This window comes from Martes martes (genome assembly GCF_963455335.1).
Source record: "Martes martes genome assembly, chromosome: 2".
NCBI lineage: Eukaryota > Metazoa > Chordata > Mammalia > Carnivora > Mustelidae > Martes > Martes martes.
Window position 1 is genome coordinate 57,065,567 of NC_137889.1, and position 71,452 is coordinate 57,137,018.

A 71,452-nucleotide genomic window follows, 5' to 3' on the forward strand; every position below is an offset into this window, starting at 1 on the left:
TGTCTTCAACAGGCTCATAACTTTCCAGTTTATACCCCACCCCAAAATTTCAGATCTGTACTTGTATCTAAATGCTCATCTTACAGAGCTCATCAATCACATTATTTTTATATTCAACCTCTTTGGGTATCTCTCAGTTACATCTGTTTCTTGGTAACTCCACTATTACAGGCTGAATTGTGTCCCTCTTAAAATTCTTATGTGGACATCCCAGCCCCCTGTGCCTCAGGATGTAATCATATTTGGAAATAAGGTCTTTGAAGAGATGCTTAAGTTAAAATAAGGCCCTTATCCAATATAACCATTGTTCTTATAAAAAGAGGAAGATGGTTACCAGAAGGGAGGTATGCAGGGAGATGGGTGAAATAAGGACGGAGATTAAGGAGTGCACTTGTGATGAGCCCTGGGTGGTATATGAAATTGTTGAGTCACTATGTTGTACACCTAAAACTACTATAACATATTATATTATGTTATATGTTATTATGTTATAATATGTTAACTACACTAAAACTAAAATTAAATTAAATAATTTAATTTAATTTTAAAAAACAGAGGAAGAGACACCAGGAGTGCATGTGCAGGGAGAAGACCATGTGAAGAGGCAGCAAGAGGGTGGCTATCCGCACACCAACCAGAGAGACCTGGAACAGATCCTTCCATTATGTCCCTCAGAAGGATGCCAACCCTGTTGACACCTCAATCTTAGTCTTTCCAGCCTGCAGAACTGAGAAATCTCTGTTGTTTAAGCCAACCACTGTGTGGTACACTTTTATGATAGCCTTAGCAAACTAATGCACAAACTCTCTTTACTACTCTAGGCCATCATCATCTTTCATCTACATTTCTGGAGCCACTTCCTAAATTATATTCTCTTTTCTAGTTAATCCTCTCTAAAATAATCTCTGTGTAACACTCAGAGTAATCGTTTCATGCATATGTGACTATGTGACCCACTTTCATTCCACCGTTCTCCCCACTAACCTCACAATAAAGTTCAATCTTCTAAAAAGTCATAGCAGACTTTGAGATAAAAAAATATGAAAACTCACCCAAAGACCCATAGCTTTTTGATGCCAAAACATATGATAGAATACATGGTTCCTCAAGAGGCTCAGAGTCAAAAGGGGGAAGGGAGTGTGCAAACAGAAGTTTGCCTAACATGGTGTCCCTTTATTCCCCACTATGGAGGAAATATAGGGAAATATAGGATTAGGCACATTGACTCATTAAGCCAGGCTGCCCTGCATCCCCTGTTTCCTCCCTAACCCTGGGCTTACTGTGATGTCACCCAAGGCTATCTCTGCCATGCATTTGTGATGGCCCCAACTGAAGCAGCTGCAGCTAGCCCTTTATCAGCTTTGGTTAAATGCATAGATTGGGCAATTCTGGACTGGAATGAAAAGAAGATGCTCCAGCTTCTAATTCCACTGCTTATGGTGCTCAAGGGACATGCCCTGGAAGAGCCAGGTCTGTGCCAGGCTAACCCAGGGCAGAGGATGAAAAGAGGCCTACAACCTCTTACCTGGTTCCCGTAGACTTGATTCAGAGTCCTGAGGGGATGATGAGTTAGAGAAAATGGCTCAGGAAATGAGGAGATTACAACTGATTAATCAAAGTAGATGTTCTGGGCTTAGTAAATATGCCACTTAAAATGATCCCCCAGGGTCTGGACCCAGAGTTCTGGAAATACAGGGGACTTGGAGCAAGAGCTTAGCAATTGCCTCTGCTTCTCTAGTCTTTATAAAGTCTCCACTGACTTTATAAGAAGTCTTTATAAAAAGTCTTCACTCCCTTCTTTAAAAATGTATTAAGGATCTTTCTGGGCCCAATAATCTGGGAAAAGTAACAGAGTTGTGGTGGAATAAAGGCCTCATTAATTTAGACCACCTGTATGAGATTATGTAATCTCATAAAGTGGGAAAAGTTATAGGACTATTACAGGAGAAAATGAATTAATGCAGCATTTTCAAGTACGTTCAATAGAATTCTTGTCCTGTTAGAAAAGTCCTCATGGTTAAATAAGATTTTAAAATGTAATTTTTCTATTTCTATTTCGTACTTTTTCTGTAGAGTCACAGTGAATATTCACATATTAAAGGTTTTGAGAAATCTTACTGTGAAGAAAATAGTTTAATTTTATTTAATCTGGTATTTCTGAAATATATCTGGCCACAAGACCACCCTTTACTCCCTTATTTGTAGCATTTTCTTTAGTTGTAACATTTTGCATTTATCCTTTTGAGAATTACTAGTTCCTATAACTTTCTCGTTTTTCCTGTTTGAATGGGTGTTGTTAATTGGTTCATAGGACCTTTTTAAAATTTTAATGACATTAACCCTTTGTCTCTTATGTGTGCTACAAAATCTTTTCTCCTAATTTTTTAACACTCTTTAAAGTCTATTTTGGACCAAATGTAAAAATTTTAAATTTATGTAAAAAGTTCATCAGTATTTTTATTTGATGTACTAGAAGGACATTTTCATCCCAGGTTATAACACAATCAGACCTGTAGCAACATAATGAGTTCTGAAGTTAGACTGATAGCAACTAATTACATTTCCTTCACATACTTGCTATGTGATCTCAGAATAAGTTAGTAAATATCTCTGTATTTGTTTTCTTATCTGTAAAATAGCAATATTAGGGTTTTTGTGAAGATTAAATATGCCTAAAGCTCTGAGAACAATGCCAGACACTTTGCAGATACTGAAAATTTGTTAGCTCTCATTATTCCAGAATTTAAATGATTTTATATCTTAAATTAACATTTTCCCATCCCAGGTTGATAAAGATGTTTCCCTATGTTATTTTCTAGAAGTTTTATTTTTCATCTTTTACATTTAGATATGCAACTTGGTTTCAAATTTTATGTACAATACAAGGTAGAGTTCAAGACTATTTTTTTTTTAAAGAAAGTAATCTACAAAGGAATACTCATTTGGCTATCTTCAGATTTCTCAGCAGAAAATCTACAGGCCAGGAGATTGGATGACATGTTCAAAGTGTTGAAAGATAAAACTTGCCAGCCAAGAATACTTTATCCAGCCAGATATCCTTCAGATATGAAAGAGAAATGAAACCTCTTGCAGACAAACAAGAGCTCAGGGAATTCACCACCACTAGATCTGCCTTGCAAGAAATGCTGAAAGGAGTTCTTCAGGTTGAAATGAAAAAAAAAAAAAAATCCTTATTAGTGATATAAAAGCAAATGAAAGTACATACTACTCTAGCAAATGTGAAAAATAAACAGAATTAAGAAACTGGAACTCTATATTAGAATGCAGGGTTAATCAATTACATTATAAAGACTAAAGGAAAGGAACGTTAAAATAACTATAGCTACAAAAAAAATAACTATAGCTACTATAATTTTTCAATGAAATTTTCAATGAATTTACCTTTCAATGAAAGGTAAATTGTGACATGAAAAATATAAAAGCAAAGGAGTAAAAGGGTGGAAGTTTATAGGCAAATGAAGATTAGGTGCTATCTGCATAAAAAGGACTATTTTATATATGAGATGTTTTATGTAAGCCACATGGTAACCACAAACTAAAAACCTAGAGAAGAGCCACAAAACATAAAAGGAGAGAGTAAATCACCACGGAAAACCACCACTTTATAAAAGAAGACAGAAACGGAGGGAAAAAGAAACAATGGAGATACAAAACAACCAGAAGACAAATAATATGATGACAGTAGTATGCCTTAACATACCAATGGTCACTCTAAATATAAATGAATCAAATTTACCAATAGAAAGGCAGAGAATATTCTGGGTGGATTAAAACAAAAACAAAAACAAACAAACAAACAAAAAAACAAGAAACAACTACATGCTGCCTACAGGAAACTCATTTTAGCTCTAAAGACACACCTAGGCTCAATGTAGAGGGATAGAAAAGGATATTTCATGCATGTGGAAAACAAAAGAAAAATGAAGGTAAAGATAAAGTAGATAAAGTAGACTTTATGCTAAAAAAGACAAGAGATTCAGAAGATCATTATATTATGATTAAAAAGTCAATATATCAAGAAGATATAACAGTAGTAAATATATATGTACCTACATTGCAGCAGTGGACTATATTAAAAAAATACTAATGGATTTGAAGACAGAAATAGATAAAAATACAATAATAATAATAGTATATTTCACTACCTTATTATCAACAATGGGTAGGACATTCAGAAAAAAATCAAAAGAAAATATTGGAATTGAATCATAATCCAGAACAAATGAACTTAATAAACATGTATAGACCATTCTAACAAACAGCAGGAGAATATTCTTCTGGGCTGCACAGGTAACATTCTTGAGGATAGATTGTATGATATGGCACAAACGAAAAAAACTTAGAAGTTTGAAGAGCATTGAAATCATATAAACTATCTTTTCTGACAACAATGGAATGAAGTTAGAAATGAAGAAGGGAAAAGCTGAAAAATCTACAGGTATGTGGAACCTAAACAACAGACTTCTAAAAAGATCAATGGGTCAAAGAAGATATCAAAAGACACATTTTACAGGGTGCCTGGGTGGCTCAGTTGGTTAAGAGACTGACTTTAGCTCAGGTCGTGATCCTGAAGTCCAGGATCAAGTCCCCCGTTGGGCTCCCTTCTCATAAGGGGGTGTGCATCTCCCTCTGATCCTTCCCCCTTTCATGCTCTCTCTCTCTCCCTCTCTCATTCTCTCTTTCAAATAGATAAATAAAATCTTTAAAAAGAGAGAGAGAGAGAGACATTTTACAAATATCTCAAAACAAATGAAAATGGAAATGCAGTATGTCAAAAATTTTGTGATGGGGCACCTGGGTGGCTCAGTGGGTTAAGCTTCTGCCTCCAGCTCAGGTCATGATCTCAGGGTCCGGGGATCAAGCCCCTCTTCGGGCTCTCTGCTCAGTGGGGAGCCTGATTCCCCCCCCCCACCCTCTGCCTGCCTCTCTGCCTCCTTGTGATTTCTCTCTCTCTGTCTGTCAAATAAATAAAATTTTTAAAAAATTATGTGATGGGGTAAAACTAATTGAGAGGAAAGTTTATAGTGATAAATGGATATATTAAGAAATTAGAATGATCTCAAATAAACAACCTATATTTATACTTAAGGGAACTTGAAAAAGAACAAATCAAGCCCATAGTTAGCAGAAGGAAAGAAATAATAAAGATCAGAGTAAGATAAGTGAAATAGAAATCAGAAAAACAATACAGTGTCAACAAAACTAAAAGTCAGGTTTGTTTGTTTGTTTGTTTAAGATTTTATTTACTTATTTGAGAGACACAGCAAGAGAGGGAATACAAGAAGGGGGCATGAGAGAGGGAGAAGCAGGCTTCCCACCAAGCAGGGAGCCCAATGTGGGGCTTGATCACAGTACCCCAGGATCATGACCTGAGCTCAAGGCAGACATCCAAAGACTGAGCCACCCAGGCACCCCTAAAAGTCAGTTTTTTAAAAAAGATAAACAAAATTTACAAACCTTTAGCTAGACTAAGAAAAAAAAAGAAAGAAGACTCAAATAATAAAATTAGAAATGAAAAAAGACACGACAACTTATACTACAAAAATACATAGGCTCATAAAAATTATATGGCAACAGATTAGACAACCTAGAAAATTGGACATACTCCTAGGACATACAACTTACCGAACTGAATCATGAAGAAATAGAAAATCTGAGAAGACCAATAATGAGTAAGAAGATTGAATCAGGGGAGGAGGGCAAGATGGTGGAGGATTAGAGGATCTTATTTCAACCGGTCCCCTGAATTGAGCTGGATATCTACCAGACCACACTGAATACCCACAAAATTAGCCTGAGATGTAAGAAGATGTATCTGGATCTATACCAACAGAATATCTCTGGCAGCTGGTTTTGAGGTGTGAAGTGTGGAGCCATGATTCTGCTGGCAGATGTTGGAAGATAAACAGAAGGGGATGGGAGCCTCTGGGATCCTGCACCATCAGAGCACAAAAGCCTCCTGTGCTGGGGACCAGGCACAGACTTGCAGGCCAGTAGCAGCAGGGAAAGGACTTCAGGGCAGCCCCTAGACTGAAACCCTGAGCTGTGGGTGTGCATATGCAAACTGAAGGAGGCTGGCGGTTTTAGAAGCACAAAGGGCAGAGACATGCCTGGACCTGGAAGTGAGGGCTGGGAGTGCTGCTGTGGGGAGCACAACACAGGATGCTGTGGTTTTTAGGAGGACAGACAAAACAGGAGACAATGTGGCCTGGAGGGTTCTCTGGTGGAGAACAGACTGAGATCTCTCTGTTCTGAGACAGAAGTTTGGATATGGGTCACTCCTGTTCTGACTCTCAGAAGGGATGCAGAAAGCTGTCAGGGAAAGATGCCAGAGAACAAAAGCCCCCCCCCCCAAGCCAGTTTTCACTGAGCCCACCCCCCTCATAGGGGGGACTCTGCTCAAACAGGGTTGCCTGAGTAACAGGTTGGCAGGCCCCTCCCCCAGAAGACAGGTTGGAAGAACAAGAGGCAGACAACGCTAAGTTCCCTATAAAACTAAAAAGTGTATGTCGCTTGGGTTTCGGTCAATAATTTGGACTCTGTACATTCCCTCAACCACCCTTCAATAGAATGACTAAGAGAAGGAAACCCCAACACAGGAAAAACTAAGAGACTGTGACATCTGCCACAGAATTAATGGATATAGATATAAGCAAGATGTCAGAAATAGACTTCAGGGTAACAGTTATGCAGACAATAGCTAGGTTGGAGAAAACCATTAATGACAACATAGATTCTCAAAGGGCAAAAGTGAGATTATGCTGAGTGAAATAAGTCAAGCAGAGAGAGTCAATTATCATATGGTTTCACTTATTTGTGGGGCATAACAAATAACATGGAGGACATAGGGAGATGGAGAGGAGAAGAGAGTTGAGGGAAATTGGAGGGGGAGGTGAACCATGAGAGACTGTGGACTCTGAAAAACAATCTGAAGGTTTTGAAGGGGCGGGGGGTGGAAGGTTGGGGGAGCCAGGTAGTGGGTATTGAGGAGGGCACATATTGCATGGAGCACTGGGTGTGGTGCAAAAACAATGAATTCTGTTATGTTGAAAAGAAATTAAAAAAAAAAAAAACTCAAAAAGAGTCCAGGACCAGATGGATTGCATGGGTAATTCTACCAAACATTCGAAGAAGAAATAATACCTATTTTCCTGAAGCTGTTTCAAAAAAGAGAAACAGAAGGAAAACTTCCAGGCTCTTTCTATGAGGCCAGCATTACCTTGATCCCCAATCCAGGCAAAGACCCCATCAAAAAGGAAAATTTCACACCACTATCCCTGATCAACATGGATGCCAAAATTCTCAACAAGATCCTAGCTACTAGGATCCAACAGTGTATTAAAAGGATTATCCACTACAACCAGGTGGGAATTTTCCCTGGGAATAAAGGGTGGTTCAACATTCACAAATCAATCAATGTGACAGAACACATTAATATGTGTGAGAAGAACCACATGGTCCTCTCAGTTGGTGCAGAAAAAGCATTTAACAAAATACAGCATCCTTTCCTGATTAAAACTCATCAGAGTATTGGTATAGAAGGAGCATTCCTCAATTTCATAAAATCCATCTATGAAAAACTCACAGTGAATATTATTCTTAATGGGGAAATGCTGAGAGCCTCTCTCTTAAGGTCAGGAACACGACAAGGATGTCCATTCTCACCACTATTGTTCAACATAGTACTAGAAATCTTAGCAACAACAATCAGACAACAAAAAGAAATAAATAAAGAAAGAAAGAAATGTATTCAAATTGGCAAAAAGAAGACAAACTCCCTCTCTTCACAGATGACATGATACTTTGTGTGGAAAACTCAAAAGACTCCACTCCCAAATTACTAGAACTCATACAGCAATTCAGTAATGTGGCAGAATATAAAATCAATGCACCAAAATCAGTTTCTTTCTTATACATTAACAATGAAACTGTAGAAAGAGAAATTAGAGCATCAATTCCATTAACAATAGCACCAAAAACCATAAGATACCTTGGAATAAACCTACGAAAGAGGTAAAAGATCTATATTCCTGGAACTACAGAACATTCATGAAAGAAATCAAAGATACAAAAAGATAGAAAAACATACCATGCTCATGGACTAGAAGAATAAACATTGTTAAAATGTCTATGCTACCAGAGCAATCTACACTTTCAACACCATCCCGATCAAAATACCAATGGCATTTTTCAAAGTGCTGGAACAAACAATCCTAAAATTTGTAAGGAACCAGGAAGGATCCCAAATCACCAAGGAAATGTTAAAAAAGAAAAACAAAGCTGGGGGCATCATGTTGCCTGATTTCAAGCTATATTACAAAGCTGTGATCACCAAGACAATATGGTACTGGCACAAAAACAGACACGTAGACCAATGGAACAGAATAGATAGTCCAGATATGGACCCTCAACTCTATGGCCAACTAATCTTAGACAAAGTAGGAAAGAATATCCAGTGGAAAAAAGACAGTCTCTTCAATAAATGGTGCTGCAAAAATTAGACAGCTATGTACAGAAGAATGAAACTCAACCATACTCTTACACCATACACAAAGATAAACTCAAAATGGGTGAAAGACCTCAATGTGAGACAGGAATCCATCAAAATCCTAGAGGCGAACATAGTCAGGAACCTCTTCACCATCAGCCACAGCAACTTCTTTCATGACACGTCTCCAAAGGCAAGGGAAACAAAAGCAAAGATGAACTTTTGGGACTTCATCAAAATAAAAAGCTTCTGCACAGCAAAGGAGACCATTAATAAAACAGAGGCAATGGGAGAAGGTATTCACAAATGACACTATAGACAAAGGGCTGATATCTAACATCTATAAAGAACTTCTCAAACTCAACACCCAAAGAACAAATAAGTCAAAAAATGAGCAAAAGATATGAACAGACACTTCTCCAAAGAAGACATACAAATGACTAACAGACACATGAAAAAATGTCCATTGTCATTAGCCATCAGGAAAATTCAAATAAAAATCACATTGAGTCACCACCTTACACAAGTCAGAATGGCAAAAATAGACAAGGCAAGAAACAACAAATGTTGAAGGCTGTGGAGAAAGGGAAACCCTCCTACACTATTGGTGGGGATGCAAGTTGATGTAGCCCCTTTGGAAAACATGTAGAGGTTCTTTAAAAAATTAAAAATAGAGCTACCCTATGACCCAGCAATTGCACTATTGGGTATTTACCCCAGATATTTTCACTACAGATGTAGTGAAAAGAAGGGCGATATGCATCTCAACGTTCATAGCAGCAATGTCCACAATAGCCAAACTGTGGAAAGAGCACAGATGCCCTTCAACAGACAAATATATAAAGAAGATGTGGTCCATATACACAATGGAGTATTACTCAGCCATCAGAAAGGATGAATATCCAGCTTTTGCATTAACATGGATGGGACTGGAGGAGATTATGCTAAGTGAAATAAGTCAAGCAGAGAGAGTCAATTATCATATGCTTTCACCTATTTGTCAAGCATAAGGAATGCATGGAGGACAATAGGAGAAGGAAGGGAAAAATGAAGGGGGGGAAATCAGAGGGGGAGAAGAACCATGAGAGACTATGGACTCTGAGAAACAAACTGAGGGTTTTAGAGGGGAGGAGGGTGGGGGGATGGGTTAGCCTTGTGATGAGTATTAAGGAGAGCATGTATTGCATGGAGCACTGAGTATTATATGCAAACAATGATTCACGGAACCCTACATCAAAAACTAATGATGTACTATATAGTGACTAACGTAAAAAAAAAAGTTTGAACCAGTAATCAAAAGCTAACCAACATAGAGAAGGACAAGACCTGACAGTTTCAATGGTTCATTCTATCAAACATTTAAAGAAGAATTAATGCCAATCCTTTCAAACTCTTCCAAAAAATAGAAGAGGAAGGAACATTCCCAAACATTTCACAAGACCAGCATATTCTAACACCAGAGCCAGATAAGGATGTAATAAAAGAAAAAATAAAACAAAACCTACAGACCAATATTCCTGATGAATATAATTATACAAATTCTTAACAAAATATTAGCAAACAAAATTCAATAGCACATTAAAAGGATCATAAACTGTGACTGAGTGATATTTATCCCTAAGATTAAAGAATGGTTCACAAATCAATACATGTGGCACATCACATTAACTGAATGAAAGATAAAATTCACATGATCATTTCAATACATGCAGAAATAACATTTGACAAAATACATTAGCTTTCCATGAAAAAATGCTCAACATACTGGGTATAGAAGGAACATACTTCAACATAATAAAAGCCATATATGACAAACCCACAGCCAATACTACACTTAATGGGGAAAAATTGAACGTTTTTCCTCTAAGGCCAGGAACAAGACAAAAGTGCCTATTCTCATTTACTCAGCAAAGCCCTGGAAGTCCTAGCAAGAGCAATCAGTCAAGAAAATAAAATAAAAGGCATCCAAATGAAAAAGGAAAAAGTAAAATTGTTTTGGATACAGATGATGTAATTTTTTATATAGAAAATATATTTACTACACCAAAAAACAAATCAATGAACTCAGCAAACTTGCAGGATACAAGATCAACATAGAGAAATCAGTTGTATTTCTGTAGACTAACAATATTATATCTGAGAATGAAATAAATAATCCCATTCACAATAGAATCAAAAAATAGGAATAAAGTTAACCAAAAAGATGAAAGATCTCTACACTGAAAACTATAACTTTGATAAAAAAAAAATTGAAGAAAACACAAACAAATGGAAAAATATCCCATGTTTATGGATCAGAATTAATACTGTTAAAATGTTGATACTATTCAAAAGCATCTATGGCATCAATACAATCTCTATCAAAATTCCAACAACATCTTTCTCAGGAATAGAAAGAAAAAACTTAAGATTTGTATGGAATCATCACAGACCCTGAATGGCCAACGTAATTCTCAGGAAGAACAAAGCTGGAGGCATCACACAAAGCTGTAGGGAATAGAATTAGTCAGAAAGACCAATGGAAACAAACTGACAGCCCAGAAATAAACCCTCATATACGTGGTCAGCTAATATTTGACAGGGAGTCAAGAATACTCACTGGGGAAAAAAGTCTCTTCAATAAATGATTCTGGAAAAATGGTTAGTCACATTAATTAAATGGACCCTTATACCGCACATCAAAGTTAACTTGAAATGGATTAAAGTCTTAAACATAAAAACTAAAACCATAAAACTCCTAGAAGAAAACAAAGGGAAAAAATTCCTTGACATTGTTATTGGCAATAATTTTTTTGTTGTGACACCAAAAACATAAGCAATAAAAGGAAAAATTAATAAGAGGAACTATATCAAACTAAAAAGTTCTGCACAGCAAAAGAAAAAGTCAACAAACTAAAAGGCAACATATTGACTGGGAGAAAGTATTTGCAAATCATATATCTGATAAAGGCTTAATATCCAAATTATATAAAGAATTCATACAATTTAAACTTTCTTTCGATTAAAAAATAGATAGAGGAACTGAATTTGGGAACATCTTTCCCAAAGAAGACATACAAATGACCAGCAGATAGGTGAAACATGAACAGATACACTGACATCAGTAATCTTCAGGAAAATTCAAATCAAAACCACCATGAAAAACAATCTGAGGGTTTTGAAGGGGCGGGGGTTGGGAGGTTGGGGGAGCCAGGTGGTGGGTAGTATGGAGGGCACATATTGCATGGAGCACTGGGTGTGGTGCATAAACAATGAATTCTGTTACACTGAAAAGAAATAAATAAAAAAAAGAAACCACAATGAGATATCACCTCACAACTGCTAAAGTAGCTTTTATCAAAAAAAAAAAAGAGATAAAAAAAATTGGGAAGGATGTAGAGAAAAGGGAACTCTTGTGCACTGTTAGTGGGAATGTAAATTGGTGCAACCATTTTGGAAAACAGAATGGGGTTTTCTTAAAAAATTGAGAATAGAATTGCTATATGATCTTGCAATCCCATTTCTGGGTATATATCCAAAGGAAAGGAAAACAGGATCTCAAAGAGTTGTCTGTATTTCCACATTCATTTCAGCATTATTCACAACAGCCAAGATATGGAAACAACCTAAGTGTCTGTCAATGGATGAATGGACAAAGATGTGATATATATGTGACTATTATTCAGTCATAGGAAAGAAGGAATTCCTGCCATTTACAATAACATGAATGGACTCTGAAGGCATGATGTTGAGGGAAATAAATAAAGACAGAGAAGGACAAAGACTGTATGGTCTCACTTATATTTGGAATCTGAAAAAAACAAAGTTATAGAAACAGAGTAGAATGGTGGTTATCAGGGGCCAGGGGTGTAAGAAATAGGAAGAGGTTGGTCAAAGGATCCACATTTTCAGTTAGAAGATGAATAAATTCTGGGAACCTAATGTATAATATGGTGATTATGATTAACAGTACTGTAGTATATACTTGAAAGTTGCTAAGAGAGTAGATCTTACATGTTCTCACTACAAAAAAATGGTAACAGGATGTGGTGGAGTTGTTAGTTAATGCTATGGTGGTAATCATTTTGCAATATACAAGTGTATCAAATCAACATGTTGTCCATATTAAATTTTCACACTGTTCTATGTCAGTTATATCTTAATCTGGAAAACAAAATTATCCTCAGCAGAAGATACTAGATACTACATACTGCAGAAGGAAGGGACTTTTTTCCTGGTTCTGGTCTGGCATGCTTCTGTTTGTTTCTCCTTGTTCCTACAGTATGATTGTTGCAGGGGGAGAGGAAATCCAGAAGTACTTGGCTCCAGCCATAGGTCATAAGCTTGAGCCTTGTCCCCTGTTTAGTGACCTCCTGATATATAAATGGCTCCAAAATGGCTTCTAACTTTTTACACATCCATTTGTTTTCTTTTTCTTTTTAAGATTTTATTTATTTTTTTTTAAAGAGAGAAGAAAGAGAGATCATGTGTAGGGGGGAGAGGTAGAGGGAGAAGCAGACTTCCCACGGAGCAGGGAGCCCTTGACGTGGGGCTCAATCCCAGGACTACAGGACCATGACCTGGGCAAAAGGCAGTTGTTTGACTGAGCCACCCAGGTGCCCCATCCATTTATTTTCAATAAAGCCCAACTTAGCAGTTTTTAGATGTTGAGAGCCTACCTGTTTTGCATACCTGGTGAAACTGCACCCAATATATGCTAGTCATAGATAAGATAAAGCCTGTTGATTATCAACACCCACACCATTATTTACCCTTAGTTGCTCTTGGACTCAGAGACTCCCATATCTGCTGCTGAGAAACATTACCTAGATGTTAAGCACCTTCTCTGATCTCTTGCCCCTGGGAGTTCCCTTGTCCTCCTTCCCTTTTGGATGGTGGCTCATGGAGTTTCTGGATGGTCTCCTGCTGTTAAAGGGCTTCTAGGGCTTACAGACCTACTTAAATAAAGCTTGTGTGTGCTACTGCCACCTTGTGGTCATATCTTTTTCTTTGACAGGTCCCCCAAATCCTTCCAGTCTCCTTACACCTTCTCACTGCAGCTGTCTCAACATAGACATGGACATCCCAGGCCTTGTGCCCTCTGGCTAATGAGCAGGCTCTTGATACCTAAGCTCCCTCCTGCTCACCTCTACTGCTTACCAGGAGGGGTGTTACACTTCAATCTAGCTGTACTTCAAAGGGATGTCTCCTGCTTGTGTAGCAATAGAACTGTTTTCCCTTGGGCTGCAAACACACATTATCCAGTGATTTCTGAACCTGAAACTTAGGGAGGGGCTCCTCTGCCAAGTTCAGTCCTTTCACTCTACCCTAGACTTATGGTATTCTTGGAGTCCTCTTGACCGTGTGTAGTTCTTCCTCGTTATAATTTATGATTCTTGATATTGACTTTCCCTATTCAAATTCTACATGGTTGCTGTCTCCTGAATGGATCCTACATATCTTTGGCCCTTTTGCATTGCCACCCCAAACCCTTTATAGCTTCTGATGGATCTCTGCCCTGACATCTCCAGGTCTCACAGTGGTTTTTGAATGTAAGGGATAGACATTAAAGTAGGAGTGTTTTGCTGGTGTTTTCTGAGCCTCTGCCTCTCTGTGCCCCTCTGTGCCTGCTCATTTATTTCACTCAGCTTCATTACCAGTCTAAATTTGGAAGATGGTGAGAATACCAGATCAGAAGGATTTCTCCATGCTCCTCATGTACAAATGGCTCTTTCGTTTCTCTTTCAAAGTTCAATGTGGCCACCGACCTGCCTTTTCAAATTCATCATTGTTACCATTTCGTGAACTGTTTGAAGTCCAGGAAGGTGAATTCCCATGGCAAGTGAGTATCCAGATCTCACGGAAACACCTCTGTGGAGGCTCAATCATACATCGGTGGTGGGTTTTGACAGCTGCCCATTGCTTCCCAAGAACCCTGTAAGTTTCTGAAGCATTGTCTTAATTTGCATCAAATTTCCCCAACATTTTAAAAAAGATTTTATTTATTTATTTGGCAGAGAGAGAGATCACAAGTAGGCAGAGAGGCAGGTAGGGGCGATGGGGGGGAGTGGGGAGAAGCAGGCTGAGCAGAGAGCCCAATGCGGGACTCAATCCCAGGACCCTGAGATCATGACCTGAGCTGAAGGCAGAGACTTAACCCACTGAGCCACCCAGGGGCCCCTTTTCTCAACATTTTGTCTGGGCTGCGTAGCTTAATGGATTAGTACACAAGGGTGAACCCATGGACTCTACACCCAGTTTGTTCCCATTGGCTTTGTATCAAAAAGTCTCTTTTCTATATCTACTTTCTCCTTTTAAGGGAACCATATCCTAAGATTGGCTGCTAGTTGTGACTATGCACCCAGTATTGGAAAATCAGTACAAGTTTTCCCTTCTCCTGCCTGCCATATGTGCAGATAATTCACTATGTTAGTTCATCGTACACATACTCATTAAACACCTACCATGGGCTGTTCCAAGTGCTGGCAATATAGCAATCAACAAGACAGTCAAAATCCCTATTGTCAAGGAATTCACATTCTATTTTCTTGAATGGATTCATTCGTCTTTCTTTGGGTCAGGGAAATCTTCCTGGGCTGATGATTTGCTAGCTTAGACATTTGCTTGAGCCTGGACTCCTGATTCCTATCACTCTGATCGTTAGCCAGTCTCTAGGGCACTACACATCCACTTCTTCGGATTTCTCAGTATCACTTGTGAACTCTGCTGTTTACAAATGTGTCTACAAATGTGAAATGTAGTGTAACTGTTACTATAGTTTGGAGTTATTATTTTCATTTTTTAGGTTAAAAGTGGCATTGGGAAATATTACCGTGGTCATGGGAACCAAAAGATTCAGTGATGTCCACTTGGAGAGAAAGCAAGTGCAGAAGATAATTATTCACAAAGATTATAAACCATCCCACCTTGACAGTGATCTCTCCTTGCTCCTGCTTGCCACACCAGTACAATTCACTAACTTCAAAATGCCCATCTGTCTGCAGAAGAAGGAAAGGATCTGGGACCGGTGTTGGATGGCAGAGTGGGTGACAGCTTATGAGCATGGTATGTGTCTTCCCTTCAAAATCCATAGAAAGTTCACATTTATGTTTTCCTGGGCTAGACAGCATGATGCTTTGGAAGACTCAGGTCTGAATTTTGGTCTCACGACTCTAGCTTTGTGATCTCGAGCTAGTTCTTCCACCTTTGTCACCCTCACATTTTCTCACCTGTAGAATGACAGCAATGTCTCCCTCAAATCAGTTATGTGGATTAAATTAAACGTAGTTATACTTGTAAAGTCCCTATTGAAATCCTGGAATATAGAAGAATCTCAAAATATGAGAGTAATAATTTGGGAGGGGGGCAGCAGAAACACTGGGCACTAGAAAGCCAATTTGGATTCTTCCTTCATGGGTTGTTTTATAATGTACATCTCTCCACCTGTTTATCATTTGATGAAAGTCAGTGATCAAAATAACTGAACCAGTGATTCTTCAACCAAGCTTTGTCATCAATGGCTCTACTCTTTCCCTAGGGCGCAAGGCTGGCCAGACAGTGAGAACCTCTGGGAGGGTGGGAATGGGATGGGGAAGCTAGAAGGTCCTCGGGAATTACAGTCTTTTCCTTTCCACAAATTGGCAGTAATAGGCGGGTCATTTTCCTGGTTTCTCCACTGACCTAGCAGAGACACTGGACAACACTGACTTAGAAGCTGTGTTGTTCTCAACGTCAGCACAGGGACCAACCATGCCTGTGGAGAGATAGTAGAGCCATGGAGAAAGTTTATTCTAAATTTACCTGGCAGGGACTGGTGCTGGGGGTTTAGTAGGCTGCTTCCAGAAGGAATGGGTTTCCCAAATAGAATACATATAAGCAGAAATGAAGGAACCACTTATTGGAGATCTTGAGGAGGAGATTGAGTGGGGCATTACATTAGGTCACCTCTAAGGCCTTTCTACCCTGTGAGTCTATGGTTTGCGAAGTGTTTGCATCATTCCGTGGCTTCCACCCTGATCAACCACTTTCAGTGGTTGATGCAGCACTCATTCTCACCCTAGCTTCCTCATTTCCCAGACCTACATGACAACTTAAACGTGTACCTGCAGAAGCTGAGAGTGATGCAGATTAGCTGGAGAGAATGCAGCAAGAGAGTAGACCAGCTCTCTAGGAACATGGTTTGTGCTTGGAAGGAACCAGGCACCAAAGGCAATTGCCAGGTACTCAGCCCCTGCCTCAGCCCCATCTTCCACATGCCCCACCACTTTCTAGGTTCTCAGGATAGTACCCTGGAGAGAGGGCCCTCGTCCATGCCACTAGGGCCCCCTCATCCTGCCCTCTTTTTAGAGTTACTGTTGATTCCTTGCAGACTGTACCTTCTTCATTCTCTCATTCTCAGGGAGACAGTGGGGCACCTATGGTCTGTACTACTCATGGAACCCAGAGGCTCTTCCAAGTGGGTGTCTTCAGTTGGGGCACAAGATCTGGCTTCAGGGGGAGGCCCGGTATGTTTGTGTCTGTCGCCCAATTTATTCAATGGATCCAGGAGGAGACAGAAAAGGAGGGAAAAGCCTATACCATCTCAGGAGCCTGGAGAAGCTCCCTGCTTCATGTTCCAATATACCCATTATTGTTGGGCTTGGGTTCTCAAATGTTGCTTGCCACCATGTTCACTAGTGATAAATCAAATCACTAAGTTTTAGACCCATCTTCACTTCTCCTCTTCCTCCTCTTTTTTTCCCTCCCATTTTAACAAAAACATCTATGAAACACGGACTATGAGTTTAGCTTCTCTGCTAAACCCTGGAAGTTAGACATTCGGTCTCCCAAATATTGTAAATCTATTGGCGCAAGACCAAACACGGCACTAAAAAGAGGTACAAGCAGTACATTGGGGATCTCAGAGGAATAAAGATGACCTCCAAAAAGGTCAAAGAAGGCTTCAGGTTAGTGTTGGAAATCAAACCTTGAGAAGTCACTTCATGTTTTTGGACCTTGGTTTCTTTATATATGAGTGAGGAGATTTGATCAGATGAATTTCAAGGTCTTTTTTAACACTCTGACATTTTGTGTTATTGAGTAATAACACACGTTTTGTGTTATTGAGTAAATTCTTTTACTTCTTTCATGGAACATAGTTTTGCCAAACTCGTGACCAGTTTTAATTCCATCATCCCAGTGCTTTACACAGACCCAAACTCAGGGATATTCCCAGCAGAGGTAAAAATGCTTTCATCCACTGGCCCAGTGGATGAAAGCATTTTTACCTCAGCTGGGAAAGTCTATGGTAGAGTTAGGATCAGGAGTTTCTTGTCCTATTTAGAATTGAAAGTAGGGTGACTATGATTTGAGACTTAAAGATCATACCTTTCTTTCCCTCCCCTTAATATCACCAGGTAAAAAGTTAGCCTAATGAAGTGGCTTGGAGGAATCAGCAAAATCTGCCCTTTCCATAGACATGGGTAACTGAAAGAGGGCCACTGTTGAGTGGTCAAAGTCACTACTTTTAAAATGGGAATGGATGAAAATTCAAGGACAAGAAATCTAGTAGGTCCTGTCACTGAGGGGAAACAGAATAGCTGGTGTGCCCAAACAAAAATACAAAGGATAAGAATTTGTTTTTAGAAAATTGTGAAACAATGTTTAAAGATCAGGGCTATAAAGTGCAGTCAGAGACTAGTGGTAGAGTCTTTCCAAGGTTTTTTCTTGGTTGAGTCAACCTGGCATGGACACGACTCAAATTAGAAGATGCAAAGAAGACAATCAACAATACGCCACCCCATAGGAGTCCATAAAGAGAAAAACATTCATTCATTCAGATACCTTGTGAATAATGAATGTGTATCAGGCATTGTAAAAATATAGGGATGTAAATATGTAGGGTTCATGTCTTCAAATGTGTATGAACCACATTTATGTAGCCACAATCAAATTTATGAATCTTTTCAAGGAGTCTCATAGTGATTATTTTTATGGGATATTATTATTTTACTGACCATATTAGAGTTCTCCAGAGAAACAGAAAAAAAATTGTGTATGAGGGGGAGGGAGAGAATTATAGTTTTATTTAAGAAATTGACTCATGCAATTATGGAAGCTGGTAAGTCTAAAATCTAAATGGAAGACTAGCAGACTGAAGACCCAGAGAAGGATTGATGTTGCAATGTGGAGTCTGAGACAGCCTGGAGGAATATTTCCTTCCTCCCTAGGACTAAAATTATCTGGATGTCTGGTAAAAATGCAGATTCCTGGATTTTATCTCAGGCTTACAAAATTAGGAGCTCTAGGGGTGAGGCCCAAGGCATCTGCATTGGAAGCTCTCTGGGTCATTCTTTTAAATTTTTAAAGTTTTAACAGCTTTGCATGTACAGTAAATTGTACACATTGAAGTATAGAATTAGGTAAGTTTTGACATATGTATACACTCATGAAATGATCACCACAATCAAGAGAATGAGTGTGCCTATTAACCCAAAGCTTTCCTCATGACTTTTGAGGCACAAAAGTTTTTAATTTTCATGAATCCCAATTTACCAACGTTTTTTTCTATAGTTCATGCTTTTATTGTTGTAACTAAGAAATCTTTGCCTAACTCAAAGTTGCAAAGACTGTTTTTGTTTGTTTGTTTTGTCTTGTTTTGTTTTCACTTTAACATTTTAAAAAATTCATAGACTTTTTGGTATTCAAAAAAATTTTATTGGGTTATAATTAACATTCACTGTGATATTATTTTTAAAAAAATCAATATAATGATTCAACGATCTTGTGTGTTATTCAGCGCTCATCAAGAAAAGTGTACCCTTGGTCTCCTTTATCTATCTCACCCTTTACCCACCCACTTCCCTCTGGCAACCACCAGTTAATATACTTTTTTGAGTAGGTACAGGTTTACAGAAAAATTGAGCAGAAAGTACGGAGAGTTCCCAAATACCACCACCCCTCCCAATTTCCCGTTTTTAACATTTCACAGTAGTATGGCACATTTATTACAATTACTAATTCAATATTGGTAGATTATTAACTGAAGTTTATAGTTTAGAGTTCATTCTTTATGTGGCACATTCAACAAGTTTTAACAAATGTATAATGACATGTCCACCATTACAATATCATACAGGATAGTTTCACTGCTTTAAAAATCACCTCTGCTCCTCCTATTCATCCTTCTACTCTTAAATTCCTGGCAACTACTGATCTTTTTACTGCCTACATATTTTTGCCTTTTCTGGAATGTCATGTAGTTGGAATCATACAGTGTGTGGACTTTTCAGATTGGCTTATTTTTAGACTGACTTGTTTTAATGTGAATTTAAGTTTCTTCTATGTCTTTTCTTACCTTGATAGCTCATTTCTTTTTTATTGTTGAAAATGACTCCATTATCTGGATGTACTGCAGTTTAGTTGTCTGTTCACCTATCAAAGGACATCTTGGTTACTTCCATGTTTTGGCAATTTTATGCAAAGCTGCTATAAAATATTCATGCAAGATTTCTGTGTGGTCATAAGTTTTCAACTCATTTGGGTAAATACCATGAAGCATAATTGTCAGCAAATTAAGTTTGTAAGAAACTGCCAAACTTTTCCAGATTGTACCATTTTGCATCCCCACCAGCAATAAATGAGTTTCTGTGGCTCCACATCCTCACCAACATTTTATATTATCAGTCTTCTGGATTTTAACTATTTTAATAGGCCTGTAATGGTATCTTTTTTTTTAAAGATTTTTAAATTTATTAATTTGTCAGATTGAGAGAGACAGGGAGAGAGAGCACATGTAGGGGGAGTGGCAGGCTGAGGGAGAAGCAGACTCCCTGCTGAACAATGAGCCTGATGCAGGAGTCGATCCCAGGACCCTGGGATCATGACCTGAGCCAAAGGTAGACACTTAACAACTGAGCCACCCAGGGACTCCTATCTATTTATTCTTGAGTGAGTTTTTGCAGTTTGGTTATTTGTGTCTTTCAAAGAATTTGTCTATTTCCATCTAACTTATCAACTTTTTTTGGCATATGGTGTTTTCATAATGTTATTCTTTAAATATCTGTATAACCTTTAATTGTCCTTTTAAAATATGTCCTAGCATACATTGTATAACTTGAGTTGCTTAAAATTTATTGAGACTATTTTTATGACCCGGGATATAGTCTATCTTGATAAATGCCTTGAAGTACCCAGGGGGAAAATGTGTACTCTGTTGTCATTGGATGGAGTGTTTGATAAATGTAAGTTAGATCAAGTTGGTTGACCATATTGTCAATGACTTCTATATATGAACTGATCTGTCTACTTATTTACCAATTATTGAGACAGGAGTATTGACATCTGCAACTAAATTTGTCTATTATTTCTCAAAAATCTATCAGTTTTTGTTTTAGGTCTCTTGAAGTTGTTGGGTGCACAAGGTTTGGGATTTTTATTCCTCTTAATTGGCCACTTTATAATTATGAAATAACCTTTATTCTTGTTATATTCTTTGCTCTAAAATCTATTTTCTCTAATGCTAACATAGGCACTCTAGCTTTAATTTGACTAGTTTTATCATGATATAACTTTTCCCATTCTTTTACTTTTAATCAATTTGTGTCTTTATATTTGAAATGACTTAATTATAAGCGGTAGATAATTGGATATTGCTGTTTTACCCAATTTGGCAACATCTGCATTTTAATTGGTGTATTTATAGTTAATGTAACTCATGATACGATTGGATTTAAGTTTAGGACCTTGCAATTCCTTTCCTATTTGTCCTTTTAAAAATACCTTTTTTAAGTTAATTATTTTTTATGACCCCATTTTATCATCTTTCTTGGCTTACTAGTTAGAAATTTTTAAAATTTTTATTGGGGCACCTGGGTGGCTCAGTCGGTTAAACATCTGCTTCTAGCTCAGGTCATGATCCCAGAGTTCTGGGATCCAGTCCCACATCAGTGGGACTCTGATCAGTTGTTCAGTGGAGAGTCTGCTTCTCCCTCTCCCTCCACCTTGCTCCCATGGCTGGCTTGTATTCTTTCTCCCTCTCACTCACTATCTCTCTCAAATAAATAAATAAAATATTTTTAAAAAATAAAAATAAAAGTTGGGTATTCATCCTTTCTGATGGAGGCATAATACTCCATAGTGTATATGGACCACATCTTCCTTATCCACTCCTCCTTTGAAGGGCATCTTGGTTCTTTCCACAGTTTGACGACCGTGGTCATTGCTGTTATGAACATTGGGGTACAGATGGCCCTTCTTTTCACTACATCTGTATCTTTGGGGTAAATACCCAGTAGTGCAATTGCAGGGTCATAGAGAAGCTCTATTTTTAATTTCTTGAGGAATCTCCACACTGTTCTCCAAAGTGACTGTACCAACTTGCATTCCCAGCAACAGTGTAAGAGAGTTCCCCTTTCTCCACATCCTCTCCAACACACATTGTTTCCTGTCTTGTTAATTTTGGCCATTTTAACTGGTGTAAGGTGGTATCTCAATGTGGTTTTGATTTGAATCTCCCTGATGGCTAGTGATGACGAACGTTTTTTCATGTGTTGTATCAACATGGTTGGGACTGGAAGAGATTATGTTGAGTGAAATAAGTCAAGCAGAGAGAGTTGATTATCATATGGTTTCACTTATTTGTGGAGCATAACAAATAACACGGAGGACATGGGGAGATGGAGAGGAGAAGGGAGTTGAGGGAAATTGGAGGGGGAGATGAACCATGAGAGACTATGGACTCTGAAAATCAATCTGAGGGTTTTGAAGGGGTAGGGGGTGGGAAGTTGGGTGACCCTGGTGGTGGGTATTATGGAGGGTACGTACTGCGTGGAGCACTGGGTGTGGTGCATAAACAATGAATTCTGGTACACTGAAAAGAAATTTAAAAAATTAAAAATAAAAAAAATAAAAATAGGGAGAGACAAGATGGTGGGGAAGTAGGAGGAGGTGCCGTTTCAACCTGCACCCTAAACTGAGCTGATTACCTACCAAAGAACTCCGATCACCATGAAATCAGCCTGAGATCAGAATTATACATGTCTGGATCTCTACAGGGGCAGAAGACACCAGTGGGCAGGTAAAGCGGAGTGGGAACATTGGACTGATATCGGAAGATAAACAAAAGGGGGAGGGAGCCACCAGAGGCGACCGATTGGAAAGTAATACCCCAATACGAGAGTGCCCTGCATCTGGGGACCAGCATTAATTTGGAGTCTGGTTGAAAGCACTCAAAACGAGCAAACAATCGAGGGGGGAAATTGTGGGAATCGGGGCGGTAGGGACATGGGCTTAATCCCCCGGACCCAGGACAGCCACCCCTGGCACTGAACTAGAGAGAGTGTGGCGGAGAAACCAGGTCTTGGTCCCTGAGCCGACAGCACGCCTGAGAACACGTGGGGTCCAGCTCCCATGAGGGGTGGGGAGCCTCGCCAGAGGGCAGAATGCCACACCATGCTATCAGAGCCTGAGACGCCTGTGCCCCACACCCTCCCCTGGGAGAGGTACTCGAAGTCCGGTGCTTTCAGACCCGGAAAGACCAGGCACTTCCAGCCCGGGCCAGCAGGAAAATCTCAGTGTGTGATCGCTGCTTGGAACCTCTCTGGTGGTCTGGAGCTTCCCAGACAGCTGCCGCTGCCCTGGTTTTGCATACAAGCAGGAGATCCTGTGTCCCCAGGGACCAAGACTCGGAACCTGCTCTGCCAGCAGCCGAGGGGCTGCAGCACCCACAGGGGAACAGACTGAGGCTTCTCTCTGAGAGGGAGGTTGGGGTGCAGTTTGCTTTCCTCTAAACCTCCATAAACCATCAAAAGCTGTCAAGGCGAGAGAAAACAAATGAACAAACATAAAAACTTCCAGAGAACAAAAGCCTGAAAAACCGGTTTCCTCAGAGCCCACCCCCTTGAGGGGGGCGGGAGGACTTAACTCAGGGAACATCATTGACTGAAAACCCAAGTGTCAGGCCCCTCCCCCAGAAAACCAACCAGGAAAAAAAAAAAAAAAAAGATGACAAGAGAACCACCACCACTACTTCATAGATACAACTTTTATTTTTAACTCGCTCCCACTACTCTGTTTCATTTTTTTAATATAGATAATTTTTAACCTATTTACCATCACAATGAGATGTCCAGTACATCAAATTCCATAATAACCTTTTAACCTGAACTTTTTGATACATATACCCTGTTTTTCTTTTGCTTTTCTATTTTTTTAAATTTTTTTTAAAATTTTAGTTTAGTCTAGTTTATTCTTTTTTTATTTTTATTTTCTAATATTCATATAGAGTTAAACTTCAAGGTAATCCCCTTTCCCCAACCAATGCTACCCCTATAGGTAAACCAATTTTTAATCCCCCTTTATCTTAGGAAATTTGAGTCCTTTAACAAAGATATCAAGATACATCCAGGAAGAATCAAAATAACCTTCCTCGCACACACTGAGAATTTATAACCACTCTCCCCATCTTTTTCTTCCACCAGTGTTTCTATGTATTTGTGCTTGTCCTGATAGTATATAAATCTTATACTTGGGGTTCTTTTTGACAAGAAATATATATATATATGTATATATATATATATACACACATACACATATATTTTTTTTCTTGGCATATACTTTTATCAGTCTTTTTGTATGTCTGTTTTTGTTTGTATACTTCATAAATCTTACCTTGGGGCCCATTTGGGCTGAGCCTTCTCTTTTATCTTCCCTTTTTTTCCTGTCTCTCTCTCTTTTTTTTTTTCTTTTTTCTCTCATTTGGGTGGGGAATCCTGATTGCTCAGAAGCATTCCAGGGTGCACCTTGACTGCACCATGGTCAATACATCCAGCTACATCCATTCAGTCATCTCTCACCAAAATGACTAGGAGGAGGAATGCCCAACAGAAGAAAAATACATAGGATAGGCCTTCTGCAACAGAGTTAATGGCTATCAACATAGACAATATGTCGGAAAGGGAATTCAAGCTAACAATTATCCAGGCAATAGCTAGGTTGGAGAAAGCCATGGATGACCAAACAGAATTGGTTAGGGCAGAACTGAAAGCCACCAGGGATGATGTTCAAAATGCTCTCAATGAGTTCCAATCTAATCTAAATTCTCTAAAAGCTAGGGTAACTGAGAAAGAAGATAGAATTAGTGATCTGGAGGACAAACAGATAGAAAGGATCAGGAGGAAGCCTGGAACAAACAGCTTAGAAGCCATGAAAACAGAATCAGGGAGATAAAGGATGCCATGAAACATTCCAATGTCAGAATTATTGGAATCCCTGAAGGGGAGGAGAAAGAAAGAAATCTAGAAGCTATAGTGGAACAAGTTTTCCATGAAAATTTTCCCAATCTCATGAATGGAACCAGTGTTCATGTACTAGAGGCAGAACTCTTCCCCCCCCCCCCCAGATTATAGATTCTCGAAAGTCCTCAAGACACCTGATAGTAAGAATGAAGAATTATAATTGTAGGCAGACCCTCTTGAAAGCAGCTAGGACAAAGAAGCTCCTTATGTACAGAGGAAAGCCCATCAGAATAACGTCAGACCTGTCTACAGAGACCTGGCAAGCCAGAAAGGGCTGGCAAGATATATTCAGGGCACTAAATGAGAAGAACATGCAGCCAAGAATACTTTATTCAGCAAGACTGACATTCAGAATGGATGGAGAGATAAAGAGTTTCCAAGACCGGCAAGGCTTAAAAACTATGCAACCACCAAGCCGACACTGCAGGAAATATTAAGGGTGGTTCTATAAAAGAGAAAAAATCCTAAAAATATCATTGAACAGAAATATAGAGAAAATCTACAGAAAGAAAGACTTCAAAGGTAACACAATGTCAATAAAAACGTATCTATCAATAATCACTCTCAATGTGAATGACCTAAATGCACCCATAAAATGACACGGGGTTGCAGATTGGATAAAACGACAGGACCCATCCATATGTTGTCTACAAGTGCCCCATTTTGAACCTAAAGATACACTCAGACTGAAAGTGAAGGGATGGAGAAGCATCTTTCATGCCAATGGGCCTCAAAAGAAGGCCGGGGTAGCGATTCTCATATCAGATAAATTAGATTTTAAACTAAAGACTGTAGTCAGAGATACAGAAGGACACTACATCATTCTTAAAGGGACTATCCACCAAGATGATCTAACAATTGTAAATATCTACGCTCCCAATATGGGAGCAGCCAATTACATAAGAAAACTATTAATCAAGATAAAGAGTCATATTGATATGAATACATTAATAGTAGGAGATCTTAACATGCCTCTCTCAGTAATAGACAGATCATCAAAGCCGAAAATCAATAAAGAAACAAGAGCATTGAATGACACATTGGACCAGATGGACCTCATAGATATATACAGAACATTCCACCCTAAAACAACAGAATACTCATTCTTCTCAAGTGCACATGGAACCTTCTCCAGAATAGACCACATACTGGGTCACAAATCAGGGCTCAACCGATACCAAAAGACTGAGATTATTCCCTGCATATTCTCAGATCACAATGCTTTGAAACTGGAGCTCAATCACAAGGAAAACACCTGGAAGCTAAAGACCACCTTGCTTAAGAATTCTTAGATCAACCAGGAGATCAAAGAAGAACTTAAACAATTCATGGAAACCAATGAGAATGAAGACACTTCACTCCAAAACCTATGGGATACAGCAAAGTCGGTCCTAAGGGGGAAATACACAGCCATCCAAGCCTCCCTCAAAAAAATTGAAAAATCCAGAATACACCAGCTGTCTCTACACCTTAAAGAACTGGAGAATCAACAACAAATCAAACCAACTCCACATACAAGAAGGGAAATAATCAAGATTAGAGCAGAGATCAATGAGGTAGAAACCAGAGATACAGTAGAATGTATCAATGAAACTAGAAGCTAGAAACTAGAAGCTGGTTTTTTGAAAAAATCAATAAGATCAATAAACCAAAAAACAAGAGCCCAGGACCTGATGGATTCCCTGGGTAATTCTACCAAACTTTCAAAGAAGAAATAACGCCTATTCCCCTGAAGCTGTTTCAAAAAATTGAAGCAGAAGGAAAACTTCCAGACTCTTTATGAAGCCAGCATTACCCTGATCCCCAAACCAGGCAAAGACCACACCAAAAAGGAGAATTTCAGACCAATATCACTGATGAATATGGATGCTAAGATTCTCAACAAGATCCTAGCAAATAGGATCCAACAGCACATTAAAAAGATTATCCACCATGACCAGGTGGGATTCATCCCTGGGTTACAAGGATGGTTCAACATTCGCAAATCCATCAATGTGATAGAACAAATCAATAAGAGAAGAGAGAAGAACCACATGGTCCTCTCAATTGATGCAGAAAAAGCATTTGACAAAATCCAGCATCTGTTCCTGATTACAACGCTTCAAAGCATAGGGATAGAGGGAACATTCCTGAACTTCATGAAATCTATCTATGAAAGACCCACAGCAAATATCATCCTCAATGGGAAAAAACTTGCAGCCTTCCCGTTGAGATCAGGAACACAACAAGGATGCCCACTCTCACCACTCTTGTTCAATATAGTATTAGAAGTCCTAGCAACAGCAATCAGACAACAAAGAGAAATAAAAGGTATCCAAATTGGCAAGGAAGAAGTCAAACTCTCTCTCTTCGCAGATGACATGATTCTTTATATGGAAACCCCAAAAGACTCCACCCCCAAACTACTAGAACTCATACAGCAATTTAGTAATGTGGCAGGATACAAAGTCAATGTACAGAAATCAGTGGCTTTCTTATACACTAACAATGAAAATACAGAAAGGGAAATTAGAGAATCGATTCCATTTACTATAGCACCAAGAACCATAAGATACCTGGGAATAAACCTAACCAAAGAGGTAAAGGACGTGTACTCAAGGAACTATAGAAAACTCATGAAAGAAATTGAAGAAGACACAAAAAGATGGAAGACCATTCCATGCTCTTGGATCGGAAGAATAAACATTGTCAAAATGTCTATACTGCCTAGAGCCATCTATACTTTTAATGCCATTCCGATCAAAATTCCACCAGTATTTTTCAAAGAGCTGGAACAAATAATCCTAAAATTTGTATGGAATCAGAAGAGACCCCAAATTGCTAAGGAAATGTTGAAAAACAAAAATAAAACTGGCGGCTCACGTTACCTGATTTCAAGCTTTACTACAAAGCTGTGATCACCAAGACAGAATGGTACTGGCATAAAAACAGACACATAGACCAGTGGAACAGAGTAGAGAGCCCAGATATGGACCCTCAACTCTATGGTCAAATACTCTTCCACAAAGCAGGAAAAAATATACAGTGGAAAAAAGACAGTCTCTTCAATAAATGGTGCTGGGAAAATTGGGCAGCTATATGTAGAAGAATGAAACTCAATCATTCTCTTACACTGTACACAAAGATAAACTTGAAATGGATAAAAGACCTCAACATGAGACAGGAATCCATCACAATCCTAGAGGAGAACATAGGCAGTAACTTCTTTGATATCAGCCACAGCAACTTCTTTCAAGATATGTCTCCAAAGGCAAAGGAAACAAAAGCGAAAATGAACTTTTGGGACTTCATCAAGATCAAAAGCTTCTGCACAGCAAAGGAAACAGTCAACAAAACAAAGAGGCAACCCACGGAATGGGAGAAGATATTTGCAATGACAGTACAGACAAAAGGTTGATATCCAGGATATATAAAGAACTTCTCAAACTCAACACACACAAAACAGATAATCATATAAAAAAATGGGCAGAAGATATGGACAGACACTTCTCCAATGAAGACATACAAATGGCTACCAGACACATGAAAAAATGTTCATCATCACTAGCCATCAGGGAAATTCAAAATAAAAGTACATTGAGATACCAACTTAAACCAGTTAGAATGGCCAAAATTAGCAAGACAGGAAACAACGTGTGTTGGAGAGGATGTGGAGAAAGGGGAACCCTCCTCCACTGTTGGTGAGAATGCAAGTTGGTGCAGCCACTTTGGAGAACAGTGTGGAGATTCCTCAAGAAATTAAAAATAGAGCTTCTCTATGACCCTGCAATTGCACTACTGGGTATTTACCCCAAAGATACAGATGTAGTGAAAAGAAGGGCCATCTGTACCCCAATGTTGATAGCAGCAATGGCCATGGTCGCCAAACTGTGGAAAGAACCAAGATGCCCTTCAACGGATGAATGGATAAGGAAGATGTGGTCCATATACACTATGGAGTATTATGCCTCCATCAGAAAGGATGAATACCCAACTTTTGTATCAACATGAACGGGATTGGAAGAGACTATGCTGATTGAAATAAGTCAAGCAGAGAGAGTCAATTATCATATGGTTTCGCTTATTTGTGGAGCATAAGAAATAACACAGAGGACATGGGGAGATGGAGTGGAGAAGGGAGTTGAGGGAAATTGGAAAGGGTGATGAACCATGAGAGACTATGGACTCTGAAAAACAATCTGAGGGTTTTGAAGGGGCGGGGGGTGGGAGGTTGGGGGAGCCAGGTGGTGGGTATTTTGGAGGGCACGGATTGCAGGGAGCACTGGGTGTGGTGCAAAAACAATGAATACTGTTACGCTGGGAAAAAAAAAAGCTAAATAAGGAAACCTACTAATAGAACTCATTATTAATAAGAAAAACGTTACTATGAATGTCTTCATGGATGATGAAAAGGCATATTAAAAAATTCAGCATTCATCCTTGATAAGTAAAAAACTTTCAATAAAAATAAAAATAAAAATAAAATAATAATTTTTTTATTTTAGTGACTTATTTAAGGTTTATAGTAGGAGTTGGGAAACTATGGCTTGTGGGTATTTCTATAAATCAGATATTGGAAGGCAGCCACACCCATTCATTTACATTGTCTATAGTTGTTTTCAAGTTAAAACAGAAGAGGTGAGCAAATTGTGATACTCTATGGCACACAAATCTAAAATATTTACTACCTGTTCCTTTAAGAAAAAGTTTGCTACCCTGGCTTACATTATACATTTTTAACTTGTAACAGACTACCTTCACATAATATAAATTCATGTTTAGTATAAAAACCTTGTAAAAGTACCCATCTTCCCCTCACCTTTAACCTTTCTGCAATTGCTGTCATACAATTTGCTTATTTACATTATAAACCAAAAGAAAGAGAGAGAGAGAATGGTTTCTAATTTTGTTTAAACAGTTATCTTTCAAAGATACAAATAAAAAATTATGAGCTATCATTTGGCCATAGTCATGTAGCTGATGTTTGAGAACTACTAGTTTATTGCTTTAATGGAGGCAAAATGTAGAGATGAACATACTTTCTTCATTTGTTCTGTATTTCAGTCTTTCCTTGTCTATGGCACTTGTTGGGATGGGGTGAAGTTACTTTCTGGACAAACTTTAGACTATTCTCTGGGGTTACTCATGGGTAAACTTAACTCCTCTTTTGTAGTGAGACATAAGTAGACAGTTTTAAATCCTATGTAAGAATAGTTGTGCTATATGTATATGCACATATCAATTGTGCTAATGTGTATATTAATAACTCACTTCACAGTATGAAGTATTCTGTGCATTAAGAGAGGGCACAGGTAGACCTTCCTGAGGTGTCTGGGGCTTGCAGGATAGGTAGGATGTGAAAATGGGCATGATTCAGGGGATGACATTTAAGAGGATACTTCAAAGGGAAACATTAGTGTTTCACAGAAGTTTTTCCTTTTTTAAATAAAGATTTTCCTTCTCTAAGAGAGTCTTGTTCATACTTTATTGTCATTAAATAGGGAAGCCTTTAAGTTGAAGTAATGGAGCTTTATTTATATTGGATAACAAACGTTTTTCCAAATATTTCCTGTTTCATACACATCACTCAGAAGCTTATGAAATCCTGAACTTTGCCTACTTTTGAAAATCTCTTGACTGTAACTCTGGATATTCCTGATGTAGCCCACGAATCCTGTGTCTCCCAGTGATGTCTCCACTTCATTTACCCGGCTCAACCACACTTCTTTCCATGCTTCCAATGGCACAAGTTCTTTTCTCCTCCGGGGCCTTTCCACATTCTTGTCCTTTGCCTGGAGCATTCTTTTCATCAATCTTCCTTATGCTAACTCTTGCTTATTAGCCAGGTCTCATTTTAAACATCACTTCTTCAGAGTCCCTGATCACTCAATCTGAAAAATTTTCCCTCCTGCTCTCAGTTCTTTTATACACGTTCATGCTTGCTGTAGCAGATTGAATTATTGGCCCTGTCCTCCCATCCCTTCCTGGGTCAACACCCTTTTCACTTACCAGGGTAGCTGTATTCTGGGGGAAAGGAGATTACTCAGATATTTTGAAAGCAGTTGGATATGTCATCTGAGACTATACTGTTAATAGGGACCCAAAATGTCATTAAGACCTCCCCGTTATGGTTCTGGCCCAAGTTTGAGTTAAAGTAGATACAACAGATTTAGGGACCCCATCTAATAGATTGATTTTTCTGGTTCCTGGGTGCACACAAGGATGGTTATACTTAGCAGCAAGCAGAACCTGGACCCTTCTATTCATTCTCTAGTTTAAGAACATTTATAGTAGAAAAACCCTGATAATGACACTATTGATCAAGATAGTTGCCATAGTTTGGATTCCTTAGGAAGCAGACTCTGAGACTATCCAAGAGGATTATTAAGGAATGTCTTTAGGATAAACACCTGTGGAAAGAATGAAGTAGGACCAGCTAAAGGAAACCTGGACTGTGATACAAATTCAGTGAAGGCCTCAACAACTCCATGAGGTCCTCTGAAGCTGGGATGGCCTTCCACAGTTGTCTCTAATGGAGGTGAGGAAGCTAGAACTTTATATTCCCTACATTGATCAGTCATTCAATATGGGGTTCCTTCAGAAAACTTCAGTCATGACTTTAGATGAAGATGCTCTCTTCAGCCAAGGCAATTCCCAAAGAAATTTGACAGATAGGGTAATAAGTCAGAGAGATTCAAATGGAGAATTTGAGCACCACATCACAATTTCCACTATGATAGTTATCCAGAAGCAGTACTGCATCCCAGGTGAAATTGCCAATATTAATGCCACTCTCAAGACTTAAAGAAGAATCCCCATTATATCTCCATTCAATTCACTGGAAAGGTCCCTGAAGAAATCCAGATGAATCATGGCAGACAATAATATACTTGCCATACATTTTTCAATTGGAAGCCCCAACTGAGCTGTTATGCCTTATGTGGCATCATTATTACAACCCATACTCTGGCACATAGTATGTAATTATTGATCTGGAAAATTCATTCTTTTCCATTTCCTCTAGGGAAGAAGATTAAAATTGGTTTGCATTGACCTGGAAAGTATAGTAGCTCATATCCACTGTCTTGCCCCAGGACCATGTTAACTGTCTTGCTCTCTTGCTCTCTGTCACATCATAGAGTATCACATTATTCCACTATATTAATGCCATCTTGCTTATCAGCCCTGGGGAATAGGAAGTGGAAAGTACTTTGAATGTCCTGATTAGACTTATCATTCCAGAGGATGAAAGATAAAGATTCAGAGGCCTGATACATTAGTAAAGTTTCTAGGGGTCCAATGGTCGGAACATCTCAGGGCATCCACTCTAAGAGAGAGGACAACTTATTGCATTTACAACTCCTGTCACTAAGAAAGGGGCACAGCAGTTGGTGAGTCCTCCTTGGAGCTTGTAGATAGCATATACTATCATTGAAAATAATGTTCCAACCCACTTATCAGTACCTCAGAAGGTTTCCAGTTGATTGTGGAGCTCAAAGCAAGAGAAGATTTTGCATTGAATTCAAGATGCAGTACAAACTGACCTGTCACTTTGACCAGATGATCAATAGACCCGATGATACTAAATCAATGTGAGAATAAAAACTTTGAATGATCCTGAAGGCTCATTTTCTTCCTATTTTTGATAGTTCAACAGAGGTTTAGTTCAGTAGGCCTGAGTTAGCTCAATGAAGGACAATATTATAATAAAAATTATTTTAAAAACTGCAAAAAAAAGAAGAAGAGGCTAACACTCTTTATTGCTGAGCTCCTGAGATTCCTCTTTTCAAACAAGATCACTTCTCAATCCATGAAGCATCAAATGTTACATAGTTCCAGAGATGTTCCTTGTTTTCCCCCATCTAGTAAAAATGTAGAGAATTACGGCCATAGAGGTCCTCTCTCCTGGAACACTAATGATAGTATTTACAGACCGTCTGTGCTCAGACTAAAGTAATGAGAGTTCAGGGGATCGTGTGTATTCTAATACTTCTCCACTATAACTTCCCCACCCCAATCAATCCCACAATATATGTGTGTCCATGTTACTATGATAGATATGGACATTGTATGGAGTCTCTAGGAAGCCAGAATAAGACAATTGTAGACTGTTATGGATCTGAAGCAATCTGCATTCTGCAGCTGAGAATTTGTAAAGCAATTCCTGATGAGCTAGAGTTATAGCAGAGTGAGCACCTAGCCATGAGACACCAAGTAACTACGGGACAAGAACTACCTACCATAAACCACCAATTCACAAGGTTTGGCAGGCTAGAAACACTCCATCTTCTAATGAAAATTTAGGATTGGGCACAAGCAAGTTTAAGTAATTAACACAAACAGGTTGCTTAGGCCCGGCCCCCGTGTCCCCTATCTCTGTTGCAACAAAGCTTCTCTTTCAGCTTATATATTGACTTAATAAGAGGCCCTATGCCAGCTGATGACAGAGGAAAAGCTCTCAGTCCTGGTTCCACAGAGGCCACGAAGATGGACTTCTGCCACAATAAAGACCTGCTCAGGGCTGACCTTGAATGATGTGACGACGAGGAGCAATACCCTTGTCGGCAGAGCTCTGAAGAGTGCATTTGGTCATCTCCTTTGTATGGAAAAATAGGTAGTATGAAATAAGACCTCATGGGCAGTGGTAAACAGCTTGGCTGGCTGGTCAAGGGCTTGGGAAAGCAAGATTGAAATATCCAAAGTAAAAAAGTCTGGAAAAAAGGCATGTGAGTGGACCTAAGGAGAAACTTCTGTGTTTTGCATCAATGCCCACTAGAGAGTATTCACTGCAGGGAGGGTTCTGATCAATGAGGGGGATCAGTGCCTATAATGATAGCCTATGTAACACACAGTAAGGAGTAAATCCTACATCATGGCCTAGGACACACATACACACACACACACACACACACACACACACACACACATCTGAAGGTAAATTTTCATGAAACAATACATATCCTTCCTATATACTAATTGTCATCCACTAAATTGCATGGCTCAATAATAATAGGACGTGAAATGTGAATCACCATTTGAAAAACACTGAAGGAAATCCATTCTAACCTACCTTTTATATTTAAGGAAACTGAGCTCTAAAGAAGGCAAGGTTTTGTTAAAAGTTATGAACAGATTCAGGACTAAAATTCGTATTTCTTGACTTTCAGATCAATTTATTTTTTGGCATCTTTCTCACATTTGTTAAAGGAAATAAAAATGGAATATTTCTGAGCTAATATGGGCTACAAGATAATTTGAAAAAAATTCCTTTTTAGTAAACATCTACAAATGAAAGCTAAAATCCAACAGACATCCTTCAAAATGCACAGCTGATCCCATAAGAAAGTAAGGAAAAGTTTAGGAAGTCAAATACAAAATAGAAGGAGGAGTCCAGAGTTGTTATCAAGAATGAAAACCTAACAAGAGGTCTAGAACATTAGGTTATAGGAACAGGTTGCATAAATCTAGACTCTTGGATTTTAATGGTCATGTGGGGGACAAGAGCTTGAGCTTTTGGAAGGTACGTGGTACAAACTGAGAACCATTCTCAAAGAATGGACACTTAAAGGATTACAAGTTAGAAAAAAAAAAATCCTCTGCAAAAGGAGACTGTTCTTTGTTATAGCCTCAGCAAGAAATGGGAGAAGAATTCTCAGAGAAAGGGTAAACGTGACCCTATCTTCATAAGTGTGTTGCAGCTCAAAGTGAACCTTGTACATAACCCAGAAAACACCAAACTGAAAAAGTGGTGCCAGGTGGGTGTATGCCAGGAAATCTCTCAGAAATAGGAGCAAATCTTCTCTAGAGACAAGTATCTTCATATAGGTAGAGCTGCCAGATAAAATATATGTTGCAAAGTTAAATTTGAATGTCAGATAAACAATGAAAAAAATTTTAATATAAATATGTAGCATGACATATCTGAGGAATATTTAAAAAGTATTAATCGGTTATCTGAAATTCAAATTTGACTAGGTATCTTGTTTTTTCCTCTAAAGTAGCAACTCTAATCCTAGTTCCCTACAGACGCCCACAGATAAGTTCAGCAAATCGTGGGTTCAAAATATAAAATTGCATACGTGATGTCCCTGTGCATTGAATGTGGAGATGCATATGAGTATGTAGTTCTTCTATTAAGTCAGAAATTAAAGAATTTTGTAAAAATGTAAAAGATTGATATATCACTGACTTCTACCTCTGAAACCAATAATACATTATATGCTAATTAACTGAATTTAAATAAAAAATAAATTTTAAAAATTCAACTGATAAACACACAGCTTAGGCCATTTATTATTACTGGAGGAGGTAGAGAGACCCACAGAGACCTTCAAGTAGGTTCATAGTGTTTTATTTCTTGAAGTGTGAAGTATTCATGGTGTTTATTATATTATCATTTGTACCACTTTTATCTTAAATATCTTACCATAACTTATAAAATGAAATGAAAAGGAAAAAGAAGAACACGTTAAATGTTTATAATCTCTTCTCATTTTGCAAAGCAAGATGCATAAGGAACAGCAAAACTAGTACTTATGAGAGATAGTTAAAGGGAAAATAAGGATAAAAGAACAAAGCATATCTGGGTAAAGCTAGCAGATAGAAACTCACTACAAGAGCAGGATTAGTTTAGAGGGTTGTTTCTCCCGTTTGTCCAGGATTTTATAAGCATACATCATGGGTCTCTGCTAATTTTCAGGCCACATCTTTGTGGCTCTGACCTGAGGCCAGAAGGCTGGTGCTGCAGCCAGTAATTGGGAAGAAGCAAAAAACGTAGCTTCTTCTGTCCCCTGCCCAGCTGTCTCATAGCCCTGAGGCTGATGACATGGAGGGAATGAAGAGTTAGGTCATGATAAAAACTTGACTCTACTGAAACACAGTTTCAGTGACCACTGCTACTGCCTCCCTTCTACATCTCAAATACTAGCAAGGGGCATTTCATTGGACCCCAAATCACATCTTAAATGTCAGTGCAAGGGAGCTGGGAACTGCAATTAATAGGCTAATAGATCTCACAAAACAGAAAAATGAGGATTTAGGTTTTAGGGAACTGGATTTTGAGTGCTACTAAACACTAGCTAGAAAACCCAGACCACTTTGGCTTCTCAGCTTACATACACAAACTTCCACTGTGTTAAAAATTCTAGAAAACAAGAATAGCAACAATAGCAGGCATCTGCCCAGCACAATACAAGTATTTTTCATAGAAACAGAAGCACTCTGATCCTCTTCCTCAAAGCAGGAACCAAAAGTCTCATAAATCACAATATCCATCTCTGGGCGATAATCATTCCTCTTTCAGGAATTCCCACTTGTGTCTTTGTGTCACTTTGGATCCACCAAGAAGTAGATACTAAGAATTACATATAAAAGGGATTTATTGGGGGAAATGCTTAGGAAGACTAAAATGCAGGGAAGTGGCAGTATTCGGGGCATCTTCAAACCCCAGTGCAGGCCTGAGAAAGTCTTGATCAAATTGATGTGCGCTCCTGAGCAAAGATTGCCATGTTGGATAATAACGGATCTGCTCTAGTACCCCCTGCCTGTGACTCTCAATCATTGCCTGGGTGCATCCCAAGAAAAGGGTGTTCTTGGCTTGACTGCCTGATGGATCCAAAGGAGCAGCAGCTGAAAGCTGTTACCAACTACACTCTTGCAATAGCTTCTCCCGAAGCAGATCTGAATGGTTCAGTTCCTTGGCCATCCCAATCTTGTATCTAAAGACTAAATAATAGGTACATCTGGGTGGCTCAATCAGTTATATGTCTGCCTTTAGCCCAGGTCATGGTCCCAGAGTCCTGGGATTGAGCCCTGCATCAGGTTCCCTGCTCAGCAAGGGGTCTGCTTGTCCCTCTTCTCTGCTTCTCCCCCTTATTCGTGCTCTCTCTACCTTTCTCAAATAAATAAATAAAATCTTTTTTTAAAAAAAGACAATAATAAATTTAATGACCACCAACAGGAGGTTGGTGGGAAGGAAAAAAAGGAAATTGGTATAGAGAGGGCACGGATTGCATGGGGCACTGGGTGTGGTGCAAAAATAATGAATACTTGTTACGCTGAAAAGAAATTAAAAATTTAAAAAAAAAGAAAGAAAGAAAGAAAATCTGGGCAGCTACTACAGTTCTTGAGTAAAAAACTGGAACCATGGCTGGTGTGTGTGAATTCCTTCATCCAACTTGAACAAAGCTCAGCTGATTGTGGCTCTTTACTTGATGGTGTGACCCAAACTTTCATTTCTGAGCTCTTGGTGGTTTTGCCTACGTTGAGTTGTTATAGTTTTCAGTTTCTCCTTTGGGATAATGAAATACTAAGATCATCCCTAGAAGATTTCGTGGACTCCTCCCTTTCTAAAGTCTACTAGCAGTAAAATTCTTCTCTTGATGAGCAGTGTCAATCATTTCAGTCAGCATCTTAACTCCTTCTTAGTTTCTTGGTTCAATGGCATGGGGAGCTCCAAATGGGCAGGTAGCAGTCTCAACTCACAGGTCAATAGATCCATTGCGTTTCTTGGAAGGAGCACCCCTCCTTTGGAAACCAAGACCGCTAAACCTTCAAAGCTCAAAGTTGTGGTGAAATGGGGTAAAACATTTTTGAATGGATCATTAGGTGAATAGTAATGGAAACCAGTCCCATTTCTATCCTATGATTTACAAACCTATGTTTTCTAGCCATGGGAGAATTGGCACCATCTATTGAATACAGGTTCTTAATACATACTGTTCTTTGTAAAAGAGCTTTCCAACCTCATATATTGTTAGACACAACAGGCTCGGTTATGGAACCTTCAACAGGCCATTCGACTGTTCTAGAAGACATGCTACTCCTGAATGGTAAGATGCAGGGTAAGATCAGTGAATCTCATGGACCTCAGCTTATTGCCTCACTTCTATTGCATTATAACCAGTGGGTCAGAAGTTATGCCAAATGGAAAACCATATGATGAATAACAGCATTTAGTAAGTTACGTGTGATGGGGTGGCAAAAGCATGTGGGCAAAGGGGTCACATCTATATACAAAATTAACGTCCATTACTATGATTTAAAAAAATTGTTGTTTATTCCACAAAAGAAGAGGTCAAGTGTAGTCAATCTTCCCCCAATCTTTGTGTGTGACATCATCCTCAGCCTGCAGATGACGGTCACAACAGGGTATTGTAAGAATGCTGATGCTCCTCTTGGAAATGATTTTTCAATGCCTAATCTAACACAGTGTCCTTGGGACTCATCTGAGGGATAGAGTTAGAGGGTAGGTGAGAAGGTCACATTTAGTAAATCCATTCTGACAGTCTTATCCAAGGCTTTGGATTCCTTCTTTTAGACTCCACAAAGGAATCCCATTTCATGTAGGACGTTATTTGTCAGAGTCATTTCCAGCTGCTTCAGCTAACTCATTTAAATACAGAATTTCTCTTATGTGTAAATTTGGCCTAATCACATTTTACTTTATCCCTCACCTAACCCTGTCATAATTCATTCTCATACATTAGCAGCATATATTCTTTTAATGCATATACTCTTCTGGGTCAGATTTGAACTGATCCCCTACAAAGTCTATCAGAATGACTCTACTTTTGGTTTTGACTCCTATGAGAGGTGTGGTAGGAGTGTGTTGAGAGAATCAGCATCACCTGGAAAAGTGACTATTTCAGCCAAGTCATTATAGTCTTTAAGCAAGGGAAGACAGACCTTCCAAGAAAGAGGTAGAGGGCTGGGGTGCCTGGGTGGCTCAGTGGGTTAAAGCCTCTGCCTTTGGCTCAGGTCATGATCCCAGGGTCCTGGGATCGAGCCCCGAATCGAGCCCCGCATCGGGCTCTCTGCTCAGCGGGGAGCCTGCTTCCTCCTCTCTCTCTGCCTGTCTCTCTGCCTACTTGTGATCTCTGCCAAATAAATAAATAAAAATTAAAAAAAAAAAAGAGGTAGAGGGCTGCCTTTGACAAGATGGAAAGCTCAATGGGATTTGGGGTCTTAAAATACACTGATTAATCTTAATCCATCCAAATATGCTATTGCAAGTTTCTTGGTCACCTTCTTTCCCAATTAATCACTTCTACGTGAGCAGCTGAAGAAGCTGTGAATTGAAGTTACATTGTAATTCTGCCACCTACAGGATCTACTTTGGGTTGGATTTTTTATAAGATAGATATGAGATTCTTTTAGTGCAATTGTAGAAGCTTCTCTGTCCCTTGGATAATACCTTTAAGTTGAAAAGCCCCAAGATTGTTGAGTTTGTTTTCTGTAAGCTGTCCATTGCTGTAGTCCTAGTACTCATCTCTTCCACCAGAGTATTCTATTGCAAAAGCCACCTGATCTCTCTTAATAGGTAACTGATTCCAGGAAGGGCAAGTAATAACTTGAGAAGCTGTTTTGACATTGCATACCATGAGCTCCCAGAATCTCACTTTTTATTTATTTTCTTATTTAATTTTTAATTTCTTTTCAGCGTAACAGTATTCATTGTTTTTGCACCACACCCAGTGCTCCATGCAATCCGTGCCCTCCCTAATACCCACCATCTGGTTCCCCCAACCTCCCACTCCCCGCCCCTTCAAAACCCTCAGGTTGTTTTTCAGAGTCCATAGTCTCTCATGGACTCAGAATCTCACTTTTTAAATTGCTTTGAGTACTTTTTATTTCTTCCTCTGGATTAACATCACTGTCTGGTGTTGAATCTTCCCTCCAGTATAGCTCCATTCCTGCCTCTATTCTGTGTGCTCTTATTGTTATATATGCTAAATCTTTTATGTTATCATCCCAGCAGTAGGATTTTTTTTATTGCATTATGTTAGTTTTTGATGTAGTGTTCAGTGATTCATTGTTTGTGTATAACACAGTGCTCATTACTACATGTGCCGTCCTTAATACGCATCACTGGGCTACCCCGTTCCCCCACTCCCCTCCCTTCTGAAACCCTCAGATTGTTTCCCAGAGTCTATTGTCTCTCATGGTTTGTCTCCCCCTCTGATTTCCCACCCTTCAGTTTTCCCTTCCTTCCCCTAATGTCCTCTGTGCTATTCCTTATATTCTACATATGAGTGAAACCATATGATAATTGTTTTTCTCAAGATTAACTTATTTCACTTAGCATAATCGCCTCCAGTTTCATCTGTGTTGACCCAAATGGTGGGTATTCATCCTTTCTGATACTATTCTGAGTAATATTCCATTGTATATATGTACCGCATCTTCTTTATCCATCTGTTGAAGGGCATCTCAGCCCCTTCCACAGTTTGGCTCTTATGGACATTGCTGCTATGAACATTGGGGTGCATGTACCCCTTCTTTTCACAATATTTGTGTCTTTGGGGTAAATACCCTGTAGTGCAATTGCTGGCTCATAGGGTAGCTGTATTTTTAATTTCTTGAGGAACCTCCATATGTTTTCCAGAGTAACTGTACCAGCTTGAATTCCAACCAACAGTGTAAGAGGGTTCCGCTTTCTCCACATCCTCACCAACATTTGTTGTTTCTTGCCTTGTTAATTGTTGCCATTCTAACTAGTGTAAAGTGGTATCTCATTGTGGTTTTGATTTGAATTTCCCTGATGGCTAATGATGTTGAACACTTTTTCATGTCTCTGTTAGCCATTCGTATGTCTTCTTCAGAGAAGAGTCTGTTCATGTCTTCTGTCCATTCTTTGACTTAATCATTTGTTTTCTGGGTATTGACTTTGAGAAGTTCTTTATAGAAATTAGATACCAGCCCTTTATCTGTAATATCATTTGCAAATATCTTTTCCCATTCTGTGGGTTGCCTCTTAGTTCTGTTGACTATTTGTTATGCAGAACCTCTTTATCTTGATGAGGTCCCCAAAGTTCATTTTTGCTTTTGTTTTCCTTGTCTTTGGAGACGTGTCATGAAAGAAGTTACTGTGGCTGATGTTGAAGAGAGAGATTACTGCCTGTGTTCTCCTCTTGGATTTTGATGGATTCCTGTCTCACATTGAGGTCTTTCATCCATTTAGAGTTTATCTTTGTGAATGGTGTAAAGGAATGGTTCAGTTTCATTCTTCTGTATATGGCTGTCCACTTTTCCTCGCACCATTTTTTGAAGAGGCTGTCTTTTTTCCATATTTCTTCCTGATTTGTTAAAAATTAGTTGACCATAGAATTGAGGGTCCATTTCTGGAGGCTCTATTCTGTTCCACTGATCTATGTGTCTGTTTTTATACCAATACCATGCTGTCTTGGTGATTATAGCTTTGTGATATAGCATGAAATCAGGCAACATGATGCCCTCAGCTTTGTTTTTCTTTTTTAACACTTCCTTGGTGCCAGAATCCCATTTTCTTCCAGTGACAAGGTCATTACTGTCTGCACATCAAACCAGGCCTGACAATAAATAGATTCCCATCTTTGCAGTTGAACTCCCTGGAATTACTTTTAGTACCAAATACTATATCCAACAATATTCTATCAGGATAACAGAAAACACAATGTATCTCAAGTAGAAGGGGATTTAGGGCATAGAAACAGATGCTTACAGAACTATTAGAAGGGCTTGCGTGCAAAGGTCAGGAAAAAGTTGCTTGCTTTTCAGAGTTTAACTTCAAAAATCGTGGGAACCCACTGTTAATGATCTTACTCTCTTCAGCACTAGAGTGGCCATTTGCAGGAGGATACTCAAAGATAATGGCAAGAACCTCACAACTGTCATCTGCTAAAATCTGTGTGCCTGCACTTAGCTGCTATTGGAAAATAATGGTTTCTCCCTGTTCTCTGCTTCCTGAAACTTGGCTACAGTTCCAAATTTGAAAGCTGCTGGAATTTGCAGAAATGTAGCCCCAAACTTTCAGCTTCTATAATTTTTAGGGAGTTTAGAAAGGCAGAGAGTGTGCCCAATATCAACATACAATATTTGGCATGTTGGTCTACTGAATGTGGAAAATGAGAGTCATTTTCTCAGACACTTGCTATAAGGATAAAGTGAGATAATACTGGCAAAGCCCTGAGCACAGTATACTGTACGTGAAAAAGCTTAATGAGTAGCCTGATATCTTTATCAGCCCTAAAGTAAGAGTGCCTTATAGCTTTCAATTCCATTTCTGGGATAAGCACTAGATGATTCCATATAGCTAATTTCCATTTGTCCCCCATTTCCCTACTGCAGATGCCCTTCGCTGGTCAGGTAGGCCGGCTCCTAGGGACCGAGTCAGCTGAGATACTGAATGTTACTTGGCTTGCCCTCAGCAGTGTGAGATACTGAAACTGACAGAAGGTACAGGCAGGAGGTGAGGGAGCTTGGAGGTACTTCCTCCCCATCCCTTCCCATTGAGACATTGTGCTGCCAGTGGTGGAGACCCTCCTTGACTCCGTGCCTGCTTGGTGCCCCTCCTCCACACCTGCTATTCTCAATGGATTCCAGTAAGTATATTTTCTCTCCTTGTCTTACCTGCTCTTGCCTGGAATGCCTCCTACATATGGGTCCTTTTAAGATGGCCATAACTCTTTCTTAGTCCTTTCACGAAAGTACTTTTATTCGAACTTTCTGAGGGGAATTCTGTTTCCTTCTCTGGACCCTCTCTAATTGATACACTCAGGGTTATCTCCCTTTACCATGGGGGCCTGCAGCTTTAGAGCCGTCAGAGGCCTGGATGGAAACTCTGAGCTAGGGGAGTGCTCAGTGGCAGGTCCAGCAGTGGAAGGATGGGGAACACAAAGACTTCGCCCGCACTTCTTGACAGATGTGAGGACTTCATCTCCAAGAGACCAATGAGCTATCAGCAAACAGGTAGTTCCCTCATGGAAAAACAAGTCCGAGGACCCACCTTGCGCCCCTGTCCAAAATGGAATCCGCAAACCTAGGGGTCGAGTCTCTGTAGCCTTGTGCCCAAATGCTCCGAGCAGCCTGCAACAAGAAAGAATTAGGGCACAGCTGAAATCCAGAAGGGAAAGGAAACGGGCTAAGATCCACGGGGAACAATGTCTATTTCTTAATCTGTCTCCTGCCCCAAATAGCTCTGCTCTCCTCCCCCACTTGTGTTTACCGTGTCTGTTCCTTTCTCTGGCAGCAGATGCCACCAGGCATTAAAGTAGGTCACAGAGGGCGGTGATGAACCCACAAAGGCCCTCAGGCCACGTCCTCCCCTGACCTCAGTCCCCTGGCTCCCGGGTCTGGAGTGGCAGAGCACAGACCCAGGGGACCCCGTGCTCTCCAAGGCCCCCTGGCAGGGCCCGAGCTCCCTAGAACCACAGCGAGCGGGGGTTCCTCCGTCCAGCCTGTGAGTGGCAGGGGGCCTGTTCTGAGCCGGCAGCAGAGAGGACAGCACTGGGCTGGGCCGCAGCCCTCCCTTCCTATCCTGCCCCAGCCCCTCCAGCCCCTCCTACCGCAGCCCTGCTCGAGAGCCCTCAGGAAGGCCCCTTCTTCCCAGGACAGCCAGGGAACCACATGTCCCTGCCGCTTCCCCCTGGGAACCCCTGGCGTCCTTTCCACACAGACCCCCCAGGGACAAAACCGAGGCTCCCAGCCTGCTCCAGGGGCAGCGCTGGTGTCATGGGTAGAACGCAAATTACAGAGTCAGGAAACTGGATTTCAGCCCCAGTCACCTGAGGCACCGGGCAGTAGGAGCTTGCCCAGAATAACCCAGCTGGGAAGCAGCAGAGCCGGCGCCCACAAGGACCCACGGAACCCCCAAGCCGCCCGCACCTGCCTCCCTCACGGCCTGACCCCACAGGCCTCCTTCAGACCCTCTCTGCCCAGCATACAGTCCTCACGGTGACTTTCTCTTCCCAGGTTCTTTCGGAGCACGGCTATGGCCTGATCACGACCGACATCCGGGAAGGACAAACCTTCTACTACGCGGAGGATTACCATCAACAGTACCTGAGCGAGAACCCCGATGGGTACTGCGGCCTCGGCGGCACATAAGTGTCCAGTCTGCTGTGTGTTATGGTCCAAAAAGGTATATGTAGGAGCCCTGGCCTCCAGTGTGTCTGTATTTGGTGATGGAGCCCCATAAGTAAATAAGGCTAGTAATTACATAAAGAATTAATTAAAGTTAATCGAGGTCATGGTGGGGCCTTGATGTTGTAGGATTAGTGTTTTTATAAGAAGAGAGGCCAGAATGTGTGCTCTCTCTCGGTCTCTCTGAATCTCTGCCTCCCTCCATGAACACTCACTGTGGAGGGCCATATGAGGACACAGTGAGAAGCTGACCTTGTGCAAGCCTGGAAGAAGGCCCTCACCAGGAACTGAATAATCTGGCACCTTGATCTCAAACTCCCAGCCTCCAGAACAGCGAGAAAATAAATTCCTGCTGCATAAACCACCCAGTCTGCGGCATTTTGTTACGGCAGCTGGAGCAGACTAAGACAGTATTAAAAAATGATTTCCTCCCCCAAGTTTGGCCCTTGAAGTCACAGCAAAAATGCCTTCGACAAACTGGGCAATTATTTTATGGTTCACATCAGTGGCCTTTTCAAAGAGCACAAAGTGTTAAGGCTTTTTTTTTTTAAGTCTGATTTATATGGTATAATTTATATTTATTTAGCAAATTCACCTTTTTAAGCTGTATGGTATTATGAATCCTGACAAATACCAACAGCTGTGTAACCACCACCACCACAATCCAGACACAGAAACTTCCTATCCTCTCAAAAAAAGTTCCCCTTGCCCCAGTAACCCATCCCCTTCCCCAAACCTCAGTCCCTGACAACAACTGGTATGTTCTCTCAGCCTGCTCTTTGTCTTTTCCAGAATGCCATCTAAATGGCATCATACAGAGTGCAGTGTCTTGTGTCTGGCTTCTTCAAGTTAGCATAATGAATCTGAGATCATGTCGTTGCATGTATATATAGGGGGTTTTTGTTTTTTGTTTTTTGCTTTTTGTATTTTGTGTGTTTTTGTTTTGTTTTTGTTTTTGTTTTTGCTGAATAGTAGTGCTGTTGTCTGGATCACAGTTTTATCCATTCACCTGAGGAAGGTCACGTAGGGTGTTACCAGTTTTTAGTGATTATGAATGAAGCTACTATAAACATTGTGAGACTTTATGGCAGACACGTCTTCATATAATGGTGTTTTGATAAAAGTGTGAATTCACCTACTGATGTGCTGGGAGATTTGGGGATTCTTTGGGGTCTAAGTAAAGATAATGCATATGCAGTGTTTTCTTGTTCTGGACTCCAGGACCAGCCATGGACATGGTGTGGTTAAGTTGAGCAGGATTGTGGGTGACACTGGGAATTCTTTATTTCTGCCCTGTTCCACCTCATACACACAAGCTCTCCAGCGCCCCAAAGGATGAAAACATGTATAGCCTCAATGAAATTCAACTTCATGCTGTTTTCCAAAGAACAGCAGTGAGGAAGCTTTCTCTCCCATTTCAGGCCCCCTTCTGGCATAGAAAAATATGAGCTAAGCGGATGAATTCTGGTGCTTTGCTTACAGCTATGAGAAGTATGGTAAATGCTTATTGTGTGAAAAGTCTATACCCAATAACATGAACTAACTTCCTAATATTTCATCTGCCTTTTTCTTATTCTGATGGGATATTTCCAAGAGTTTTAAAAGATAAATTTTAAAGCCTCAAGACAGTCAGGCAAAGAAAAATGTCTATAGTCATTTCCCCTGAAATGGAAATCCATTATGTATAGAATTTTGGAGAATGTTTACATCTCTAGCTCCTTGCCAGTCTTTAGTCATAATCCTTGCTCCCCATATACCTGTCATATGCACGGTGATTTCTTTTGAGAATTATTCAGTGGCTGCATAGTAGGGAAGACTGTTTATTTAGATTTGAGCTTTATTCAATAAATTGACCTCTTTCTCCTGCTCAAACTTGTACATTATTCCAGCTCGATGTTTTAGTGTACCATTTGAAATTGCCAATATTAAGACTATTTTGGAGCTACTAAAACAGCAATTATATATGGTTTAACTTGAAAGTTCCCATAGGGTGCACCTGGGTGGCACAGTATGTTAAGCGTCTGACTCAGTCTCAGCTCAGGTAGTGATCTCCTGATATCAAGCCCTGCGTCAGGCTCTGCACTCAGTGAAGAGTCTGCTTGGGATTCTCTCTTGCTCTCCCTCTGCCCCTCCCACTCATGATCTCTCTCTCTCTCTCTCTCTCTCTCTCCCTCTCTCTAAAATAAATAGATAAATCTTGGGGTGTCTAGGTCATTCAGTTGGTTAAGCATCTGCCTCCAGCTCAGGTCATGATTCTAGAGTCCTGGGATCGAGCCTCGCATCAGGTTCCCTGCTCAGTGGGAAACCTGCTTTTCCCTCTCCCTCTGCCTTCCCCCACCTGAAATAAATAAATAAAATCTTCAAAAATAAAAAATAGAAAATCTTAAAAAAAAGGTCCTGTAGTTCCCATACACCTTGGTATTTTTGCACTTGTTTTCTGCCCTTCTAGAATGCCATCATTAGTTTCCTAGGACTGCCATTACAAAGTACCACAAACTGGGTAGTTCAGAACAACAGAAATTTATTGTTTGGAGTTCCGGAGGCCAAAAGTCCAAAATCAAGATGTCAGGAAGCCATGCTCCCTTGAAAGCACTAGGGAGGGATCTGTTCCAGGCCTCTCTCTCCTAGCTTTGGGTAGTTCCTTGTCTTGTGGCAGCCTAACTCTAATCTTCACTTGGTATTCTCCCTGTGTATGTGTGTATCTGAGTTTTCCCTTTTTACAAGGACACCAGTGATATTGAATTAGGGACCAACCCTGCTCTACGACAACCTCATCTTAACTAATTGTATCTACAACAACCCTATTTCCAAATAAGGTCACAATCTAAGGTACTGTGGTTTTGGACTTCAAAAGATGACTTTTGGAAAGACACCAGTCAACCCATAACAAATGCCTGTCTGTCCATCCTTAATACCATTTCTCTTTGTAGCCTGACTCAGCCCAGACAGAGTTTATTTTCTCTGGAGAATCTTCCCTAATAGCCTCTCTCCACCATCCACCACATACACATGCTCCTCCCAGACTGGGTTGGGCACCTCTACAGTTCACTGTGATACACTTACTCCACTGTATTGTTGATGTCTTTGGTCACATGTCTCTCCCAGATGGGTATGAGCTTCTAGGAGACAGAGAACAAATATTGTTCATCTTTGCATCATCCCACAAGCCTGGCATGTAGAAAGTGCTGCATAAAATACTAGCTAAACTATTGAACAAGTGAATGAACTGTATCAATGAAAGAGACCCTGCATGGAGATGTACTTTATGCAGGTCTTGCTTCAGACAGTGCTGGTCAATGTACCCTCCTTTGCCAGAGCCTGTGGAGATGCAATTAGTAGAGAGAATACATTGGTAGAAATGATATTAGTAGGGAATTAAAATCATGGGCTTGGTATTTGCCAGGTCCTGTGCTGAGATAGACACATTATCTCATTAATCCTCCCAACAATATAATGTTATATCATTGTTATCTCTATTGTGCAGAGGAATAATCTGAGGCTCAAAATTCAATAGTTCCTCTTAGGTCCCCCAGGTGATGCGAGTTCTCTTGTTTATGTGTCTGAGGCTATCCTCGCTCTGCTGTATCACCTGAGCTTTTAGACCAGAAGCCTTGGATCCTTTCTCCTAGGGAGTGGCTTCAGCTCTTTTGTCCTGGTGCATTAGTGAATCTGAGATGCCTCGACTTACAGGATCCCAACTGGTATGGAGGCCTCCTACTCTCCTGCCCCTGCCCCCAGTTCCAAATTGACCTCCACATCCCAGAGGACTGGCTCATGAAAATCATCAGATCCTGGAGGCAGGATGCCACTTGGCTGCTTTGTCTGGACCATGGCTGCTTCACCCAATGCTCTATTGTGACCCTGATGGTCAGGCTGTGAGATAGTAGGCACACAGAGCAAAACCCAGACTTGGTCCCACTGAATTGAATTTGTACAGTCTCACCTGAAGGCTTTCCACTGACCTGAGTAAAGACCAGGGCCAATGAAAGGATGGAGGGATGGAAAAGCAATACTCTGCTGCTGGTTGCCCTGCTGCTGCCCTGGATACACAGCTCCCTAGCATGTAGGTGGCTCATGGTGTTTTTGTGTCTGTGCCTCACTGGGGCCCTTGCTCACTAGGGTGCAGGAGGATCACCTGGGGACCTTGTTCAAAAGGTCAAGTTCTAGGATGCTGATTCCACAGCTCTTGGGGGGTGGATCCAGGGAACTGCACTTTTATTAAGCCCTTTACGTGAATCTGATGCCCTCCCGGGGTCACCTGGACCAGACTTTCAGATCATTGCTCCCACAACACCTTCAACTTTAAAGTTATATGTGGAGGAGACTGGGTGTGTGTGTGTGTGTGTGTGCGCGCGCGCGCGTGCATGCACGCGCGCATGCGTGTGTGTATTTTATGTGTATGTTAGGTCCCAGAGTTTTCCATAGTGGATGGCTGAGAGGGGTAACCAGTCTTTGAGAGGGGTAACCAGCCATCAAGCTGGAGATGAAACTAGCCACATTCCTACAGCTTCAAGGTCATGAGTAAGGCTGCTTTCTCTTTGAAAACATTCTGAAGGATCATGTGGAGCCTTATTGGCCTAATGCAAAACAGTAACATGGTATAACTATAATGAAGGCAGTGTATTAATAGCTACTATGGATTCCCCCTGGGTTCTGAGAATTTCTGGAGAATTGAGTTATGTTCAGTCAGTTGTTGGTTGACAAATATTATAAACCTCTACCATGTGCCAGGAGTTGTTTTAGGAGTTGGTTTATAACAGAGATTGGCATATTCATTTCCTATGCTCAGGCAGTTTTACTATCTAATGAGGGGAAGGATGTGTTAAACATATAAAATGAGTAAATAAGTTAATTTCAGTTCTTATTAAATGGTATAAAGCACAAAAGTGGGCTTATATGATGGAAGGCTGTAGGTGGTTGTTGAGACTCTGATAGTAGGTGGTCTCAGGAAGGCTTTCAGGAAACTTCAAAAAGGCTTTGAGAGCCATCTGATAAGAAGGAGACATATTTCCAAGCAGATGTGACAGCAAATGCAAAGGCCCTGTGCAGTGAATGAGCTCAGTACATTTTGGAGGCATACAGATTGATGTCGCTGGGACAGAGTGAATGGGAATGGGGCACTGAAGAGAGACGGGCTCAGAGGGACCAGTGGGGTCCAGATCATGCTGAGCCTTATAAAGGCAGAGGAAGGACTTTGGATTTTATTCTGGTTACAATGGGAAGCCATCAAAGAGTCTAAACAGGAGAGCGAGAAATGAGAGGTACTTGAGACACTGGCTGCTGCAGAGGATAATGTGTGCAGGGGCAAGAGTGAGTGAGCATGAAGGGGTGATGGCCTGGATGGGTTTAGAACAGCAGGCATGCAGGGAAGTGGTTGGTTTCTGGATATCTTTTGATAATGCTGACTGAACTGGCTGATGCATTGGATGCCAGGAGACAGAGAAAAGGAGGAGTCAAGGTAACTCCCAGATGATATTCTTGCCTAAGCAAACAGATGCAAAATGTAACTGTGGGAAACATATAGGAAGGCAGATTTGTCTTTACTGGGATCAAGTAAGCTGAGAGTTCTATTTGGGCCACATTAAGTTTGAGGTGCCTCTTAGACATTCTTGTGAGATACTGAGTAGGGCAGTTGGTTAAAAGAGTTGAGGGCTAAGTGAAGAGATCTGAGAGGTCAAATGTGAGATCTTCTGTATAAAGATGGTATTCGAAGTTATGGCTGGGAGGAGATACCCTAGGACATACTTTGCTAAAGTGAAAAGAGAGAGAGGTGGTCTGAGGATTGAGCCTTGGATTTTGGAAGGACAGGAATATTTAGCAGAAGAGCATAAGTATGACCATCGATATAGAAAGACAACCAGCAAATGCTTTCTCCCACTAAAATTTTGCCCAGAGATGACCCCAGATTTCACCGAGGGTTTGGGGCAAAACTCAGACCTCTTTCTCCTTGATCCAGATTAGAGTGAAGCCAAATGCCATCCCTCTAAATCAATGTCACATGAAATGTTACATGAACTTATATTTGTGTTAAAGATGAGAACACTGAAGCTTAGAGATGTTAAATCACTGGCCCCAAGTCACACAGCCAGCAAATAATGCAGGCAACTCAGAACTTCTGACTCCAAAACCCATTTCCTTCCCTCTTCACCAGGTGCCCTGCCAGCTAGGGCAGAATCAGGAAGTGTCATACTAAGACCAGAGTGCCTTTTGCACACTTGAGTTCTGTCTCTCTGGTCATTCTTCTCATTCTCTCATAGTCACCAACATATCAGTAGAATCTTTAGGGAGAAAGACTATTTGTCTAAGACAGCTTGATAGTATGAGCAAAGAGAAAACACTTTGGACTAAAAAGCTGAAATGAGGCCTTCCTATCTTAATCTGCTTGGTCACATCCCTGGGTCTGGATCAATCAGTCACTTGGGAAAAATCTAGAGTCTGAAGTGATTTCATTCAGGTGGGGCTTGCAAAGGAACATTTCTGAAAGTCCCCCAGGAATTTTGAAAATTTTGAAAATTTTGAATTTTGAAAATCCCCCAGGAATTTTGCTCTGTGGTACTGACAGACCCAAAAATTCATTTGGTTCTCTATCTACAGAAAATAGAGCCCCCTGGGCTCCCAGGGATTCTCCTAAAATTCACAACCACAGGTCTTTTATTTTTCAAGTCAATCCCAATTCTATGTAATTTTCAACAAAGTTGAACCATTAACATGAAAATATTTAAAAAATTATTGTACTTGCATGAGATTTTTCATGTAAATACATGGACATTTCAGTATGTATGACGTTTGGCAGCCTGACATCAGTATCAATAAAGCATTTAAAACATTGTAATTGAAGTGATATACCTCTTAAGGAAAAATTAATAAGGAGGCTAAAATATATATTTTAAATATAAGAATTAAATAAAGATGACATTTTACATTAATGTAATTCAAGTAAAAATATTTCCCTCTCACCATTTTGAACTGTACAGTGTGTTAGATTGGGAAAGAACCTTAGAGATAATCTTATCAAATCCCCTCATTTTTTAAAGTTTTTATTTAAATTCCAGTTAGTTAACATACAGTGTAATATTAGCTTCAGGTGTGCCATATAGCGATTCAATACTTCCATACAACCCCTGGTGCTCATCACAAGTGCACTCCTGAGAAAACTAAAGACTCTATAGGTAGCCTGTTCCCCTATAGAGAAATTCCACAAACAATATACAAATATTTAATACAAAGAATATATAATTGGGCCCGGACTCTCCTGAATTTCACGTGCAGTCTCAGATTGTCCAGATCAGCCTCAATTCTGTGCAAATACCAACAAGGTGGAATATAACAATATGGCAGCAGTTTTAGACTTCTGTAAGATTTTTTACATCACTCTGTAGTTTCCACCCACTGATGGTGGATCTGAACAACCCTGATACTTCATCTCCGAGAAAGTCCTGCAAGAGTCTGAAGGCCCACCTGAGTCTTCTTTCCTCTCATGTTTCTTGTAAGGTTTCTTGTGTCGGCCACTCATCTCTGAATATACTCCATTTGTTAATGTCATTCTTGCCTGTGTGGCTCCAGACTGACAACCATTCAAATGCTGCCCTCTATGAAGTAGAGAACTTAGCAGTGATGTCATGTTATCAGCATCTTATGGTTGATATTTTCATGTGAAAACTTCCAAGCTCCCTTCACAGCCTAGAGCTTTGGATCTATTATTTTTCTATCTGGAGTTGCAAGACTTTTTTTTTTTTTTTTTTTTAAATGTTTTTTTAAGATTTTATTTATTTGTCAGAGAGAGAGAGAGAGAGAGAGCGCGGATCACAGGCAGACGGAGTGGCAGGCAGAGGCTGAGGGAGAAGCAGGCTCCCCGCTGAGCAAGGAGCCCGATGTGGGACTCGATCCCTGGACGCTGGGATCATGACCTGAGCCGAAGGCAGCTGTTTAACCAACTGAGCCACCCAGGCGTCCCTGGAGTTGCAAGACTTTTATTGAGTTTGATATTGATGGCTCATGCCCAGGATCCAGATCTGGCCAGATAACTTTCAATCTCAGTTCTCTCATTTGTAATATTCGTTCTTGCTCAGTTTTATGCCAGGCCTTATCGTGTACTTTTCCCACAGGTTTAAGATGAGTTTTTACCCATTTAAATTTTAAAGGTATCTATTAGCACTAGCCTGGTTTGGTATCCTACTGCCAATCTAACGCCCCCAGACCCTCAGCAAAAACTACTGATAGATCATAGTCCTTTTTTCTATTGCACTTAGATGCACCTTTGAACTTGTCTTACATAGAGGACTGCAGATAGCCACTGCCTCCCAGTCAGACTTAGCTCTCCAGGTGAAATCTTTTCTCCATCTCACTCCAGAATTGCAGGTACACACAGAGTTGAAGACCAATGCTTTGGATATAATGTCTCAACCTGTTTGATGTTCACCTTAGAGAGCAGTCATCAGATCACATACAATCATTTTAGCCAATAAGATTCTCAAAGAATTGAGCAGAGACTTTGTTGAAATATAGACATACTGTGAAAGCTATTGGCAAGAAGCATAAGTAATTAGACTTCAGAGCCAGACACACGTGACTGAAAAATCCCCATCTGCCCCATACAAGCTAAATAATCATGGGCAATCACATGATGTCTCAGAGATTATTTCTTCAACTATAAAATGGGAATAATAAAACATATCTTAGGGTTTGGCTGGGAATATTAAGTGTCTCACACGTATGCAAAATGCAGAAGCTGACTCATAGTAGGTATTCAATAAGTAGTAGTTATTATGTTGCAAAAGACTGATATATTAGGGATTTTTTTTAAATTTTTTATTTCTTTTCAGCGTAACAGTATTCATTGTTTTTTCACCACACCCAGTGCTCCATGCAATCCATGCCCTCCCTAATACCCACCACCTGGTTCCTCCGACCTCCCACCCCCCGCCCCTTCAAAACCCTCAGGTTGTTTTTCAGAGTCCATAGTCTCTCATGGTTCACCTCCCCTTCCAATTGGAGATTTTTAACCGTGAATCCAATCTGAATCTTAATCTTTAGTGGTTTTGTTTAAGCTTTCACAAATCATTATCTTATTTAAGTATTTAGAAAATTTCCCAGAGATTCAACTTTGTTTTATTGTAGATTAATTCCAAGATTTCCTTTTTGACCCTGAAAACTCAACATTTTCATTGGAGGTTGGGGTTCAGGGTCCTTGCCGTGTGTGGTGTTCCACTGGGAATGCCAAAATGTCTTTCTTGACAGGAGCAATGTGGGTGAGGAAGATATTCCCAAGCAACAGCTCCTTATTCTCTTTGTATCTTCATATGAAATGACACCTGTATGAGCCACTTATTCTCCCCCTGCCCAAGTCCTTCTGACTTAGGAACTCAAAGAACAGTCAATTTTTTAGGTGTGGGGGGACACAGCATTTTGAACTAAAGTCCCTGAATTCCTGATCACCTGTACAGGATTTTACCACTGATATTAAGACCTTTACTGTCCACCCTATCCATCCATCCATCCACCCATCCATCCATTTATTCATAAGGATATATTGGGTTTCCACCATGTACCAGTCTCTAAATCAGATAATGGGGATACGAAAATTAGCAAAACATGCCTCTTGCCTTCATAGAGATTAGAATTTAATGGAGGAAATAGACTTTAACAGTTTCACAAATATTTAATTTCTGCTGTTAGTGGAAGGTAGGGTGTCAGGAAAGAAAGTTATACTGAGGGTAGCTTATGTAATCTTGAAAGGCAAGGAAGATTTCTTAAATGACTTTATAATTGAGCTAAAATGTGAGGGATACACAGGAATTAAACAGGCAAAGAGGGGCATGTGCGATAGGAGCCTGTCTTTCTGGCAGAGGCATGGAAAAAAGCCCTGGGGTAGGAAGAAGCATGGTACTTCTGGGGAGCTGAAAGGCCAGGAAAGTTGGAAGAGAGAAACCCAAAGGCAGAGATAAGCAGTAGCAGGGCTGGTGTTTGGCAGTGGTGGTGACATGCATTGGTTGTGGTAAAATGTGGTAGTAATGAGCGGTGTGATAAGGGTGACATGGTGGGGACATGTGGTGGTGAGGTTGTATGTTGTGTTGTGTGGTGGCAAGGTTGTGTGGTGGTGAGGTTGTGTGGTGTGGTAACCTGTGATGTGGGGATATGTGGTGGGGATATGTAGTACTGGTGTTGTGTGGTGGCAGAGTTGTATGGCTATGGTGATATTTGGTGATGGTAACATGGGTAGTAGTGATGTGTGGTGTGGAGATGGTTTGAATAGGTATACCTTTCATATTATACATGTCTGTGGAAATTTTTTTAATATCATTGTCTTTTCTCCCCATGCATAAGTATGGTTAGCAATTAGAAAGCAGTTTGCCCAGTGGTAATGAAAAGAGATTCTGGAGCCAGACTACCTAGGTTAAATCTTGGTTCAGTTATAAACTTTTGGGTTTTGGCCAGCTGTCCTAACCCTAACAGAGAATTAAATTGTTTTGTACAAAACAGAATGGTGCCTGGCAAGTAGTAAACACTCAATGTTTTAGATTTTATGATATTTATTTTTCTCATTACTCAAATGACATTTAGAAGACAACAAAAGATCTCAAAACAACCCTACCACATAGAAAATGCCAAAATTTTCATTCCTTTTAAAGTGCAATTGGAATCCCTAGAATTAAATTAAATGAAAAGCGGTGCCACTAATTACAATAGGAAATACAGGACAGCAATCAGGAAGGAAGGGGCTGACCAATTTCCCTTTGCCTGTAGAATTTCTGGTGTCTGTGTCATCCAGGTATAGAAATTGAAAATATAAGTCCATGGGGCACCTGGGTGGCTCAGTGGGTTAAAGCCTCTGCCTTCAGCTCAGGTCATGATCCCAGGGTCCTGGGATCGAGCCCCACATCAGACTCTCTGCTCTGCAGGGAGCCTGCTTCCTCCTCTCTCTCTGGCTGCCTCTGCCTACTTGTGATCTCTGTCTGTGAAATAAATAAATAAAATCTTTAAAAAAAAAAAAGAAAGAAAGAAAGAAAGAAGAAAGAAAGAAAGATAGAAAATATAAGTCCAGAGCTAAGGAGAAGGATTTTATGGTCTATGCCAAGGTACCATACCACGGCCTTATTTTTCAGAGGATACTGAGGCCTATTTTCAAATAAATGAATATTCCAATTTAGGCTTCCTTACTGAGAGGCAATAAAAAGATCCAGCTCCAGGGTTTGTGATGGTGTCTCCTTTCCCACAAGCCCTCAGAGGGAGACCCTTCCAAAAAGCAAAGCTGTGGTGAAAGAAGGAGCCATTGTTCCCAATAAACACATCATTATAATTGTGATGCCTTTCACCAGCATTAGGAAGCATCATTCTTGTTTGATGGATCTCCCACCTGGTGCTAGTTAACCTGGCTAAGCCACTGCTATCTGTGTGCTGGGGAGGCAAGAAGAAGGGACACTATACTTAAGTTTCTTCCAAGCCAACCAACCTTGACAGTTGAGCCCTGGTTCTCTTGTCCCTCTCCCTTCTTTTTGCTTTCAGTGACCTGTGGCCAAAGAAAAAGTAGCAGGCCTGAGAAGTCAGAAACTTTGGAAATCATAGGCGGGGAACCTGCAGACATCACAGATTTTCCATGGCAGGTGAGTATTCTTCACCACAGGAGACATATCTGCGGAGGATCGATCCTCAGCAGGTGGTGGATTTTAACTGCGGCCCACTGCTTCATAAACAGACATAAGTAAGTATTCCAGACAGACATGTTTTAACTGATGTGCTAGAATATTTGTCCTTACATGCTTATTATTCTCCTGGAAACTCCATCCAAGTTTGTCAGTCTCGAAACGAAATACCAGGAGGCTAAATATATGCCTGTGTGATTGAATATCACACTTTGCAGGTGGTAGAGACACTGTTCTCTTCCTAGGATGTTTTACATCTTATTTCATGGGACCCAGATGGCAGAACAAATGTTCTTTGGACTTCTTGGCATCTTGCCAAGTGCATGTGGTCCTGGTCCAAACCTTTGGAAAATACTTTCCTAAGCATTTGCATTACTTGGGGAGAAAATGAACTTGACAGTGACCATGGATTCCGAGAATCCTAGAAGGGATTGGGATCCGAGGGGAGGGTACCAGGCCTGGCTGCATGACAGAAGTTCCTGAGATGCTGTCTTAGCTCAGGTCCACACATCAATATCTTTGAGAAACTTCCCAGGTGTTTGTTAATAGCTAGCCCACCCCTTCTTGCAAATCAAGATCAAGTCCCTCAGTTACTTTCAGGCATGACTTTCAGACAGTTGTTAATAAAATTTCCAAGTGAATTTTCCCAAGAGGCCATCAAGGCAAAAGCTGGTTGGCAATGTGGCAAGTCTGGAACTCGGGTCTGTCTTCTTCTGCCCAGTCAGGGCCCAAGTGCATGGCCCCAGCTGTCTCCATCCCTCCAGCTCTCAGGATCACAGTCTCACACTGGTGGAATTATTTTCTCTTAAGGTTCACCTTTTTTGCCTTCCACCACTTACCTTTTTGTTCTCCTTCTTTTGTTTTGACATAAGATCTGACTTGGAGATTATACATAGTGAAAGAAGCACTGGCACCAAGAAATCGAAGAGGATGAAAGTGGACAAGATAATTACTCACCCTTATTTTGACAGCTGGCTCTTGGATAATGACATTGCTTTGCTCTTGCTCAAATCTCCGTTTAAGTTGGATGCCGAGAAAGTACCCATCTGCCTTTCAGAAGTCACTGACATAGAGAGCTGGAGAAATTGCCGGGTGACTGGATGGGGCATTACCAGTGAGTTCCTATAGCCCAACCCAGTGGGGGATGGCACCCTGGTTGATGTTTTAAATGAGAAAGTAAACTCTGAAGGCTCTGCTAGCTCTGGGAAGTCTGCCTGGTGGGTTTGGAAACTTCCGGTTTCTTGTAGCAAATTTTATGTCCATATTATAGAACACAAACCCTAAACAAGGACTCAGTGATAACACAGGAAGAAGTGTTTAGAGTCCAAGGGTGACTTGGAGGAATTTTGGGGAACATATTGATGGGCAAAGGAGTGGCAAAATGGACTGGCTCCAAGAAGCCCACACTAATGTCAGCAGAGCAGCTCTGTTCCAGTTGATGGTGTCAGTTCTGCTCCCCTGTAACAAAGGGCTTGGTGGCCCAAATATTTGAAAACTACAGAGCCAGGCCAAGGAGAAGGGGACAAACTGAATATAAATTTGTCCTTATAGAGTCAACCTGTAACAATATACAAAAAGGGAAATAGCCTTCTCTTCAGAGAATGAACATTCTAGGTATTAGGTTCACCTCTTAGATAGATAGTGAATTACTCAAAAGCTCTGACATGATTCAAATCCATCTTTATGAGCCATGGGCCCCAGGACAGAACTTGCCATCATGGGTTTTCTTTTTCTTATGGATTTAAATGAAATACCTTTTTAGGATTACAGAGTTAGCACCTTCTGCAGAGTGAGAAGAGTACACTTAGACAGGGATCCAATAGATACCCAGTTGTGGGGAGCTCTGGATTCAAAGGGGATGGGATTGAGTGTCTCCTGAACACCTCTCCACCCTAAGTCCAGATTTGGATAGTTCTCTAAGCCATACAGTAGTTCCTTTGTCATTGAGGTGAAAAGACGTGATGGTGAATGGGTGCTTGACCTCAGCCTGAAAGGACCACTTTGAGCTCAGGGGCCTCTCCCTATCTGCTTCTTCTTTGGGTCAGTTCCTATGAAAAGTATGAGGCAACAGCTGAACAAAGTCAGCCTCGACCTGGTCAAATGGGAAACGTGCTCCTCTGTTATGTATGTGCTCACCAGGAACATGCTGTGTGCTAGGAATGCTGAAGAAGGGAAGGACGCCTGCCAGGTAATGGAGCTTGTCCCTTGTTAGGAGAGGGACTGCCACAGAGGGCTGATCAATATTTCTGGGATAATTTGCTCCCTGCTACCCCCTCTGGATAAGTTTCCTAATGGCACTGTAACAAATTACAACAAACAGGGTGGATTCAAACAATGGAAATGTATTCTCTTATAGTTCTGGAGGCCAGAAGTCCAAAATCAAGGCATCAGTAGGGCCATGCTCTCTTTGGAGGCTCTAGGGGAGGATACCACCTGGCCTCTTTCTACTTTTGCTAGTTTCCAGCAATTGGTGGCATTCCTCAGCTTGTAGGTGAATCATTCCACTTTCTGCCCCAATCTTCACATGGACTTCTCCCCTGTATGTCTGTCTCCCATTTTCTCTTCTTCTAAGGATTTCAGTTATTGGATTAGGACCCACCCTAATCCAGTAGGACTTCATTTAATTTAACCAAATACATTTACAACAGCCCAATTTCTAAATAGGCTCACATTCTGAGGTTCCAGATAGACTTGAATTTGGAAGGGATGTTATTCAGCCCAGTACAGATGCTCTGTAACCAAAAGGAGACTGTGTGGGATAGTGGTTAGGGGTGCAATTTCCCCTAACTTCCCTCTCAGCTCCTCTACTTACAACCTGTGACTTCCCTCCATGCCTGTGCTTTTTCAAATTTCCTCATCTGTAAAATGGGAATGTTAAGAGTTCCTACCTTCAAGGACTATTGTGAAAATTAAGTGAGTCAATGCACAAAAGCACTTAAAACTGTTCAGAGCAGAGGATGGTCATAGTAAATTCTACAAATATAATTTTTTCCATTGCCATCTCTTACACCTGTTCAGTGCTTAAGAGTGTACAAATCACTTCCACAAATACACAAAAGGGTTGCCAACTAGCCCTGGGAAGCAGGCTTATTTCAGATGAGGAAAATGAGGATCAGAGAAGCTGACAGCCTTACACTGGCAAGTTAAATTACAGACACAGAATTCTAAGGAAGGCACTCTGTCTTCTGAGATTAGAGCCATCTTTTGGGTTCCAGTAGGAGCAGGGCTCCAAATCCATCAGCCCAGCCTGGTCATGTCCAGACTTGGCTAGTTCAACAGCTACAGAAATGCTGGGAGCTCCTATTGAGTACAGGCTTGCCAGATAGCAAGGGAGTACAGGGCATCAGAGGTGTTGTTTCCTTCCATCCACACAGCCGCATGGCAGGAAATTTAGTTATTATCACCAGCATCGAAGCAGAGCCCTAAATGCTGAAGAAAATTTTCACATTGTCTCAGCTAAATGCTCCCCCTGACATACAAACCAAGATCTGTTGGGCTTCAGAAATAGAAGGTCTTAACTGTGCTGCTGTTCTGCCTCATATCCTTCACGTAGATCCCCTCATCTCCACAGAAGAGATTGTAATTATTCATTTTCAAGAAGGGTCAGAGGACTTCCAATGACCTCAAAGAATTGGGTAAAGAAGAGTTTGGTTCAAAGTTAGCTGATGGGCACAGTGATCATTCATGATAACAATCTGGTTTAGAAAAAAATCAAAGAAACCCCTATCTTGTTTGTTGTATTTGTTTTGGATTTTGGGTTTTTGTCATACTACTGAATGGTGCTTCTTTTCAACTTTTTTGTGTCTCACTTAACATTTTCAAAAATAAGTCTTTGTAAGCTGTGAAACAATATATAATAAAATAAATAATAAAATAAATAACAACTATGTACTCATATTTGCATACTCAAGGTTGTGGACAATTATATTTGACTAAGGGGTTGCCTCTGCATGGCTAGAATTAGAAATGTTATTTATTTCATTTATTTATTTGAGTGCATGGTAGGGAAAATTCAAATGTTATAGATGGATGTACAGTGAAGCGGAAGTTTATCTCTTACACTTGTTGTCCTGTTCACTCCCCAGAGAAACCATTTTTACAGTGTGTTACCTTTTATCTTTCCTGAAATAGTCTTTTCACATATAATCATATGTGTGTTTATATATAAATTCACTTAATTATATAATTATGGGTATTCTTCCTGTTCTTTTTCCATATCTGAGATTTCTAACTTTTTTGATGAAGGTACATAATTTTTAATAGAATTTAGTAAGTCACAGAGATGAAAAGTATTGCATACAGAATATAGTGAATAGTGTTGTAATTACATTGTATGGTGACACTTAATGGCACTGTATAATGCATAGAATCATCATACGACTATGTTGTGCACCTGAAATTAATATGACATTGTATGTCAACGATACTTTAAAAACTTTAAAATAAAGAAATGGCCCAAAGATTTGGGGGCATTGAAAGATTGTGTGTCCCTCAATTTTCATGTCATTGATGTCCATTCTCCTTACTTGTCCTTATTTGACAATCTTTTTCACGATGCTTTAAAATTTACAAATTGTTTCAAATTTAATGTTTGAAACCACAATATAACATTTTGACTCACTTTTGGTATCTTTTGCATTTTATAGTATCAGTTTATGTACTTGCTGTATTCAACCAATTACCTATTAGGAGGTATAATGGAAATTTGTTTTTGTTTTTTACTTTTTGTTATTATGAACTATATAGAAAGACCAAAATGGGTTGGCTGAAAGTAGATTTAAAATAAAAAGGCAGTGAGAGGATTGTAAGAATTCTGAAAATCAACGAAAGTATTGAGGTAAAATGGATTAAAAAAGCACTCATTGGTACATCAAAATGAACACATGTGACTCAATGATGATGCTGATGCTGCTGCTGCTGCTGCTGCTGCTGCTGATGGATATTCTTTTTTTTAAATCAAACTATCATTCATTGCCATTGTTTTTGACCAAATTGTTTGCCACTTTGTCTGACAGTCATGGGGCTGGGAGTATAGTCATGCAGTTGGAGAGCCTAATCAAACTGTCCTCTCACCAAAAGACACTATAAATGCTTTTTGTCTTGTGCCAGTTGTCCACACCTCAATAGGCTATAGGAGTAAGGTGTTACTGCCCCTTCTACTCCCAAACAACTTTTTTCTCCTAGGGTGACAGTGGGGGACCTCTGGTTTGCCAGAAAAAAAACAACGAAAGCATATGGTACCAGCTGGGCATTGTCAGCTGGGGAGAGGGCTGTGGCCAGAAGGAAAAGCCTGGGGTATATACGAAGGTGTCTAATTATCTGTTATGGATTAACACGGAGACCACGCTCTCAGGAAGGCCCTATATGCATGAGCCAGACTCTGGGTACAGTTTGCTTCAATCACCCTGGGCCATCTTGTTACTGTATTTTGTGATACTTCTATTACACCTGTGATTAAACACTGTAGAGCCTCAAAACCAAGTGTCCTCGGTTTTTGGAGTAAGGTCAATGGTGGGGTACAAGGGATTCTCATAGAATTAATTGTGTCTGAAATAGTCTTATAATACACCTGTAACCTACTGCAGAGCTAATTGTTCCCTTGGAACTTGGAGGCAGGTTACCAATTTCATCTTAAGGCCTCTCCAGAGGTTTGGATGGAGAACCTTTGCATGGAGAGGGGCATGCCAAGGATCTCTGAAACAGAAATCCTATTCTTTTCTCTCCTATAAACAGATATCCTCCCACAGATTCTTTCCAAAGGAGTAGAGAGTCCCCCCCCTCTTTTTTGGTCTTAAAATAACATTCCAACTCTTTTCTCTTCTCTTCATTTATAGCTAATCCCTGAGACCTACAGATTTGGTCTTCAGAAGGATCCTGTTCTTCACCTTCTTTTGCTTTCGTAGCTACCACCTGGCCCAGAGCCCACTAAATACTGCTTTGGGCTCTCAGAGGTCATATGGAACAATGCTCTGATTCAGGATCAGGAAATCATTGAAGTAGAAATGTCCTAGAGATGAAGTGGGAAAGAAACACACAGCTAAATGGGTTATAGTAGTCAAGGCACCTTTGCAGGCCAACATCAGAAACAACCTGAAGCAAAAAAGGAAATGATAAATATATTGGGGTAGAACAAAATCAAAGGAATTCCTGTTCTAGTAAATAGTGTCTAAGAACAGTCCAAGACTGCATTTTGGACCATCGGAAAGAGTAGATGGACCCTCCATCCTTCATGCAATCACCCATGAGTGTAATTTTTCCAACCGGACAAGAGGTAATAAATGGCATTCTTTTCTGAGGCAATTAAGCACATTTTTGAGGAGAGAGGGAAAAGCTGTACTCAAAAAGATAGGTGTTTTTATAAGAGTTTGCCTAAAGTAGAATTCCTTGAGCTGTGAATAACAACAACAACAAAATAAAATAAAAAGGTGAAATCTTTTCTGCATATACATAGTGAAAGGGAAGAAAAGAGGATGAAGAGAATTTCTCTGTGCTAGTTTTCATTGGCTGCATCAGAAGAGGACAGCTTGGCCACCATCTGAATCTAGAGAGTGGGTGGAGAAGCATTTCAGTAGATGAGAGCAGGTATGTAGTTGTTCTGCCGAAACTGCAGAGCTACACTAAACTTTTGACTATTGGTAAGCAGGGAAATACACCTACAAGCAGATGGATGACTGTTTCTGAAAAAGGTAGGTTTATAAGAATTTCCTCTCTTTCATGAAAGCAGCAGCTGTGACGCAACTTGGCCTTCAACTTGGCCTTCAGAGGACAGAGGCTGGGAAAGACTGAGAAGCCACAGTCCTGTGCCTTCAGCTCAGGGCAGAGGCTGACAGAGAGGTTGAAACAGCCTGGCCACTCAGCCAGGATCCTGGGAAAGGAAGTGTGTGCAGGAAGAGGGCTGCTTTGACTCCATTACAAAGCATGTCTGATTTTTGACAACACTGCAAGGAAGAAATAAGAGCTCAAACTAGTAATTTTTTTCTTTAAATTGAGGTATAAATTACATAGAGAGACATGCCCAGTTGCTTATATATTGAGTGTGTGTGTTTCAACAGATGTATATATTTATGTATATATTTATTATTTATTTAGCTTATATTTATTTATTTAGCTTTAACATTTAGGTCTATGATCTACTTTGAAATAATTTCCATGAATGATGTGATATGGATCAAGATTCATTTCTTCCATATACACAGTCAATTTAGTTGAAAAGACCTTCTTTTCACCCATTGAATAGCCTTGATGTCTTGGTTTAAATCAGCTGACCATAAAATATAAGTGTGGGCCCGTTTATGGGATTGTTTTGTTTTGTTTTGTTTTGTTTGCTGTCCTGGGTAGTCTGGAATTAGGTGTCTGATTTGGGTTTTATTTGATATCTGATTTGGATGGCTTTGTTACCACTTGAAAATAGGACACAAGTAGTCTGTGGCATGTACTCATTTAATTATCACCTATAGTGTCTTAGAATGAATTAACAATTGAAAGCAAACTTTGGCAGACCAAATTGCCATTGAAATGGACCATTATAATAGAATGAGAAATACAAGGGCTATGGGAGTAGCCTAACTACCTAGAATAATGCTTAAAGAAACTAGTAAACTCAGGGTTTTATGTTTTGGGCTTAAGCCATAGTCAAAGAACCAGAGAGTGTCTCTATCTGCTATGTGAAAAGTATCTTCTCTCTTGTAGCTGCAGAGCCAATGTAGCCAAAATTTAAGTCTCTAGTTTAATGACACTGGTTGCATAAATACAGTATAAATTGAACTCACAGCTTCTATAGGTCTCTCTTAGAAAAGATAGGACTGGGGGAAAAGTAGAAACCTGAAAACTGAAATAGGATATTAGGGTGGATTTATATGCATCTATTTTTAAATGGAGGTACTATCAGCATTATTCACATATGGTGAAGTCAACAGATGAGGAGACAACTGTCATTGAAAAGATAGTGTGTTACAGGTTGGAAGAAGAGGGAGCACAACACACTATGTAAGACCACCTGGGGAAGCAACAGGATTGGTAAAGATGCAGAAGGAGCAAAGGGAGAAGGTGGGCAAGAGCCTTTCTGTGGTTTTTGCAGGAAAGAATGAGAGAAGCAGGCTAAGCAAGTTAAGCTGGTTTGGGAATGGCTAATTTGAACAATTTCAACAGGCTCTGGGGTGTAGGGACTGCCTGCAATTAACAGATGGTGGTTCTGAGGTGATTAGAACAGTGTGTGAGGGTTCAATAAAAGGGCATGATTAATACAGTGTCTGAGTACTTTGACCTAACATATCCCACTGAGTCTCACTAGCTAGCAGAAAAATCCTTCCTCTCCAACAACTCCAGCCATCCTCTGATTCAAAGTACTGTAATGACCTCACATGAGGCAGTTACCTTATAAATAATGCTATTTTCCTCAAGACTCAACCCACCAACTCTCATGACCTCTGGTTTCTAAATACAGTTTAGTTTCATAGCACCCCACAGGAAAAAGTACAAATAATTAGACCTGGGAGGACATTAAACAACAAAAAGGTGGCAGAATTTTGCTAACATTAGAATAAAGCTGCAAAATATTGTTAAAATAAAGTCTAGGGGTGCTAGAACAGGAAGGAATCAATGTAGCACCAGATGGGGTCAAATTTTTCAATATTGTTAACTCATCACAAATTCTGGATTCAATAAACTGATTTTAAAACTTGAGAGTGAGTGGCTTTAATAGTCTGCTTGCTTGGTTAATTAAAACCTACATTTAAAGGGGGCCTATATTAGATGTCCCACTGACAAATGGATAAAGAAGATGTAGTATACATATATACATATATACTGGAATACTATGAGGCCATCAAAATACATACTGTCTTGCAGAGTGGCTGCACCAGTTTGCCTTCCCACCAATAATGCTCGAGAGTTTCTTTTCCTCTACATCCTCACCAACCCTTGTTCTTTCTTGAGGTTTTTTTTTATTATTATTATTTTAGCCATTCTGAGGGGTGTGAGGTGATATCTCACTGTGGTTTTGATTTGCATTTCCCTAATGATGAGTGAAGGCATCTTTTCATATGTCTGCTGGCCAACATCCGGATGTCTTCTTTGGAGAAATATCTATTCATGTCTTCTGCCCATTTTTTAATTGGATTATCTGCTTTTTTGGTGTTGAGTTTTGTAAATTCTTTATATATTTTGGATACTAACCTTTTATTGGATATGTCATTTGCAAGTATCTTCTCCCATTCAGTAGGTTGTCTTTTAGTTTTGTTTCTTGTTTCCTTTGCTGTACAAAAGCTTTTTATTTTGATGAAGTCCCAATAGTTTATTTTTGTTTTTATTTCCCTTGCCTCAGGAGACTAATCAGAAAGATGTTGTTATGATCGATGTCAGAGAAATTACTACCTGTGCTCTTTTCCAGGATTTTTATGGTTTCAGGTCTCACATTTAGGTCCTTGATCCATTTTGAGTTTATTTCTGTGTACGGTGTAAGAAAGTGGTCCAATTACATTCTTTTGCATGTAGCTGTCCAGTTTTGCCAACACCATTTGTTGAAGAGATTGTCTTTTTCCCATTGCATATTCTTGCCTCTTTTATTGAAGATTAATTGATCATATAATTGTAGGTTTATTTCTGGGCCTTCTATTCTGTTGCACTGACCTATATGTCTATTTTTGTGCCAGTGCCATACTCTTTTGATTATTATAGCTTTGTAATATAACGAAGTCTGGAACAGTGATACCTCCAGTTTTGTTTTTCTTTTTCAAGATTTCTTTGGCTATTCAGGGTCTTTTGTTGTTCTCTACAAATTTTAGGATGGTTCATTCTACTTCCATGAAAAATGTTGTTGGTATTTTGATAGGGATTGCTTTGGGTAGTATGGAAATTTTAACAATATTTGTTCTCCCAATCTATGAGCATGGAATATATTTCCATTTCCTTATATCATCTTCAATTTCTCTCATCAGTATTCTATAGTTTTCAGAGTGTAGCTCTTCTGCCTCTTTGGTTAAGTTTATTCCTAGGTATTTTGTTATTTTGGGGGCAATTGTAAATGAGATTGTGTTCTTAATTTATCTTTCTGCTGTTTCATTATTCATATATAGAAATGCTACAAATTTCTGTACATCTCTCTGCTTGACTTACTTCAGCTCTCAGGTCCCATCCCTATTGATGCAAATTGTAGGTATTCATCGTTTCTAATATCTGAATAATATTCCATTATATATATGTACCACATCTCCTTTATGGTTTCACTCATATGTGGAACATAAGCAATAGAATGGAGGACCATAGGGGAAGGGAGGGAAACCCAAAGGGGGAGAAATCAGAGAGGAGGTGAACCATGAAAGACTATGGACCCCAGGAAATAATCTGAAGGTTTCAGAGGGGAGGAGGTTGGAGGGAGTGGTAATAGCGTAATGGATATTTAGGAGGGCATGTGCTGTGATGAGCACTGGGTGTTATACTTATCTAATGAACCACTGAACACTACATCAAAAACTAATTATGTACTATACAATGGCTAAATGAACATAATAAAAAAAAATTTTTTAAAGTTATGTACATTGATTCTGTATCCTGTGACTTCATTGAATTTGATTATCAGTTTTAGCAGTTTTGGGGTGGAGTCTTTTGGGTTTTCTATATATAGCGTCATGTCATCAGCAAATAGTGAAAGTTTTCCTTGTGCCTCACAAATTTGGATCCTTTTATTTTTGTTGTTGTTGTTGTTGTCTGATTGCTGTGGCTAAGACTTCCAGTACTATGTTGAATGAAAGTAGTGAGAGTGGCCATCCTTGTGTTGTTCCTGACCTAGGGGAAAAGCTCTCAGTGTTTCTCTATCGAGGATGTTGTTAGCTATGGGTTTTACATATAAGGTCTTCATTCTTTTGAGGTATGTTCCCTCTAAAGCTACTTTGTTGAGGGTTTTTGTCATGAACGGATGTTATAGTTTGTCAAATGTTTTTCTGTATCTGTTGAAATGACTATATGGTTTTTATCTTTTCTCTTATTGATGTGATATATCATGTAGATTGATTTGCAAATATTGAACCATGTTGGCATCCCAGGAACAAATCCCACTTGATCATGGTGAATTTTTTTTTAATGTATTGCTGGATTTGGTTTGCCAATATTTTGTTGAGGATTTTTGCATTTATGTTCATTAAGGATGTTGGCCTGTAGTTCTTTTTTTTTTTTTTGTGGTGTCTTTCTCTAGTTTTGATATCATGGCATGCTGGCCTCATAGAATGAGTTTGGATGTTTTCCTTCCTCCTCCATTTTTTGGAAAAGTTTGAGAGTAGGTATTAACTATTCTTTAAATGTTTGATAGAATTTGCCTATGAGGCCATCTGGTCCTGAACTTTTCTTCATTGGGAGTTTTTTGATTATGGATTCAATTTCATTGCTGGTAATTGATGTGTTTAAGTTTTCTATTTCTTCTTGTTTTAATTTTGGTAGGTTATATGTTTCTAGGAATTTATCCATTTCTTCTAGGTTATCCAGTTTGTTGGTATATAATTTTTCACAACATTCTCTTATAATCCTTTGTATTTCTTTGGTGTTAGTTGTTACGTCTCCTCTTTCACTTGTGATTTTGCTTGAGTCATCTGTTTGGGGTTTTTTTGTTGTTGTTGTTGTTGTTGTTGTTTTGATGACTGGCTAGAGGTTAAACAATTTTTTGATCTTTTCAAAGACTCAGCTCCTGGCTTCTTTGATCTGTTCCTTGTTTGTTTGTTTCTATATAATTTATTTTTGGTCTAATCTTTATTATTTCTTTCCTTCTGCTGGTTTTGAGTTTTGCTTGTCCTTCTTTTGTTAGGTCCTTTAAGCATATGGTTAGACTATTTATTTGAGGGTTTTCTTGTTTCTTTAGATAGGCCTGTAGTGCCATACTTTCTTTTTTAGAACGACTTTCTGCATCCCAAAGATTTTGGACTACGGTGTTTTCAGTTTCATTTTTCTTCATGTAATTTTTGTTTTTTTCTTTGATTTCTTGGTGACCCATTCATTGTTTAATATCACGCTATTCAACCTTCATGTATTTGTGCTCTTTCCAGATTTTTTTCTTACGGTTGATTTCTAGTTTCATAGCATAATTAGAAAAGATGCGTGATATGACTTTGATCTTTTGGATTTATTGAGATTTTATTTCTGGCCTAATATGTGACCTATTCTGGAGAATGTTTTATGTGCATTTGTAAAGAATGTGTATTCTGCTGTTTTAGGATGAAATGTCCTGAATATATCTGTTAAATCTATCTGGTTAGTGTGTCATTCAAAGTCACTGTTCCTTGTTGATTTTCTGTTCGGATTATCTGTGCATTAATGTAAGTGAGGTGTTAAAGTCTCCCACTATTATTGTATTACTACTGATTAGTTCCTTTATATTTGTTATTAACTGTTTTATGTACTTAGGTACTCCCATGCTAGGTGCATAAATATTTAGAATTGTTATATCTTCTTGTTGGATTATCCCTTTTTTATTATATAGTGTCTTTCTTTGTCTCTTTTTATAGTCTTTGTTTTAATGTCTATTTTGTCTGATATAAGTATTGCTACCCCAGCTTTCTTTTGACAGCCATTTGCATGACAAATATTTCTCCATCCCCTCACTTTCAAATTGCATATGTCTTTAGGTCTGAAATGAGTCACTGGTGGGTGGCATATAGATGGATGTTGTTGTTTTTTTTTAACCATTTTGTCACCTTATGTCTTTTGTTTGAAACATTTAGACTACATTCACATTCAAAGTAATTATTAATAAGTATGCATTTATTACCATTTTGTAAATTTTTTGTAGTATCAAGTTTTTATTTAAATTCCAGTTAGTTAACATAAAGTGTAATATTAGTTTCAGTAGAATTTAGTGATTCATCACCTATATACAACACCCCGTGTTCACCACAACCAGTGCCCTCCTTAATACCTATCTCCCATTTAGTAAATCCCCCACCCACCTCCCCTCCAGCAACCCTCTAACTATAGAGAACCTTTGTTCTCTATAGTTAGGACTCTGTTTTATGATTTGTCTCTCTCTTCCCCCCCATTTTCATCTGTTTTATTTCTTAAATTCCACATATGAGTGAAATCATATGGTATTTGTCATTCTCTGACTTATTTTGTTTAGCATAATACACTCTAGCACAACCCACGTCATTGCAAATGGAAAGATTTCATTCTTTTTTAAATTTTTAAAAAATTTTAAAGATTTTATGTATTTATTAATTGGGGAGAGAGTGTATGTGAATGAGGGAGAAAGGGAGAGAGAATCTGAAGTAGAGTCCACACTGAGCACAGAGTTCGATGTGGGGCTCAATCCCACAACTGTGAGATCATGACCTGAGCCAAAACCAAGAGTTGGATGCTTAACCAACTGAGCCACCCAGGCACCCCAAGATTTCATTCTTTTGATGGCTGAGTAATATTCAGTATATGTGTGTGTGTGTATACATACACATGAAGATGTGATATATATATATAGACACACACATCTATATGTTCTAGGTTATCCTAAACAACTTCTTTATCCATTCATCAGTTGATTGGCATTTGGGCTCTTTCCATAATTTGGCTATTGTAGGTAATGTTGCTATTAACATTGGGGTACCTATATCCCTTGGAATCAATATTTTTGGTTGTTTTTGTAGTTATCTGATTGTTTCTTCTCTTGCTCTCTTTTCTCATGGTTCATTGGCTTTCTTTAGTGATATACCTGGATTCCTTTGTCTTTTTTTTTTTTCCTTATCTACTACTGGTTTTTTATGTGTGGTTACCATTAGATTTGTATACAACATTTTCTGCATATAGCAGTCTATATTAAGTTGATGGCTACTTAAATTTGAGCCCATTTTTTTATATACCATATATCAAACACTACCACATTTTTAGTATATGCTGTCATACTTTACATCATTTTATATTGTGAATCCCTTGACTGATTTCTACAGATATTCTTACTGCTTTCGTATTTCCTACTTTTCTTAGTCCTCCTTACGGTCTTTTCTTTCCACTCAGAGTCCCTTTTAGCATTTCTTGTAGGGCTGGTTTAGTGGTCATGAACTCCTCTAACTTTTGTTTGTCTGAGAAACTCTTTATTTTTCCTTTTATTCTGAATGATAACCTTGCTGGATAGAGTACTCTCGGCTGCAGATTTTTTTCTTTTTAGCACTTTGAATATATCATGCCACTTTCTTCTGACCTGCAAAGTTTGTGCTGGAAACCTGCTGAGAGCCTTGTGGAGATGTCCCTTGTATGTAACTGTCTTTTTTTCTCTTGCTTTTTAAAAATTCTCTTTATCACTAATTTTTGCCATTTTAATTTCTATGTGTCTTGTTGTAGACCTATATGGGTTGATTTTTTTGGGAGGTTCTCTGTGTCTCCTGGATCTAGATGTGTTTCCTTCCCTGGGGAAGTTTTCAGCTATGATTTCTACAATTAAATTTTCTGTCCCCTTTTCTGTCTTCTTCTTCATCTGGGAACCCTATTATATAAATGTTATTATGCCTGATGGAGTTAATGAGTTTCCTAAGTCTATTATCATTTTGCATAATCTTTTTTTAAATTTTAATATATTTTAATCTCATATATCTAAAAAATATCATTTTGACATCTAATCAATACAAAAATTATTAATAGATTTTTTTACCTTCTTATTTTTTGTGTTTTTTTTTAATTTTTAAATGTTTTATTTCTTTTCAGCGTAACAGTATTCATTGTTTTTTCACCACACCCAGTGCTCCATGCAATCCGTGCCCTCCCTAATACCCACCACCTGTTTCCCCCAACCTCTCACCCCCCGCCCCTTCAAAACCCTCAGGTTGTTTTTCAGAGTCCATAGTCTCTCATGGTTCACCTCCCCTTCCAATTTCCCCCAACTCCCTTCTCCTCTCCATCTACCTTGTCCTCCATATTATTTGTTATGCTCCACAAATAAGTGAAACCATATGATACTTGACTCTCTCTGCTTGACTTATTTCACTCAGCATAATCTCTTCCAGTCCCATCCATGTTGCTACAAAAGTTGGGTATTCGTCCTTTCTGATGGAGGCATAATACTCCATAGTGTATATGGACCACATCTTCCTTATCCATTCATCCGTTGAAGGGCATCTTGGTTCTTTCCACAAGATATGTCTCCAAAGGCGATGGAAACAAAAGCAAAAATGAACTTTTGGGACTTCATCAAGATCAAAAGCTTCTGCATAGCAAAGGAAACAGTCAACAAAACAAAAGAGGCAACCCACGGAATGGGAGAAGATATTTGCAAATGACAGTACAGACAAAAGGTTGATATCCAAGATCTATAAAGAACTCCTCAAACTCAACACACACGAAACAGATAATCATGTCAAAAAAATGGGCAGAGGACATGAACAGACACTTCTCCAATGAAGACGTGCAAATGGCTATCAGACACATGAAAAAATGTTCATCATCACTAGCCATCGGGGAGATTCAAATTAAAAACACATTGAGATACCACCTTACACCAGTTAGAATGGCCAAAATTAGCAAGACAGGAAACAACGTGTGTTGGAGAGGACGTGGAGAAAGGGGAACCCTCTTCCACTGTTGGTGGGAATGCAAGTTGGTGCAGCCACTTTGGAGAACAGTGTGGAGATTCCTCAAGAAATTAAAAATAGAGCTTCCCTATGACCCTGCAATTGCACTACTGGGTATTTACCCCAAAGATACAGATGGAGTGAAAAGAAGGGCCATCTGTACCCCAATGCATAATCTTTTTTTTTTCAACTGCTTAGCTTGATTATTTTCCCTTACTTTGTCCTCCAGGTTGCTAACTCATTCCTCTGCCTGCTATTTATCCCATCTGGTATATTTTTAATTTCATTTATTGTGTTCCTCATCTCCAATTTTTTTATGTTCTCTATTTCTTTGTTAAAGTTCTCACTTGTGTCCTCACTGTTTTCTCAAGCCCAGTGAATATCTTTATGATCAATACCTTAAATTTTCTATCAGTCCCATTACTTATCTCCATTTCATTTAAGTCTCTTGTTACGATTTTTTCCTCATTCTCTCATTTGGGACATATTTTATCTCCTTACTTTGTCTAGTTATCTATGTCTGTTTCTCTGTGTCAGGAATGTCAGGTACATCTCTTGTTCTTGAATATAATGGCCTTATAAAGAAGAGGTCCTATAGTGCCCTGTAGTGCAGTATCTTCTGTTCACCAGGAGCTGCCA

At 39.6% G+C, this 71,452-nt stretch overlaps 2 protein-coding genes across 2 annotated transcripts; both read left to right on the top strand.

Annotated features, from left to right (window-relative positions):
* Positions 1-15,324: 15,324 nt before the first annotated feature.
* Positions 15,325-43,605, top strand: PRSS51 (serine protease 51; the record flags this gene model as incomplete). Its single annotated transcript, XM_080796305.1, has 4 exons — positions 15,325-15,553; positions 16,565-16,707; positions 16,887-17,099; positions 43,471-43,605. The coding sequence occupies exons 1-4, from the start codon at positions 15,328-15,330 to the stop codon at positions 43,603-43,605; spliced, it is 717 nt and encodes a 238-aa protein (XP_080652431.1). The 5' UTR covers positions 15,325-15,327.
* A 4,018-nt stretch (positions 43,606-47,623) lies between these two features.
* Positions 47,624-60,734, top strand: LOC308339191 (serine protease 52-like; the record flags this gene model as incomplete). Its single annotated transcript, XM_080797646.1, is given in 6 exon segments — positions 47,624-47,651; positions 47,654-47,704; positions 55,144-55,339; positions 56,153-56,394; positions 57,326-57,468; positions 60,465-60,734. Coding segments are annotated over 6 exon segments (930 nt in total).
* Between the last annotated feature and the right edge of the window lie 10,718 nt (positions 60,735-71,452).